Source organism: Protomyctophum bolini (assembly GCF_963924005.1).
Source record: "Protomyctophum bolini genome assembly, chromosome: 3".
In the NCBI taxonomy this organism is placed as follows: Eukaryota; Metazoa; Chordata; class Actinopteri; order Myctophiformes; family Myctophidae; genus Protomyctophum; species Protomyctophum bolini.
Window position 1 is genome coordinate 31,612,113 of NC_137864.1, and position 69,337 is coordinate 31,681,449.

At 42.1% G+C, this 69,337-nt stretch overlaps 3 protein-coding genes across 3 annotated transcripts in view; 1 reads left to right on the forward strand and 2 right to left on the reverse strand.

Moving 5' to 3' along the window:
• The window catches only part of pkd1a (polycystic kidney disease 1a), a 110,723-nt gene extending 99,294 nt beyond the window's left edge, over window positions 1–11,429 (reverse strand). Inside the window, exon 1 of the mRNA XM_080759624.1 lies at window positions 10,957–11,429. Within this exon, the coding sequence (XP_080615750.1) occupies window positions 10,957–11,228 (272 nt within the window). The 5' untranslated portion in view covers window positions 11,229–11,429. The remainder of the gene's footprint in view (window positions 1–10,956) is intronic.
• An 11,307-nt stretch (window positions 11,430–22,736) lies between these two features.
• Window positions 22,737–33,683, forward strand: LOC308312886 (somatostatin-like receptor.1). The gene is made up of 6 exons (XM_080759653.1): window positions 22,737–22,747; window positions 25,327–25,920; window positions 26,513–26,653; window positions 27,050–27,322; window positions 27,934–28,026; window positions 31,107–33,683. Exons 2-6 carry the CDS (start codon window positions 25,336–25,338, stop codon window positions 31,335–31,337), a joined length of 1,323 nt encoding a protein of 440 aa, XP_080615779.1. The 5' UTR covers window positions 22,737–22,747; window positions 25,327–25,335; the 3' UTR covers window positions 31,338–33,683.
• Window positions 33,684–43,975: 10,292 nt separating this feature from the next.
• tekt4 (tektin 4) lies at window positions 43,976–48,451 on the reverse strand (the record flags this gene model as incomplete). Its single annotated transcript, XM_080759654.1, has 7 exons — window positions 43,976–44,189; window positions 46,279–46,433; window positions 46,558–46,693; window positions 46,911–46,997; window positions 47,099–47,242; window positions 47,478–47,548; window positions 47,921–48,451. The coding sequence occupies 7 exons, from the start codon at window positions 48,449–48,451 to the stop codon at window positions 43,976–43,978; spliced, it is 1,338 nt and encodes a 445-aa protein (XP_080615780.1).
• Window positions 48,452–69,337: the final 20,886 nt, after the last annotated feature.

Genomic DNA, 69,337 nt, shown 5'->3' on the forward strand with positions numbered 1-69,337 from the left:
ATATGATTGGTTGTGTTTGCACGCCCACACGGTGATAGACAGACGCTCCCATCCAATCATCTACCATGTATCTTGAAAAAAAGGAACAGCCCCGTCATCGAATTTGATTCCGCGATCCCAGATCCCAATAAACTGTTAAACAAATTTGTGTAGCAAGCTTTTTGGATCTGGCAGCGTCAGGTTAGACGGTTTCATCAGTACGCCAAATTAGTGAACTTATTTTTACAAGAATGGTGTTCCATCCCTCTAGTACAGTGGTGGTGGTTCCATTTGTACACTCTCAGAGTTAAATTAACATTGATTTTACAATATAAATTGGCGCCGATAGAAATGCCATTAAACTGGGTTGAGAATCACTGCTAGAGCCGTAAAAATATCTTCTCTTATTGGGGGTCTCTGGCATATATTTTCAAATGGGGGTCCCCGGGCTAATTAATGTCAATTTGGGGGTCCTTCACATGAAAAAGTTTGGGAACCACTGCTCTAGTAGATCAATCTATACTGTACATTATACAGGTATGATGATGTCACATACGGTACGTCTTAATGTATGCACTTGTACGCATACACGTAATCTATGGTCCGGACCCAAAATAGATAGATCATGTCTCCACTGTACTCATATAATGCGAGTACAAATTGCATGGAATGTGAGTCACATTGCATGCAATTAACTGACACTCTTATAGCCAAAGTGACTTACGATATACAGTAGTACAGTACTGTAACAAGGGCAACTGTAGAATAGACTTCTATTAGACTAGACTATAGCAGCCAGTATGAAGCTGTAACCATGGTGCTTAGACAATGATCTGAAAGACAAAGGTTTCTATTTATGAAATTCTAAAGAGACTTTATCTATCTGGTTTAGCCTAATTTGCAGCAGAACCATATAACCTTAGAGGACTTAGCCGTGGCACAGCCTGTGATATTTCACACACTGTCTCCCTAGACAAAGTGAGAACAGATCACGTATTGAAGACATACTGCTGAAAGTCTCACAAACATGCTCACACGCTCTCCTGTCAGTCCTTTCTGCAGAAGCAAATCTAATTATCACCTTTGGCAAATGGCAATGACTCTCTTTGGGTGAGGGTGAGGTGGACGTTAATGAGGGTGAGGGGAGGGGAGAGCCTGGCACACATGTACTCTGTCCTGCTCTATCTCTCTCACAATCTCTCTCTCACTAGCACCTTGATGCCCATACCTCTAGCATGGGAGGCAGCCACACAACAAACATGATTCTTCTAATTACATTGTTTACTGATCATTCACATTACACATCACTTTATTTAAAAGAATAGAACTTCAAAGCTATGTCATGAATATGACTTTGAATCAACATCAACATCATCTATTTCTTTCTTCAAAAATAAGTTCCCAGTATTATAATATCAAGTCCAGAAGATAACACTCTTTGGAAAACCATAAGGGCTTTATTTTTATTTTGCAGCCAAATAAGTACATAGGTCCCAAATTAAAGCTGCATTGCTCAATATTGTAGTCACACAGCCAACAATAATATGTTATGTAATGCTAGTAAATATATGCAACAGCAAGCATATGGAATTGTCTGGATTTGAAACTCAAACAAAGCACTAATATTGTAGTTTACTGTACTTGGCTCTCATATATGCCAATATGAAAATGAGTAGGAAATAGGTTGCAGATAATATTCACGATTATGACATTTTAGTTGGTCATTAATTGTCTGTTTGTTTTATGGTACCACCATTAAGCAACATAATCACCTCCTCCAAGTTATTGGGCTGTTCTTTTTCAGTTGGTTTAAAAGCTAAATGTGCCCACAGCGGTGCTATGGCCTTTGACTTCGCAACTAAACTCCATGATAGATTGAATTGAAAGCGGTTGTATATTAGAAGTTAAGCAGCTCAAGATAAACCGTTAGTGGCGGAACAAGATGACACCGTCTGGAAAACTATATGGAAATGATGGAAATTTCTGTTACAGTAGTTCCATCCAGGAGTTTTAATATGAACGGAAACGATTCTGCAACGGTTATGTAAGATTATTGCAGTCAGCTCAAATTATTGAGTTCAGACGATTATGTAATAATTGTGACAGGCCTACCAATATGATAATTACAGTATCATGAGCAAAGGAGCTGCAGCCACAACACTGTGCCTGTTTTCTCCTGTGACCAAATTGTGATTGTCTCTGGTGATGGATGATCTCATGTCCATGAGTCAACCCCACTTTAAAATGTATCTCTGTGGCATTATTCTGAGTCTGACATCATTCTCCATGCATACCACAAGAAAGCCAATCAATATTACTGATGCGCCCATCACAGCCACATGGATTATCAACAGCAAGTCAGTCTGTGTGTGTGTGTGTGTGTGTGTGTGTGTGTGTGTGTGTGTGTGTGTGTGTGTGTGTGTGTGTGTGTGTGTGTGTGTGTGTGTGTGTCAATTTATCAAAGGTGCAGATCAGAAATCAGCAGAGAGTGAGCGACGTTTGCGGCTACTGTATGCCGAATTGAAGTGGACATGGACCCAGACTTATTTTTTCTCTGTGGAAATAAAAACGTCTGGGTTTCCGAGGCTAGTCGGTCAGTGACTCAGTCAGTGTCAGTGATTCAGTCAGGCAGTTCAGTCAGTCGGTCAGTCGGTGACTCAGCCAAGAGGTCAGTCAGTCAGTCAGTATTTCTCTTGCTCAGTCTCTGTCTGTGTTAAGCCAGTGCGCACATGAGGTCTAATTTAGCAGAAATATGCAACCAACTATGCCAGCAATGTACAGTACACATCCACACAAACATGCTCTCTCGCACACACAGGCCCACGGCATGCGCTCATACACACACGCACGCACACACACGCACACACACACACACACGCACGCACGCACGTACGCACGCACGCACGCACGCACGCACAAGAGTAAGTGAGTAAGTGAAAAATGTAGGGAAAGCACCACAGAACTGGGTGTGAGCATTTTGTCGTCAGAATGCAGTGTAGAAGAAGAACAGGGAAGGTGTTTAAGCTTCAGAAACCACAGGTATGTTAGATTGCTTTACATACTGTACATTTAATAACTAAGACAATTTTATAGATTACATACACACACACACACACACACACACAGTCACACACACACACACACACACACACACACACACACACACACACACACACACACACACACACACACACACACACACACAGAAAGACCACTGGCCCTCTACAATTTCCTCTTCAGCTTGTCTTGCAATCTCCATTCCCATTTTACTTGGTTAATAATGAACGAGAAAATCCTGCTGCAGTTAAATGTTACAAACATAAAGTACGCACTCTCTCTCTCTCTCTCTCTCTCTCTCTCTCTCACTCAGACACACACACACACACACACACACACACACACACACACACACACACACACACACACACACACACACACACACACACACACACACACACACACACAGGAGACGAGAGGTAGTGTAGGAGTTGTCTTTCTTCTTCTAATGCTCTCTCTCTCTCTCTCTCTCTCTCTCTCTCTCTAGTGCACTTCTGTCTTTTCTCTGAGTTTCTCTCTGTCTTTGTGTCTGTGTGTCTGTCTGTCTTATTTATGATCCTCTGGAATGTCTGTGCTTCTGTGAGTGATGTCATCGTCTCCTATTGCTATGGTAACACAACAAGTCCTCCCTCACATATGGTCAGTAGATTCAGCCTTTCCTTTCCCAACTCATTAAACTCAAAGCATGCGTTGGTGCGAGAGGGCGGGTGCACGAATGAGTGCGAACGGGAGTGTGTTAACAGAATTTCCCTGGTTGTACCGTAAGTACTGTAGTGGATGAGAAGATTGGTTGGTTTACAACTCCCTATATCAAACAGATACAGAAAGAGAGAGAGAGAGTGTGCGTGCACGCATGCGTGTGTGCGTGTCGGGGGGTTCTGGACTGTTTGACAACTGGGAGGTAAAGTTCAAGAAACGGCTTCCTGTAAATATACTGCTTCATTGCTCCAGAGTGTGTGATTTGGATGGTGACATGGTGACAGCACAAAATGAATATGACCGAGGTGGAAGAGATGGAATCCAAGAATTGGTTTAAACTTTACAGCTACTGTGCAAGCACGCACGCACAGTCACATTTGTATTTATACCCGTGTGCGGATTGCAAAAGCTAAAATTGAGATCGCTAAACATTGACATTTAATTCTGGTCATAACGACGATATATCAGGTCACGCACGTGCACACACACACACACACACACACACACACACACACACACACACACACCGCCCCACGTCCGAAACGGTTGAGAAATTACAGAGTTACCATGTGGGGGTCCCTCTACAGTACCCTCTACTGTACTGTACTGTACTGTACTGTACTGTACTGTACTGGCACACCCGAAATCACCATATATACAGTTACTATGTGCGTGTGTGTTTGTGTGTGTTGCGCACAGGTGGTGAAAAACAACAATGCTGTTTTCGTGCTCAGATGCACCCACCCAGCCACCCAACCACCCACACACATAGCTCTGTAAGGGAAAGGAAAGGTACTATGTTTACCTATATTATTGTCTATGGTATTGTCTGGGCTGCTACATATTCAACACATCTCACAAAATTACTGATCATTCAAAAAAGGTTTCTGAGAATGATTTCACATTCAAATCGGTATGAGCCGTCTGCCCCGCTCTTTATTAAATACTCGCTATTACCCATCGACAAAGTTAACGTTTTTCAGACCTGTTTATTTATGTTTAAATTCAAAAAATGCATACAAGACCTTCCGGCTTCTTTTCACAATTTCTTCCGTGTTACTTCGGACATTCACTCCTACCCCACAAGGCAAAGAGATCATTTTGAATTACCCAATTGTCGCACGTCCAAATATCAATCTTTCATCAAATTTAGAGGCCCTCATCTATGGAACTCCCTAGATGCCTCACTTAAATCCTCATTATCCTTGCCAATATTCAAAAAACATCTTAAGAAATATCTTATTTTTTCGTCTCTGTAGATTTCATGTTTTACCTTGATGTGTTATATTTTCTTTTGTGTATTTGTTGTTGTATTGTTTATTTCTGTTTTCTGTGCAGTCTGTGTTTTTATTTTCTTTACTGCACAGCTGCCCCCCTTTGACAACTTTATTGATTTATGTACTGTTCTTAATGAACTTTTAATCTTTTAAACCAATAACCTCTTTCTTTAGGAAAGGATTCCATATAAGCCTATAGGCTTCTTCCTTTCCTTGCATTATATTTTTGTTTCTTTTATATGTTATTGTCATTTATTTGTATTATATGCTAAATAAACAAACCTAAACCTAAACCTAAACCCAGGGTAACTGGACTAAGCTCAAGAACTTGTTTACAGCCAGGCCCTGCTCATAGAACATTTCATGGTAGGGGTTACCGTGTGGGGGACACTCTACTGTAGTGTCACTGTACTGTATTGGCACACCTGGAATCATCATACAGTATATACAGTTAAAATGTGCGTGTGTGTTTGTGTGTGTGTTAGGTTGCACAACAGTGAGACTTGGTGGTGAAAAACAACCATGCTATTTTCGTGCTCGGACAGACCCAGGCAGGCAGCCAGGGATGGACCCAGGCAGCCAGCCAGCCAGCCAGGGACACACAAAGCTCCGTAACCACTCAAAAAGTACACACATTGTCCATTCTCGTTAAAGATCATTCTCTTTGGGTCTAAAACAATCCTCAGCGAGGCCGAAGGCTTCACAGTCAAAGTGGGTGGCAAATGACAACGTTGAAAAGAAGAAATTACCTACTTGGGTTGTGTTTTGGAATCATATCTTTACAGTGAAAAAACTACAACTAACTAACTATAAAAAAAAGTCAAACAAAGAACAAGGTTTGTGTGTACAGGATCTCCTCACTGGATAGTAGGAATACACTGAGGACTCTAGCAGGAGCACTTATCCAATGTCACTATATGACTATGCATGCACCTCATGGTACCATAGCACCACAAAGACCTTAAAACAAAAATTCAGACATCCCAAAACAAAATAGTCAGGCTACTGCTTGGCATCACGCCCATAACTCATCATTTACCCCTGCTCATTATGCTAGGGTGGGATGGCTCAGAGCTTTAGAGTAGAGGACAGAGTTCATGGTCTACATACTACACCACAAAGACACCCATACAGGCCATGGGCCTGGTCTACATAATACACCTGTCAAACTACTTTAAAAGATGTTAAAGACGTTCACAGCACAACACCAGAGGGAGCTCCACAAATCACATTCAACACAGATTCGGCTCAAACAAAGGGTTACATTTGTTCTACTGCTATGCCACCAAAATGTGGAATGCCCTACCAACAAATAATAGTGTGACTCCTTACTCTCCTATAAAACCAATCTAAAAGAGCACTTACTTACTTACTTACTTACTTACTTACTCACATATACTTACTTAATTTATGCTGGCTGGCATGTAGGGCAGAAACAAAGGATAAAGACAATTTACAGGTGTCAGGGTGTGTGTCTGGGATTTGCAACTGGCCAGAAATGCCCCCGACTGTTTACTGTAATATTACTCTTTTTTTATTTTACTAGATGTTTATATGATGTTTTCAAAATATTTTGTATATTATTGTTGTCTCCACCAGGCCGAAGGCATGGGGAGAGAGTATGTTTTGCACTCCATCTGTCCATGTGTGTGTCTGTCCGTGTGTGCGTCCGTCCGTTACCAGCTAATCTCCGGCACCCCGACCAACACACTAACTGACGGGAAATGCACAGTTAAATCCAACTGCGAGCTCGGTCTCAATTAAAAGAAAAGAGAAAAGAAAAAGTTTTTGTATAGAGGCTCCACTTCACAAACAAACTCATTGAGTACACAGTCAAATCCTTAGTGTTCATTTAACTCGGACAGTGTACAAATATAACCAAATGGACCTGTGACGCCTCGTTGTAGATGGTGTAACTCACTGAAAATAGCAGATCCTAATCATCCTATAGCTGTCACGTTGTGATGCTGGGTGCATTCTTGTTGGATGCGTTTTCATGACTTGTTGCTGATCTCAGCCTACCCTTAATCATAATTATTTCCAGTAGCATTAGCCTAGTATGTAGCGTGGATGTGCACAGTTCCATGCAATCAGCTTCAGCGGGTAATTGGAAAATCAACAATAAACAATAGGGTATCATCGATTATGCAATGTCACTGCATCATGCCCATAAATGGTTCTGATGAAAAGGAAGAAAGACGTGCACATCCACAGTTCCACACCCTGAAGTGGGCTAAACTTCAGGGCTCCATTTAAAGAAATCCTATCAAACACATATGGTTCTGATGTCAGATGGATGAGAGGGTGATGAGCCGAGAGGGTGCACAATGCCGTTTATGATACGGCTCATATACTGATATAATGACTGCACACTGAATGGTGTCACCGTGAGTGACCTGCTGCCAAACATGGTTGCTTCAGACGGTTGAATTCATGACTGAAGAGAGCACTGGAGCTCATGACGGTGCAAAATAACCAAAACATAAGAGTGGAAAACGCTATAGCCTAGCAACCTCAACACTATAATTTCATTAAGGATAGTCACACAAACAGCTTGTGGCTTTGCCTGGAAATGACTATTTTCAAAGTGTGCAACAGCAACGAGAGACAGCTTGCAAAGACACATGCAAATACACACATACACACACGCACGCACGTCACATGCACGGAGGCACTCGCGCGCACACACACACACGCACGCACACACGCACGCACGCACGCACGCACGCACGCACGCACGCACACACACACACACACACACACACACACACACACACACACACACACACACACACACACACACACACACACACACACACACACACACACACACACACACACACACACACACACACACACACACACACACACACACACACGCACACACACTCACACACGACCCCCACCTTCTGAGTATCATTCATTTACAGCATCTGTCCTGATTGATGTACACAAGATCTTCCCACCCCATGAAGAAATATTTGACAGCCAATCAAATTAGAGCTAGCAGCTATAGTGTTTACTCTTCATGTACATGTCACCTGCTAGAAAGGAAAACACAAACTAACCTGAAACCACAGAGAGAACAGAACTCTACTGCACAATTAACATACTGTAAAAACAGCACAACAATGAAAAGACATGATATTTTATCTTGTATTATGTGTCTTAATGAAGATGCTGGTGTGTTCAACGTTCATCACTTTCAAGCATGGTTCAAATGGCCTGGACTACCAAATACAGATGACCTTGTATAAGAGAAAGTCCAAGACATGTTTTTCAGAAAGGATATGTAATGTAAAATGTGATTTAAGAACAAACCATATGAACTGTAACCTAAATAAATAAGGTATTAATAATTACAAATTAGTAAACAATTACTTGAAAATCATAAAATGTTATGTAGCATAAAGTACCAGTAAAAAGCCCTGGTGGTGGGTGGCCTCTTTAAACACTGGAGGTGCCAAAGAGCTGAAATACTACAGAACTAGTCCATACCATATACCTTAACCATAGGGTTAAGAACAGCCAAACTAACACACACACACGATCAATGCTAATGCTGAGCTATACTCCTCTGGGGACATGCACATGCGTGACCACGTGCGCATGCATGGCCAGGCATGCATGCGCACGTGGTCACGCATGTGCACTTGTGCAGTAACAGCGAAAACTGCAGACATCTACCTATTAATCATGGAATATATATATGCTGCTAAAGAGTTTCCAAAAAACGCTAATAAACAGCATACAATTTGTGAAAGTGAAAAATGGCTTCAAGGTTGGGTGTATATAAGTTAATAGTCTATGTCAGTTCTTTACAATGTACCACCAGACCAAATACATTTCAAGACATTGCTTTTATCTAAAGCCCTAACCACACCAAAGGGTCACCATGCAACTCCTTGGGTCCAAACGGTTGCAAGGAGTTAACGCTAAAACCGTCTTGACCCTTTGGTGTGGTTTGGGCCAATGAATTCCATGCATTGAATCACTAGGGTCAACGTGCAACAAGACATATCACACCGCAGGGACAGCGCTAAAACCGTCTTGACCCTTTGGTGTGGCTTAACTCAAAAGAAATGTCATTTTTTGTTAGACTTCCTAAAACAAAAGGAAAAAGAAAAAGACAAAATAGCATAATAGTTTATAAAGTGAAACTTCTCACATGCTCTGCCTGGTCTATGGTAGACATGGAACATTGCACCTGTCACATTCCAACCATTGAATCAAAATTAATGAAAAGGATCAAATTAAATTATTCTATATAAGGGTTATTGCATGGGTGAAATATTGTCTCAACCAGAAATGTAAAATGCAAGATAGTCAAAACGATCCAAAGCATTAAATTAAATTAATTTTAATTCCATGGTTGTTGGAGTTGAGGAAGAGGCCCAATTCTAGAGAAAATATAATCTCAGTCAGTCATCTCATTCAATCTTCACACGCTAGGACGGATGATGTGTTCTAAAACGATTTGGTATGAGTTCTCCCTCCACTGACTGCATGATGTGTTTCTTATTAGTAGCAGGATTAGCAAAGTATTAGCAGTCACGCAAATACTGCATGTTGACTAAATTAATTATGAAGCATATCTGCACATCTGTGTGTGTGTGTGTGTGTGTGTGTGTGTTTGTTTGTTTGTTTGTTTGTTTGTTTGTTTGCTATCATTCCACTGCCTGAAAGCCTTGCAACCGCACCTGTGGCTTACATCAGCATGCTCAGATGTAGTCCATCATTCTTAAATAACTTACAATCAACAATCATGAAGCATTTCGCAAAGAAAGGCTATAGATGATATGTCACACGTTTGCTTATGATAGTTTTCAGTGAAATTATTTGTCCAATTCTTAATTCACTTAAAGGGATAGTTCAGATTTTTTTAAACTTATAAGCTGTATGAAATACTTGCCAACTGTATTCATTAATTGCCCAAGTCCCGTGGTGAGAGTACTGCTCTGGTGAATATTAAATAGTTCCGGTCATTTTGTGGGGGGCACTGGGGCCACACAGTAAAAGTAAAATTAATTCACAAAACTAAAATATTAGCGCAACTTTCGCTCAGTCCCTCTATCACATGGAACTATTTTTGTGCGCAGTGATATGGACACAAAAAACATAGTGTCATATTTTATGTTTTAATAAAAAGTTACATTTTGGAGGGGGTGAATAATTGATAACATATGGCTTCCGTCTGCTCAAGAACAGAATGTACTTTCTCCACAAGGCTGCAGTCAAATTTGCGCCACAGACCATTTTAGTTTACTTTAACAAGTCGACTTTTCTAACTGTTTCTACACAGCTTCTATTCTGCTTTCTCCCTACTCCACCTATTTATCCCTCCCCCCCCCCCCCCCCCCCCCCTCTCTCTTCTCTCTCTCTCTCTCTCTCGTCATTGGGCTAGGGACAAGTTCTTCCACAAAATTGGTCAGGCCATAGCCTATAAGTCTGCCTAAACCTATACAGCCTTTTCTCAAATGCACACTAAAATAGCCTAGGTAGGTAGCCTACTAAAGTAAACTGTTGTTGCAAGCTTGCAATGTGTAAAAAATATGTAATTTTATTTGAGATTTCATACACACCACACAGTGTATGATCATAATCTGTAACATGGATTATGTATTTCTGGCCTATTTATAGTTGGGCCTAATGCTGCTATTGAAGGCACAGGCAACTCCAGAAGTAGGCCTACATACACTGGAAGCTAGACAAATAAATATTGAAATTATGCAATTCAACACTAACAAAGATGTCCTCCAGAACAACAACAACCTGCACAAGAACAACAATAACCGGAAAAATAATTAATTAAAAAAACTACCTGCGCTGTGACAGGCCAAACTCACAGCTCAATTTAAATTTAAATTCTCCATCGACACAGGTTGTAGACTACCACTGAGAAGTGGCCTAAGAGCGTCCAGTGGGTGACTAGACTTGAACTTACAGCACGTTGGTAGACAGCGGGACGTCCGTCGCCGCGGGGGCCCTTTCCAGACCGATGTTGGAACAGTTAACCACGCAGGAGAACTGAGGTCCCACCAAACAGCTACAGTTAACGGGACACGGGCTGCAGCTCCTAGCGCCGTCCGCCTGTGGGCTGGATCCCCATGCCTGGAGGCAGCCGAGTGTGAAGAGGAGAGTGGAGAAAAACACAAAGTTCGGGACGCAGACGCCATGTTTTCGCTTGGATAAAGTCTGTCCATTTCGACAAGGCATAGCTCACTCACATCTCATCGCCTCGGATGGTGCAAGTTCTCCCAATACTGGAGAGAGAAAAACACCGCGTCCGTCTGGACGCTTTTCATGTGAGGAAACAAAAAGGGACGAACTTGTTTAAAACAGTTATGTTCCGTTATCTCTCCCAGCGTTTTCGTCCAGAGGTCCCCCGGCCGTTCTCTGTAATAATCTAACGGAGCTCGCTCAACAATCTTTTCAGGGAAAAAAACTTTTTGGAGAACTTCCTCTCTCCCTCCTCCTTTCACTTAATGCAGTTCCTTGAGCAGCCACTACCCCTCTCCAGTCTCATCATGCGCATATTTAAGTTATCCATAGAATTCCAGAATATGTTATGAAGTACGTCTACTAGTATAATATATGTCATGTCTGTTGTATTTTTTTATGAATAAAATGTAATTTTGTCCAATCTGTATGGTAGAGTATGTTAATACTCTACCATACTATACTATTAAGTATGTTAATACTCTACCATGGTTGTGCTTAGTTTCCCCTCTTCTATTGAGACATTTAGATAGTGTCAAAGGTCATGTCTCACCTATATAGACAGTGTCAGATCCATAGACCTTTACGGTCTATGGATCTGACACAAATTTTGACCTGAAGAAACCAGGTTCAAATTTGGGGTAGAAGAGAAAGTTAATGACATAGTGCAGCTTTTAATATAATCATGAAAAGTATAAAAGAAATAAACAAATCACACCCGCGTGTGAAGTGAGTGGTGCAACTCAGTGTGGGGGTCCCCGGGGGGTCCCCGGAAGTTCCAGACCCACAGGACCACGGCCAGGGTGGTTCTGGCGAGCTGCCCCACGTCCGAAAAGGTAGAGAAATGAGAGAGTTACCATGTGGGGGTCCCTGTACTGTACTGTACTGTACTGTACTGTACTGTACTGTACTGTACTGTACTGTACTGTACTGTACTGTACTGTACTGGCACACCCGAAATCATCATATATACAGTTAATATGTATGTGTGTGTGTGTGTGTGTGTGTGTGTTTGTGTGTGTTGTGTGTTAGGTTGCGCACAGGTGGTGAAAAACAACCATGCTGTTTTCATGCTCAGACCCAGGCAGCCACCCAACCAGCCACCCACACACACACATAGCTCCGCAAGGGAGTGGTTGCACTAAAAAAGGCTAAAAGTTCTGCTTGTGGTGATGCACTGTCTAGGGAAAGACTGCCGGTCTGGACCCCATGCTGAATAGCTAAGAGACGAAACACGTTGGTCCTTCTCTGTTGCCTTGCTCAGCACTCAATTTACAATTTACAATTTAGGCATTTAGCAGACACTCTTAATCCAGAGCGACTTACATTAAGCAAGAACAAAAAAGCATCATACATCACATAAAATCACATAAAAAGCATTTATCATGAAACATGCGTAAGCTAAGAACGTAACAGTGGAATATCTATAATTAAATCTATACATATAAACTATACAGATATACTACTATGCTATACATGTACATGTACTATGACGTGCTATGGCTACATACAATGCAATTATAGTGCTGTCTACATAACATGCTATAAATATGTATCAAATGCTATCTAAGTCTACAGAAATGCTATCTAAGGGGGTAGGGTAAGTGCTATGGGCCATGATGGAGTCTGAAAAGGTGGGTTTTCAGACTACGGAGGAAGATTGGGAGTGATGCTGCACTTCTGACTGCAATGGGAAGTGCATTCCACAGTTTTGGAGCCAGAAGGGAGAAGAGTTTGGGACGTGTGGACTGTGGAGCGTTGTCCCGGCGTTTTTAGTGATGGTACTAGTGCGCGGGAGGGTTTGTAGGGTTCAATCATACTTGCAAGATATGGGGGACCATACCTTTGGTTGCTTTGAATGCCAGCATCAGAGTTTTGTATTCTGTGCGGGCAGACAGTCAGACAGACAGAGTGTGCCTTAGTATTCTTTTCCCACATTCTGCATCAACACAAGCAGAACAATGTTTTTTTCTTTTTGCTGTTTCACTGGAGAGCACCTGTCGAGAGAGCCACTGAACCCATCAGTCAGCTCTTCCTCCTGTTTCATGGAACGTATAATATTGACAACAAAGATAGATCTGAAATTAATCCAGATTGAGCAAAAATAAATAAATACACGATTAGGCAACTGCATGCATGGCATATTTCACACCTAAAATGTATTGATATTTTATAGACAAGCTGTCAGACAAACACCTATAGCGACTGCCTGTAGTGCATTACCCCAGCTGTCACCTCTACTGGGGCGCACCATCATGCTGTCTTGCCTTGCCTTGAGCAGTGGGCTAATGAATGAATCAGTGATATTAACTCCTATCAAAGCGAATATGATATAATTATCTAATGTAATAGTTTAATTTACTCTTTTTGTTAGGCAGAAGAGGATGAGGGATGCTGGTGGTAGTTCGGTGCCACCTCCTACAGTGGGGATGAGCAGCTCTGCTTCATTTGTGTGCAGTCATGATTGGTCAGCTGATAAAAATGTGTCCATCCATGCACACGTGTATTTCACAAAGTGCTCTGCTTGGTCAGACAAAGTGAACTGCAGGACCTAACTGGAATGTTCAAGCTTTGTACGAGTCTCGCTGCTCTATTCGGGTTGAAGCAGGCAAGTGAGAAAACCCAATCCCCAAAGAAAAACGTAGCAATTGTACAGTACATTTCTGCAAACCACAGATATGTTGAATCTATTATTTCAAGGCAGGCATGCTGTCAGCAGCAGGCTTGAGCAGACTTGGTGGAGTGCAGATAGAGCTCTCACTCTACCTCTATCCTCTCTGTCCTTAGAGAAACTACAAAATGATGGAGCGTGTACGAAAGGAAAAAAAAGTAATTTCACCTGTTAACCTATGATGAGACAAAGCGGATTCTAATATCAGACAAGGTACTTTGTGATATCAGTGATCACTCCTCTTCTCTCTCTTTCCCCATTTCCTGTCAGTCTACTGTTTCTATCAATTAAGCCAAAGAAATCCAGCGCAGTGATAGTTCATTTGGACATGGAAGTCAGGAGGTTACTTGTAACTTATCTCTCCCATAGTCTCTCAAGACATACAGAAAAATCACACCCGTGTGAAGTGAGTGGTGCAACTCCAGGATGCCGGCCCGGTTCCGACGAGCCGCCCTGCGTCCGAAAAGGTAGAGAAATGACAGAGTAGAGTTACCATGTGGGGGTCCCCGGGGGTGGGGGGGGGGAGCTCCAGACCCTCAGGAACGCGTCCAGGGGGCCGGGCCGGTTCCGGCGTGCCGCCCTGCATCAGAAACAGTTGAGAAATGACAGAGTTACCGTGTGCCGGTCCCTTTACTGTACCCTCTACTGTACTGTACTGGCACACCCGAAATCATCATATATACAGTTAATATGTGCGTGTGTGTTTGTGTGTGTGTTAGGTTGCGCACAGGTGGTGAAAAACAACCATGCTGTTTTCGTGCTCATACCCAGCCAGCCAGCCAGCCAGCCATCCACACACATAACTCGGTCGCTGTTTTTCCGTTATTTGCCGATGGGATTCTCAGATTCTCTCTCCCCGTCCCGGACCCCCCATTCATTCACTAATAGACAGTTAATACATATACTCCCACTAATCAGTCTGATTGTTTCTCATTCGCTGCAAGCTAACTCACTCTATGCCCACAATACAATCAGGTGGTCCTTTTAAGCAATCACTACTTTGTGTTTGTCTACAGATCAAATTCCTTCCACCTTCCCGGCCTCCTCCCTGTGGCAACTGGCAATTAGTTATGGGTGTAATGGGTGATTATGTGATTATGATTATAATGTGATTTATAGATTGTACTATGATGGTGTGATATGTATCTATGTGGTATATGGCAAGCATGCATTGAAAGTTATGATGTTCATGTAATAACTTATGCTCTGCTCTGGGGCTTGTTGTTGATATCATATTCTGTGTCTTGGTGCACAGGCAATCTGTAGCAGAGCCACACTGCCAAACTATAAATGCAATATTTTTGCAATAAACGGTTATGGTCAATGCTTGCTGAGCTGAAGAGAATTAATGAAATATCTTAAAAAAATGGTCTCACCCTGTACAACCCCTTTTATATTGGAATATGAAATGTGTTCCAGGGCCATGCACATCTCCCCAGTGGCCAAATTTGCCAGTTGATCAATACTGTATATCACTGGGGAGTGACATGCAGCTAAGTTCGTCGGGATTGGGAGTCGAATTTGCGACACATTGCGGCATTAGCTGCCTAGGTGCCAAGACTGCTACACTGTCCACACAGCGTCCATTGTTGTACTAAAATGATGTGCATTGTTATGTGAGATAGATGTAATATAGGATCATTATGGGTTGAGGCAAACCTGGCAAACAAATGTCCATTATGGTGACTTTATACTTCTTCATACTGCAATTACGCAATAAGATCATTTAAAGGATAATTTCTGTGACAGACTTGAATCGTACGCAGGCTTTGATTTTGAATTAGAGAAAATAGGTGCAAGTAGGTATTTCAATGTGTCTTGTGGAATACCGCGGTCCCTGGCACAGAAGCATCTTTGTGAGAAGAGTGGACATGCACTGTTGAATGTTTGGATGAAATGTAGCCTAAGAGTTAGACTCTAGTAGATGTATTTATCGATTCTGACATTTTTGAAAATGTCAGGATTCTGACATTTTTGAAAATGTCAGAATCGATAAATGTATGAAAGCTAATGCATGAGATGGAGATTTCAGAATTATTTTCTTTGGTAAAACTGGGTGACAGAATTAGTTACCACCAGTCACCCTGATGAATATTCTTGCAATGCATTAGCCAAACTATTAAAGGCTTTTAAACTTTTCCACAAGTGTGCCTTGGTTTCTATCTATTGGTTTCACTTTGGTTTGATGGTCAGAATTAGCCTAATTAAAAACTCAGAAATAGGTATAGGCATGTAATGGACAACACTCAAAACTCATGTTGTAGCCTACTCTTTTATGTTGCTGCTCCACTAAAAATGTAGTGAAATACTGTAGGTCAAAGATCTAAAACTAGCCGCTCCCACCCCACCTGATCACCCACAACATAGCAGACTTCATGAGACAATATATTCATGTAATAATGTAAAGATGATGAACATAAACCGAAAACCAAAGACAGGCCAAAATAATATTTGGATTATAACACCAGCACCACTATTACACTATTAACTACACCATTAAAGGGATGAGGATGGAACTATAAACCAAATTTGGAGAATGGTACAGCATGGGGTAGTGGTGAAGGCTTAGCAAGATATCTGTTGACTTGAGGGTTCTTAAGTCTGCCCTGGCCTGTTTTGGTCCGGGATGAAGGTAAAGTGAGCTTAAGGCTCCTGTTTAGTTACGGGGAGGGTCCTCTACAGCTCCAGTCAGGAAAACAGCACTTATTGAGGCCTCCGTCTGTGTTATTGTAGGGCTGCCGGAAGAGAGGGAGAGAGCCTCTCTCCCCTTCTCTATGTGTGGAGGGAGCAAAGGAGAGTGTGAAAGAGAGAGGGGGTTAGGGTGAATGTAGATGTAAGATTGAGGGTCTGGGAGGACGACAGAGGAAAAATGAGGTCAAAGGGAAGGGAAGAGAATTAATTGGAAAAAAGGTTAGAGGGAGGCAAAGAGAATGAAATGTCCATAATCAATGGAAGGTACAGTACTGATCATGCAAGAGTTGTCACAAGACTGCATTTGAGTATGATACAATATGTATTTTGGACAGAAACAATAAATATCCATTCTCAGCTCTGGTCACTGCAGCTCTCTCTCTCGCTCGCACGCACATACGCACGCACACACGCACGCACGCACACACTGGAGTGGTCATATCACTGCCCAGAGAAAGAATCCCTTCTGACAGGAAGGTAAGGTCACCCCTAGGGCCGTATGATAGGTTCACAGCAGGGGTGGTTGTGGGGATGGGAATAGACTCCACCCTATACCCACCTGGCAGGGGGTTCCTAGGCTCCATATCTGATGTGCTCATAGAGGCATGCAAACATGCTGATGTATCATCGACTGCTGCTCTTTATCCCTGCCCTACACGCTGTCTGTACTGTACGTGTTATGTACACTGTATCACATCAAATCATGACCACGCAATATGTCATGTCTCGTTTAATGATATATTCTTCCAATCCATATTGTTGTGCACAGTATGCTGCCCACTGGGGCAACCTTGCCAGTACATAATAGTAAAAAATATTTTAACTCAGAGTCCTTATATCCAGATTTTCAGATTAATCCGTGTTAGGATTTTCAGATAACAAAATGATTCTCTGACTTCAAAGCAACTCTAGCATCGTTTTCCCCCTCAGGAAATTATTTAAATAAGACCTATAGTAGAGGCACTTAATTTACACCAATAATTTTAACGACCACGTCCCACACTTTTTTTAAGCACAACGTGAAAACCCTGGTAGGTGAATTCCTGCACTCTGCACAACGTCAAAGCATTAATATAGAGTTTTACTATTGTTCAGTGCACAAAACATTGGTGAGTGAGATCACCTGTCGAACACCAAACAAAGCCTCACTAAATGCATGCTTTTAGTTGCATTTTTCAGTGAGGAAATGCGGAGGGACATCATACAAAAAAAGGTCTACCCATAAATAACCCAACAACACTTTAGGATTCAATGACGAAGTGACTGGCTTGTTGGGGAGGGGGCACTTAAAATGTACTGATAATGTATATACTTTATATTTACTATATATTTTCACCAAGGCTATATGGTTCAAGTGTACCATGGGGCATGTGGACCTTTCTCAACTATCCACCTGCTTCCAGTGTCCCATGAGCCTTTGCGAGAAATTTGTGTATCACTTCCTCTTCTTGTGATTTTCATGCAGGATCTCAAGGTGAAGTTGTGACGGATAGGGTATACAGCTTGGTGAACTAAGGGTTGCTTCACTGCTTTTTGCAGATGATGTGGTCCGGTCCAAGAGATTCAGCTCACGACGGCTGGGATGAGGATCAGCATCTCCAAATCTGAGGCCATGGTTCTCAGCAGGAAACCGATGGTTTGTGTAGTCTATAGGGAATGAGACATTACCCCAGGTGAAGGAGTTTAAGTATCTCAGGGTCTTGTTCACGAATCACGAGTGAGGGGAGGACGGAGAAGGAGATCAGCCGGGGAATCGAAGTGGCAGGGGCGGTATTGCAGTCGCTGTAGTCAGTTGAGCCAGAAGGCAAAGCTCTCTGTCTACCGATCAATCTTCGTTGGTCATGAAGTGTGGGTCATGACCGAAAGAATAAGGTCACAAATCCAAGCGACGGGTGGCTGGCATCTTGGTTTGCAGAAAGATGAAGCCAAATGCAGAGTCAAACACAGGAGCAAATTTAAGGTATTTATTCACAATATGGTGAATTGGAGAATGTGGAAGGTGGCATGGAAAACAAACATGGAGGCTGAGGAGAGCAGTCAAGGCAGGCGGCAGGCAGACGAGCAGGCAGTAGAACAGGTGAGCTGGGTTCTGGAGGAGAGGAGAAGAGCTTGAGTTGCAGGAAACATAGGAGCAAAATACTAGGAAATATAACTAAACTATAACTTCACTAGAACGTAAACACTGGAGCTACCATGAAAGGTTGTGCAAAGATCTGGCGATGAGTGGAGTGAAGACCAGGGCTTAAATACTGTCAGGGCTGATGAGTTGATGGCCGGCAGGTGTGTCAATTGAGTGCGAAGAGGTGACTGGAAGCTGGGAGGAAAGCTGACGCCCACACACAGCCACAGTATGGCAACACAGAGCCACATACTGTGACACATCTCCCTTAGAGATAGGGTGAGAAGTTCAGTCACGTGAGAGAGACTCGGAGTAGAGTCGCTGCTTCTTCACCTGGAAAGGAGCCAGCTTACGGCCAAGCTACACCGGGCATGTGTGCGTTTGATGTAAGCGCACTGCGCGCACAAAGTATGCGTGCGAAATGCCCCGGCTACACCAGATCTGAGGCGCGCGGCAGATTTGTGCGGGACCTTCCGGGAGGATATATAGATATGTGCGCATGGGGGCATACGCACGTAAAAAAATTAGAACCGATCCTATTTTTAGAGCACGCATAGGATGGCCCGGATTGGGCCGCGGTATCCGTGCGTCTGGTGTAGCTGGTATCATTGACATATATTGGTCCTATCCAAACGCACTGTACGCACGCAGTAAACGCATGCGCGCAAAATTGCCTGGTGTAGCTTGGCCGTTAGGTGGTTTGGGCATCTGGTTAGGATGTCTCTCGAGCGTCTCCCTAGTGAGGTCCTTGATGCATGTCCCACTGGGAGAAGTGGTGTGATTGTTCGGGAAAATATCGTATCCGGGGGAAATACATCTGACGGATGTAAGCCTGGGACCGAGGTTAAGCGGAAGAGCAGAAGGCACGCTCCCACCTGCCTCTGATTGGCCTGCCAAACGTCCAGCATGTGGAAGCTTCTGTGGCTTCCTTCCCTGTAAGATGGCAGAGATGGTATCGGCGGGAATGTGTCGGTCAGGAACATCCGTCAGATGTATTTCCCCCGGATACGATATTTTTTGACCAATCACAACACTTGCTTCATTCACGGAGATGTAAACAGATTTGTAAAGCGTCAACGTCATTTTTCCTTGAGTGGCCCAAATCCCGCAACTTCCGCCCCAAAACAAATGATACCGTCTCTACAGCATAGGTCTTGCCCAGCGTGTTTCCCAATCACGCTTGGGAAACAGGTGGATAGTGTTTTGTAGTGGAGCTGGCCTTGGTGCTGGACAGGTGAGATGTGCTTCGCCAGAGTTTGTCTCTGTCCATGGTTCTGAAGTATCTTAACTCGCATTATTGGCTTCATTATTCACAGTGGCCATTTGAAAATGAGAAACATGGTTGCATACTATGAAAACCTGTACCTCCGTGTGTTAGTCACGCCTATATGCTCACCAAGTCTAGTGGTTCGACTCCCGATCCCGACAGCCTTTACTGCATGTCACTCCCCCATCTCTCTCCCCATTTCCTGTCAGCCTACTATAAAAAATATAAAATAAAGGCGAAAGCCGCAAAAGAACAACATAAAAAAACAACAACAACAAAACAGATTCTTCATCTTGATAATCTAATTGGTTTAAGAAGCATAAAGGAAGGGAATATTCCATTAGTGTCTCAAATAGTACCCTTGAACTGGCCCCGTCCATTTACTTGAGTACTCTTTTGAATACATGGTTATGTAACACCAGATTGATCCATTTTAAAAACAGATTCTTCAACTTGATAATCTAATAATTGGTTTAAGAAGCATAAAGGAAGGGAATTTGCCATTAGTATCTCTTTGCCAATGAACAAATAGTACCCTCGAACTGGCCCCGTCCAATCACGCCGGTCACCGTATCCAATTTCCTGTAAACAGACAGGACTGTCAGGAATTCGCAGTGGTTTTGAGCATGCACTTCTATAACAAAAAACATCGCATGGATGCACCTGGGACGTATCCTCAGTGATGTATCCCAAGGTCTTCTGGCGCTTGGAAGGACTATAGGCTCTGTGAGTTGTCTCCTGTCCGGGCCCCTCCTACGTCTCACCAGGTCCACTCCTGCTCTCATCAAGCCCAGGACCTGTGCGTTGCACCAGAGTCCCAGCACCAGGCACTTCATTCAGGAGTGGTGGATTCCTAAGCCGCAATGTAACATGTAAGCGATTGCGGCAACCACACTTTTCCAAAATAGTTCAAATGTGCACTTGCAGTTTGGGCAACTCGAAAGCAAACTCCACATGCCCCAACATTTTATTTACCTGCCATAGTGTCAATCCCTTATCCCTGTGTCGGATCGGTGGTTAGACTGGCATTTTCACAGATACTGATACTTTTCCGATACCGATACAGTATCGGGACAATCATCTCTAATTGTAAAGCGCTTTGAGCACTTGGAAAAGCGCTATTAAAAAAAGGAATTCATTACATCTGACGTCAAACCTCAAACCCTTAGATCTCCATATATGGAGCTGACCTGTTCTGACATTTTATATGTTGATCTGACCTCATCAAATCATGTACACTCAAGACATACTCCATATATGGCCAGTACAGAATTCATTCCATATGTTGATCTCACCCCCCATGCCAAAGCACCAGCGCTCATCACTCAGCAGTCTGCCGTCACCCAGGCGGATGCGTACACGTGACCTCGCCCTTTAGGATATATAACAGTGCAGAACAATATGTTGTAGTATGATGCTTTGTCAAAACCTTTTACTTGGCAGACTGCATAGATATTGACCCTGAAAAGAAAACAATTGCTCTAGTCCTACACTCATTCACCTGAATGTGTACATCTCCATAAATGCTTGTGCAAGCGTGTGCGTTTTCATTAAATACAGATTTGTGGCAATTGTTGCCACAAATTGTTTTATCTCGTTATATCTCAGCTATGTGGAGAGATAATTCTCCACAAGATTATTTTAGGGTTCCCTCACAATACCCCATGTGAGCGAGCTCTGCCTAATCCTCCATTTATATTTTGTCAGGGGGCTTTTTACAATGAAAGAAATTGGTTAAACTAATTCCGCCCACAGGCGGTTTAAGTCAGTATACAGTCATGGTGGACCCTTTCAAGCAGCATTATTACTTAATAGTTAATATTATAATTAAGTTTGTCCTCCAATTCATTTAATTTATCCCCCGGTCATACCAGCTCGTTTCTGTCTCCAAGTCCATTCCTTCCCTGACTTATAGCAGCTGTGCATGTGCATAGTGCCTGTATGTGACCTCGGACACACCAAACAACTGCTTATGTGCATTGTGCATGCATTTAAGTGTGTGTGTTCACAGTTAACAACTTCCTCTGTGACTCTGCGCTCTTCATAAGAAATGAACTGCCCTTGGTAAAATAGCTGCCCACCATACAGAGTTCAAATCCACTGCTGTGTTTCTGGCTTTGTCGAGTGTCTATACAATATATATACAGACACAAACACAATTCAGAGGCGAGTTTTAGATCAGCTGGTTACCCTGCTTTGTAAAATAAATGAATTAATCATAATGTGATAATATTACAGTATATCATATACTGTAACCTGTTCAGCACTACTGTTCAACACAATAAGCAGAAATGTTTTAAGCAGAAACAGACAGAGGGTTTAATATGCATCCGCAGACGGTATCAAAGGAGGACAAAATTCACAGCATCCCCCCCCCTCCCCTCTCTCTCTAGATCAGTTACTTTGTCTCCCTCACTTTCTCTGCCCCCTAGCTGTCTCACACGCGGGTTTTTTTCTCGACGCAAAGAAAGAAATAGGCTGCATGCGGACAGAAAAGTTGCAGTATACCGTTAAGCGATGTAACTATAATAGTTAAGGGAGAAGCCGGGAGTCGCTCAGAGCGTCCAGATCAGCACCACTGACAGCGAAGTGCATCACTTAATTATAAGTGCATCACTTACTTATCACTATAGCTAACCATTGGATACGTGTACGTCGATAAACGAACTGTTTTGGGAGCGCATATATACGCAAATTTTATTATAGCCTAAGCCTACATATAGTTTTTGGATATTTCAGAGGAGTAACGTCTTTCAAACCCCGAAAAAGTAAGTAAACTCTTCCATTGATCGTTATTGTTTCGGTTGTTTCCTAGTTAACCGCGTGGGAATCATCATAAAAACCATTTGAGGCGATATATAGTCTATACACAGAATTCTAGGCATGCATAAATAATCGCAACACGTTGTTGAAGTATCTATTCAACGGCTGAAAAGATGAAGCATTGTGGCATTAAAATGTAATAATTAGATTAGATTAAATAGTTTGCAGGAGAGACTATACGGCGATGCTGTCACAATTATCATGTTTCAAGGCTCATGGGCTCATTATCATTAGCAGCTTTGGTGTGTAATATACGCACTCCGGGACAAAAACATTGACTGTTCATTTCTTGTGTCAGAGTTATGTGGTCGGTACACATACCAAAATATATTACAAATAAATGAAAAAAGGAATGGAAAGATCACGGCCCCTCGCAATGACATTCTAATAGAATTCCATTAATTTTGTATTTGTTATATAGCCTATATATATATATATATATATATATATATATATATATATATATATATATATATATATATATATATATATTTGTCTTTTATTTGAAAGTGAAAACGTGTTAATTTAATATGGCTTCTGCAGAAATTACTGTCAACCACCTAATGTCATATACCGTATACTTTCAGAGGTGGATGGCAGAACTTTACACTTCACTTTACAGGTGTGTGTGTGTGTGTGTGTGTGTGTGTGTGTGTGTACATGTGTGCGCGACACACACACACACACACACACACACACACACACACACACACACACACACACACACACACACACACACACACACACACAGTGGCCTCTATGAACCCCACCATAATTATTTGAACTTGATCTCTAGCTCTTATCCAAATCCTGCAAAATTGTCGAATAATTGCAGATCAGCTTCCTTTACTTTACCTTGCATGTTAAGTTGATGATTGGTTGCGTCATCGTGAGATCTGGAAAATTACCATCTGCTCATTAATCATATATACCTTCTCCTACTCCAAATTATGCCTCTCAGTTTATTCTATAGAAGATAATATCTCGGTGTACCAAGGCTCTTCAAACCGTTGATCCTAAGAAATCTATTATTAAGACAATTAAGTTGGGTCTTTTGGTTTTTTATTCTATATCTTTCTGTTCCACTGGGTATCGCATCGAGTGTACTGAGCAGTGAGCACCATTTTTTACCTCTCTATTTCTATTGTGCCGTTCATAGAGTCTGTTTGGGAGAAAAGAGTGATCCAAATACCAATACCCAAATTGTTTGGCTAAAAATCAGTCACTGTCAGTCACTGTTAGACACTGATAAATTATCAACATTTCTTCTGACTGCAAACTCTGGGTTCAGACCCTTGCACAGCAATAAACCACCACTTCTGTTGTGACTGACCTTGGATGAGACAAAAACAGTGTGCTGCTCTGTCTCCAGTGCATTTGACACTGTTGATCATTACTTGCTTTTCCATAATAATGTAATGACCGGTGGGTTTCTGATCTGAAGTATAGTAGCCATGACCATCATTTGTTATTCATAACACCCCGCACAATAACAATTGATTCCAAGGCGGATGCTCAATGTAACTACCGCTAACACCCATGGTGTTTCCCTAAAAACACACAACATAAATTATAAATTAAAGACGTGAAACAGCATAGCACATTAATCCCCATAACACATTACCATCTAGAAAGGGGTGCTCTGCGGAGCACATACAGTAGAGCGCCGAAGTCCTGACGTCACTCGCTCGTCCCCTCGACTCCCCTGGTTCACGGAAGTAATTTCTCTATGGAGACAGGCAGCGTTGTGGTCCAAAAATAAACAAGCTGTCTCGTCGTTATTGTGTTATTGTCAGTGAGGTGTGAGTTTGCGACAGTCAGTCACTCATATATGATACAGTCTGTTTCTAGCGAAAATGTAATTAATTCAGTAGTAACAATAGCGTTTTCTCTCAGTCAGTTGATTCTTCATATCCATATGAGTGAAGCGGCCTGGATGATTAGTTTATTATTATTATATTAACAGTTATTATATGAGACGATCTAAAATCCCCCGATGGGGATTACAATGCAAATAAAAAGTACATGAACCCATGGATTTGCGCCCTCTACCGATATTGACGTCAGACTTCGGTGCTCTATTGCCTGGCAGAGTATGTGAGATGCAGCCTTCAGGAGTACTGAGTACATGAAGCTCCTTGGGGAAATAGTGTCCTTAAACGACATGGTTTCAAATCTAATTTGTAGCCCACCTACAGTATAGGCATGAAGTGAAAGTGCTTTTGTATAGTGTTCTGGATCATCATGCTCCAACGATTAGCTGTCACTGCAAGTCCGTACAGTTTCTCAGTCCTTAAAAATCTGCATTTACTTTTTATGCTCTGCAATTTAACATGCTGATATGGAAACTTAGACAACACATCAGGAATCACATTTGTCCTCAGAACAGAAGTGAAGGTCTTTTGTAATATCAAAGTAAGCCCCCTTTGCTCGACTCCTCACTCCGTGTTAAGAAGGAAATAACACTGTAAAGACTGTATGAAGACCTACTGTAGACACAGTGTTAATCTCTTCCTCCATCAAGGTTACCATTATGGAGCCTCTAAACCAGACGGGCTGGGAGACCCTATCAGCGGACTTCAAGTCTTCCTCTCCAACAACATCCTCCTCCTTCCTGTCTTTGCCGCCTCCCTTCTTCTCCAACCTGTCCTCCAACGTATCAACTTGGAGCATGCCATTCCAGGGCAGCAGCACGCTGGTAACGGCGGTCATCTCTCTGACCGTCTTTGTGGTGGGAATGGTGGGCAACACCCTGGCCATCTACGTGGTGCTCCGCTATGCCAAGATGAAGACCGTGACCAATATCTACATCTTCAACCTGGCCATGGCCGACGAGCTGTACATCATAGGTCTCCCATTCCTCACGGTGCAGAACGTGCTCTCATATTGGCCCTTTGGCTCGTTCCTGTGCCGCGTCGTCATGACCGCAGACTCCATGAACCAGTTCACGTCCATATTCTGCCTGACGGTGATGTCTATCGACCGCTACCTGGCTGTGGTGCACCCCATCCGGAGCACCAAGTGGAGGCACCCCCGCGTGGCCAAGGTGGTGAGCGCGACCGTGTGGATCGTTTCCTTCGTGGTGGTTCTCCCTGTGGTCATCTTCTCTGATGTTCAGGTATAGAGAAACAGCATTCACTGTCATCCTTCATTCTTGGGATGCATTTAGACTTTAGAGCAGTGCGTGTTCAACCTTTTTCATATCAACTTTGAATATTGTTGTTATCGAACAGGCAAACGTTGGTCAAAACAACAATTCTTCTACATTCAATTCAAATTGTGTAGACTTCTTGTAAATTAAGTAATGTTTAACAATAATTTAACTCTTGAGAGCAAATTTTTTATCAAATGGACCCAAAATAAGGGTCTGTTTGGTTTTATTTCACACTCTTAAGAGTTAAAGAAGGGTCCATTTGGTTACCAATTTGCCATCATTTAGCTGTGGACCACCTGGAACCCTCTCAAAGAACCACTGGTGGTCCCTGGACCATTGGTTGAGAACCACTGAGGTAGAGAAACAGCATTCACTGTCATGTTTCCTTCTTATGATGCATTAAGAGGGTTTAGAGCACTAGAAAACCATCATTTATGATCGCTCTTTAACAGAAATAAACTGTAGACTATCAAATTTCTCTAATACAACTTAGACAAAAACAGACATAGCCTTTATCTCACCTTGACACACAGCCAACATCTAATTCTCCCCTCAGGAAATGTTTAACTCGTGTAACATGAACTGGCCAGAGCCCAAGGATGTGTGGTCAACAGCCTTCATCCTCTACACTGCAACAGTTGGCTTCTTTGGGCCACTGCTTGTCATCTGTCTCTGCTACTTGCTCATCGTTGTCAAGGTGTGTGCATGTGTATACTGTGTGTATGTAAAAAAAGAAAAAAAAAGAATGTGTGGAACTGTGGACGAATAGCTAATATTAGTAAGATATCATCATTGTCATTTCCACACTACGTTGTGTGTCATCGTTACCATCACCATCTTCTCAGCATCACCATCATCGGCATCGTCATCGTCATCATCTAACTGTTCCGCCTTGTCCCCAACATTATCACCATTGTCATCTTCTTCATCTTCATTATTCTCATCATGTTCATCATCATGCTGCCATCGTCCTTCTCATATCTACGTCCTCATCGTCACTACCACCCTCGATCTTCTCCACGTCCGTGCACCTTCAACATCCTCTCCCTCAGCCTCCAATCTCCCGCCATCGTTCTCCTTCCTCTCCGTCCAGGTGAAGTCGGCGGGGGCGCGGGCGGGCTTCACCAAGCGCCGCAGGTCAGAGCGGAAGGTGACCAGGATGGTGGTGGTGATCGTGGTGGTGTTTGTCCTCTGCTGGCTGCCGTTCTTCATCATCAACATGGTCAACCTGGTGTTCATCATCCCGGAGTCCAGTGTCTCCGCCGGCATCTACTTCTTCTCCGTCATCCTGTCCTACGCCAACTCCTGTGCCAACCCGCTGCTCTATGGCTTCTTGTCGGACAACTTCAGGCAGAGCTTCAGAAAGGTATTGACTGCCTATAGGACTCCTGTGTCACGTCATCCGTCATCTCCTGTCATGTACTTCTTCCAGCATGATGTGGAGCTGAAGTTGAATCCATAAAAAATTACTTAAAATATAAGTGCAAAACTCCGGCAGGAGGCATACCCTAATAATAATAGCAATGTATGCACTTCACATTACTACAAAGAGCCATGCATGTAGTAGCGTGGCATGTGATCACGGATTCACTGTATATTTTAACATGCATGCATAGGTTATCAACTACAATGCAACTTTTGTGAGTTGGGATTTCAGTGCGCTGGCATAATGGCATGCATATGAGTACATCCATCCAGAGCTACAAGAACGTTGTAATTGCCAAGTAGTGTAGATCGCATATACATCAGACAGACTGTGTCCGATGGACTAGCTTTGGTCTGTAGCGTCATGGGATGCATATCCCATAGCCTGGAGGGAACAGTTGCTCTGTGATGATTAATTCACAAAAATGACAGATTGTTGACAGTTGTTGACTGTCAACTGTTGACAGATTTGAAATATTTGGGAATTGACGCTGATCTTCCTATAGTAGTTTGAGATATTAGCCCTTTCAATTTGGGTCTGTTTTTCCACAGGTGCTGTGTGTGCGGAGTCGTAAGCATAAGGCCAATGGTGTAGAAGATGGGGATCCCAGTGCCCCGCGTACAGAGAACCTTCAGAGCAGCCAGGTGTGTGATGTTGGGTCTGAATGTGTATTTTTATGTGCATGCATGGACATGTCTCTCCAACACTACAACCCTGTCTGAACCTTCCCTAAAACATGCAGGACAATGGTCCACACACATCCAAGACTCTTCTTCCTCCTGAATCCAAAATTGTGGAAACTCCCCATTGCAGTTAGAATTGCAGTTTCACTCTCAATGTTCGTAATCAGAAGACGCACCCAGGGCCGTGTTAACATCCGAGTGGACCCTAGGCAAAGCCAGATTCTTCTTCCGTTTTTTTTCTTGTTTTTTTTACACAAGTTTGGATCATTAAATTGCAGTTTACAGCAGCATAATGTCAGACAGATACAGTGTCACAGATTTGTTGTACAAATTATGTCATTGTCCAAAATGACTTGAGAGCTACACAAGTATAGTAGAATTTTGTGAGGACCATTTTCCATTTAAGAATTGAAATGCAAACGTGTGTTTGCTTGCACATGTAGGCCTACTGTATATGCGTTTGTGGAGAACAAATTTCAGTGAGATGGAGAAAAAAGGTGATGCAATCACAGGTAATGTTTGGTGGCTGCATAGATGAGGCAGACGATCTTGGATGCGTTAGTGTGCTGCTGTTATCACCTACAGCACAGAGCCATATAAACTGTAAACTGTCCCATTATATCCAGCGCCCCACCCGGGCTGTCTAGTGGTGCTCTTGACTCTACTAGCTGTCTTTTGGGTCTGAGTGCTCTGAATGTTTCTAGGTTCATCACAGTAACGTCGGCACCTGTGTCAATCCTGAATTTAGTGTGCCCTATTTTTATCTGTTCTGACCAGTTATCTGTGCTCACTGCCCCCAGGTAAAAGCTTTCCTCATCCTCTGTATTATCCTGAGTGACTTCTCTCACTGACCTAGAAAAACATAGCCTTTAATCCCAGAGAACCTTTCACTGCTTCGTCTCAACCTGGTCTCAGCCAACACAGTGTATTTTTTGACATTCCGTTTTTCTCCAAAGTTGAATGTTGCCACTACTGTTGGAGCAGCCATAAACTACACAGGTTCATCGCAATGTTCTGGGCATGTTCTGCAGTCACACCTGTGTGTGATTGCAGCCCACAGAAATCACAGGACCCAGCTCACACACACAAATAAAGTTGAGTGAAGTCAAGAATACCTAAACTAAAGTCTAAATATGGTGAAACACCGGACTCCAAACATTAAAAATCAATCGTACTGTGGAGGTACAGAAGTATATTTCAATATTTTGAATGTATTTTATTATTTATCTCACAATAGTCAACTTTCACCACTAGAAATTAGCATATTATCCATATGTCATGTTCAGAAGTAATGGATAGTAGTGGATATAAAACATTTTAGCACTGGAGGGTGGATATGGAGGGGCTTTTAAGACAGCAACTGCTTGGTGTGTAATGGTGAGGAAATAGGGGTGTTGAGGGTGATATGGTGGTGCAAGGGGTGGGATAGGGGGGCTTACAGGAAAATGGAGGTGGTGGCTGTCGGTATATGGGGTGGGTGTATCGGGGGGGGGGATGATGGCGGGTGGGGTGGGGTTTATGTGGTGGGTATGGTTTGTTTGGGTTGGATTGTAAACTTTAAACCAGTCGTTCTCAAACATTTTCATGTCAAGGACCCCCAAATTGACATGCATTCTGCAGACCCCCCACATGAAAATATTTTCTGCTAGGGAAATGTTTTGAAGATTTATCAAAATGTTTCGAAAATAGCCGATCTACAAGCTCAAAATGGGCAGTAATGGGACGTGTTTGTGAGCTTGTAGCTTGTAGATACTATTTTCAAAGTATAAAATGGGATTAAAGTGGTAAGATGTTCCATATTTTGCTGTGGACTGCCTGGAACTTCCTCAAGAACCCCTTGAGGTCCTCAGACCAAACTTTGAGCATCATGCAGAGGGTGCTGTTTTTCCTTTATGTTTTCAGATTGCACTAAAAAAATTAATTGTATAATAAGCAAAGTATAATGTTTTAAGGCATATTTGTCTCATTAGCTAGGGTTCCTTTTAAGAACGGTTGGTGAATGAGGCCCAATGTGCTGATTTCAGCAAATTTACATTGATGTCTAGTGGTGAAATTTGACTAATGTGAGATAAATAATAAAATACATTCATGAATAAAATGTGCTGTTCACTTCAGAAGTACCTCCACAGTACTATTGATTTTTAATGTTTGGAGTCTGGTGTTCCACCATATTTAGACTTTAGTTTAGGTATTCTTGACTTCATTCACTCAACTTGAAGGTGTGACTGCAGGCAAGGCCATGGAGTCATGCAAAACCACATCCACCTGGGTGAACACAGGTAGGAAAGTGAATTCCCAATGCCTTATATGGGGATTGGTGGGGCGGTTCCCTATGGTAATTAGGAGGATAATTAGGATATATGGGGCGTCTACCTATGAATGTATGAACTGGCACACCCCTTCAAGTTACGAGGATTTGGATTCATCATCATCATAAGAACATGCTTATGAACAATTCTGCCTACTTAAGAACGTTTCATGAATCTGAGGAATTCACTAAGAACTTATTGCCCCCCCCCCCCCCCTCTCATTAGCAGGCAACTGCAGCACTCTCTCTCTGTTTCTGGCACAGCAGCGCACAACAGCGCCCCTACTGATACTCATTCTCGTGCTCATTAACGTCACAGACAAACATAGGCGGGCGGACACGGACATTGCTGGTTGTAGGAGTGGTTGCACCACTCAAAAATGTCCTAAGTGGGTCGAAGAACAAATTTCCTCTTAAGAACCTTCTTAAGAACGGTTGCCGCATGAGGCCCATTGAGGGATGCAAAAACCTTCTTATAAACTTCTGGTTCTAAGAACAAATTTCCTCTAATGAGGATGCATGTTGGAGCCCGTTAGGAACACAGAGGTGGTATGGAGTCAAGAGCCTCATGGCCAACATTGTTTGGACAGACCCTCTTTAATCTTTAAAAAAACTCTTTTCTCTTTCTCTTTTCTTTTCATTTTATCTTTTTTCTTCCATCTTTCACATCTCTTCCTTTTCCCTTTCTTCTCTCTCTCTCGCTCTCTCTCTCTCTCTCTGCTGTCAACTGAAGATATCTCCTCACCTTCCAGCCTCGCTCGACCCTCACACAGCAGATGCAGAATTGCACCAGATGCAGACCTCACCCGCAACTGGCCATGCCTCTGCCCCCGGTGCAGGAACAGCAAAGCACACCACCACAGTGACCACAGTTTACTCATTGCCCAAGGTGATAGTCCCGGCTGGAACACTGACCATGCCTACCACCATCGCCTCAGCAGCAGACATGAATCGTGATCTTTAAAGGTCTCGGCTTTGCAACTTGGAAAGCGAGGAAGTGGAAGAAAGGAGGTTCGAAAGGAGGAGCTTTGTGTTTGGGATTTCTACGGAGCAAAACAGAGAGCGGTGGAGATGTGTTGAGTTGTGCGGCAGGGTTTGGAGGTGTGATCACAGACTTTTGGTATTTTCAGAACCAGATAATTAAGGTATCTGCAGTGCAGTAGCGAGATGAGTTGGATTAGGCTGAATACAATATTCATGACTGACGTTCTTGAAAATGAGGTGAGGTGAAAATGGCAGATTTATCAGACCGCCGAGAGCAGATGATATCGTTTTAGCTTCAGTAACATACTGTACTGTGAATCAAATTACCATATGTGTAATCGACCTCATTGACCAATCAGTAAGCATTTTATGAAAGCCTTATTTACACAATAATCAATAAGAGTACATTTAAATTGATTGATCAGCAACATCATTGAACTACAGTAGCTACTTGTACACAAACACCCACATGTATCAACCCCTATCCAGATGGAAAAACATCCAGGATGATGTACATACAGTACATACAATATTTGCTGCTCAGTAATAGTGTAAGCGACGTGGGTATAGAATAAACTCAGTTCGATACAGGTTCTCCACAATAACTTTTACTTTGAACTCTCACGTAAGCAGAACAGTACAGTCCAACACATGTCAACAGCAACGGAACAGAATGACTGACAGGACGTCCCCTCTCTTCTTCTACTCCCATTTTTCCTCTCCCCTCTAACTTTACACCACAGCGCCCCTAGCGGGAACTACCAATATTGTCATGGCTGAGTTTCACCCTTACAACCAAAGTCGGGAATACCATACCTCTGAGATGCTTAGGTCTCTAAATGTATGCTTTACGTAATCTGGGATGTTTTTTACACCACATACTGTATATGATGAGATTACAGAATCCAAGATCTGTGGAAAACAAATACAGTGGAATGAAAATGGGTACAATAATTTGAAGGTGATGTCTTAGCCGTCTGCTGTAGGTCTTGCACCAGAGTCATGGTGGGTTGAAAACGTAATGGAGAGAAAAATAAATAGAACCACTTATTTTCTATGCAGACAGTGAGGAGTACATCTCCCGTACTTGCTCGTTAGGCATACGTTATGCACTCACATGCATAATGTAATGTATCGTTCATCCCGCCAGGGAGCTTTTGGCACTTCCCCCTGCTCAACTTTGTCTACACACAATCCTCGTTGACTCTGAGAGTTAAAATTAGCGTCAATTTATATACACTCTCTAGATGTGTTTTTGCTGTAGCCTATATGACTCACAGTTGTTTTGGTATGCCTTGAATGATTGTGCAGACATATCCGGCGATAGCCAGCCCTGTTCTACTTTGGTAAAAGGAGTGTGGACAAGTTTTTAGAGCTATTCCATACATGGTACCAACCTCTTATCACCTCGATACAATACAAAACAGTGAGGTGAAAACACTGCATACTGTTGATTTATAAGACAGAATCATCATTAGAATCATCACTGTGTCATTTTGTCATTACATCACTGCATCATCATTGCATGACATACAGAAACACACAATTTACACCATGTACCATCATGTCTTTCTCTCTTCCACCCTCCCTCTCTGTCTGTCTTTCCAAACAGAATATACTATAGGGCTGTATAAATATAACAAATGATAATATCATGATAATTACAAGTCCACAATACCATATTTATCACAATATTGAAAAAAGACAATTGAGCTGTTATGTAACATAGCTCTGAGTATAGCTTGTGATATCCACCCATCTGTGGTAATTTAATGAGTTGCTCTTATTTGCTTGTTTGAGGCTTTGCCAGATTTTGTCTCTTGGTACAGAGCTAGTACCACTATTAGTCCGTGAGCCAGGAGGGTTGGTCGGTATCAACTGGGTGGAATAATGCTCATAGTGATTTTTGTCTGACCTGGCACCATCAGACTAGCCTGGATCCATCCCATAGAAAGCGCCAACTCTCTGTTTCGCTACTAAACATTAACGCTGAGTTAACGCTGCTGGCAACACACACATCAAACTCAAAACAAGAAATGATGTATATGCTTACAGTACGTCTGAACATCTCAGTCTCTGTCCTTCTCTGTTTTCCAGTTTTAAAAAAACAAACATAATACTGCCACACATGAGGTCCAGGAGTGTAGTGGGCATCAACCACTTCTCTCATATCTCATAATATCATGTTTTAATAGTGTGTGTCTGCACGCGTTGTGCATGTGCATGTGTGTGCGCACGTGTCTTATGGCGTCCCCCCTGCACTTCTAAAAGTAGCACTACAACACTGATGAGGACGGTACAACACTGACGATGGTGTTACAGCGACCATCAGTGCAAATATTTGCACATATTCTGTTGAGTTTTCATGGATGTTGTAAAAATCTGTGAATCTGTGCAAATCTCTGCACATATGGTCACGGTGAACACAATCATAGGTTCCTATTGTAGATGCTATCACATGGGCCCAGAATTATACTGAAACGTTTTTATCGTGATATCACAAAATGTACAATATCTTGAACATAATGTTCAAGAGTTCTCATAGTGTCACTTTGGCAGAAAGGGGTGCAGCGGTGGCCTAAGGGTTAGAGTAGTGCCCTTGTTGCCAAAAGGTTGCAGGTGAGATTCCCCGGACAGGCAGGACAAATCTGGGTCGGGAAGTGATTGTAATCACTCACCCAACGCCGCTGAAGTGCCCTTGAGAAAGGCACTGAACCCCCAACTGTTCCAGTGGAGCTGCTTAGTGGCTAACAGTATAAGACTGTGGTTGTACCGGTCAGCTCCCAGGTTTTAATGTGTGTGTCTATGTGCAGGGCTGAAAATGTGCCCAGCTACTACCCTGGTGAAATAAAAGAGTGAAAGAAAGGGTGATGTGTCGTTTGTGATGCAGAAGAAAAGTGCCAGGTGCTTACAGTATTACAGTACATCTGTATGTATTCTTAGAACATAGCTTGCAATATAGTTGTCTAAGCTTCTGAAGCAGTCTTTGTGTTCTTTCATGCTGCTCAGTGACTCAAATGTGTAGCCACTTTTTGAAAAATTAACACTTGATCATGCTGCTATTATGCTAGTGTGTGTGTGTGTGTGTGTGTGTGTGTGTGTGTGTGTGTGTGTGTGTGTGTGTGTGTGTGTGTGTGTGTGTGCGTGCGCGTGCAAGTGTGTGTTGTGCATGTGTGTGTGTTATACTCTTTACATTATTGGGTGCAGCAGGAAATTATGAAGATAGATTGATGAAAGTGTTAAGTTTCTCTGCTTGGTCACTTAACATTAACTGTACAGTAGCAATTTTTTCTTTATGGCAGGGATCAGGAAATGTCATCTATTCTCCCACTAACTGGCATGAAATAATGGTTGAATGTTGTGATTTCCAATATGACTCGACTGATCGGGGACACCATATGTTCTTCTGTTTGGTAATGTCAGGGGTGCTGTGTGATATATACTGTATTCGTTGCTGTCTGAAAGAAACCACCTAACTCCATTTTTTATTTAAATAAATCAATGCTATACTGATTGAACACCCTTTAGGTCTGTGTGAAATGAAAAGTTTTTATTAATTAGGAGTTAGGTGGTTTCTTCCAGACAGTAGAGATATTATAATGATATAAATGTGAAAGAAGTCTAGAAATTCAAGCAGGTTCAAGAGCCCCTTTCATTCCCTCATCTACACTTCTTCCTTCCATTTGAATTCTTCAGATCCCAACACTAATTCTTTCAATCTGAAAGATTTGGAAAAGTTTTGAATATTTGGGTTGGCTTGTATTTATGCATTGCAGTCTCAATAAGCAGTCACTGGGCATTTGTAATCCATTCACATTGAATTGTGATCAGGATCAAACAACAACTAAAGCCCAGTACATGCCGACTACAAATTAACGTAATTCAGAACTTCTTATGGGCGGACTGAGGTCTCAGAACCTTTTCTCAGAACTCGTGCACCTCCAGATGTCCTGACTCTCTGAACAATAGTTCGGAAAGCCTGTCCGAACTGCAAGATTTACCAATATCAGACGGAGCATGTATTGGCCTTAAGTTAACCACTTAAACCCATACTGTAATGCATTGACCGGGCTCACAAGCCTGCACAAGGGAATGATATAGGCGACATTTGCTCATTGGAATAGAGTGTAGGTGTGCCATCTGTGTTGTATTCCGTCAGTATGCATTAAAATCTGCTCTTTGTGTGGGTTCTTTGGAATTAAATTCTGTGATTATGATTCAGCCTTTGGTTCATGTTTGTTTTTACCACGCATGCATGGACGTGTAGGCATTCGTCAGTAGTGGGGAGTAACCCTCACAGGTGGGGTCCTTTTTAATGCCATAGAATGCGATTGCTAAAATATATTTTTTGTGTTTGCTAGGCAACACGGTGCGTTGCTCAGCCCTCCAGGACCTATTTGGCTGCGGGCGCAGCCATTCACTTCCTGGTTTACGGCCCGACAAATCTTGCAGAGCGTCGCAGTCCCGCCCCCGATGAGTGGCCCGGAAGAGCATTCATTTTTCCCATAGACGTTACAGAAAATATTTAGACCTGTAAGCCTCGGACAAAGCCAACCAGGATGGTGACTCATGACAATAAACAAAACATTTTGGGCCGAACAAATAATTAGAAAGAGGCTTGCAGGTCTTTAAATAAATACTTTCTGAAACGTCTATGGGAAGAATTAATGGGATATTCTCTTCCGGGCCACTCGTTGTCATGAAAGGGGCGGGACTGCCACGCTCTATTCTCTCAGAATCTACGGTGCTGTGTCCGTGGTTTTGATCATAACCACGATGTTCTGTCGTAATTTCTGACTTCATCATGCATCTCGGTTAGAATATTAACGCTTCTAAAGAGAGATAAGACTTATTAGCGCAAGGTAGTAATGGAAGATTCCACCTCCCGGTTTTGGGGGGAAATTAAAGGCAGGGCTTTTCCGAGTAAAATCTGTTTGGCACTCTAGCTCCTTTATTTTGAAAAATTCCCAGGCATTAAAAGTGTTAAATAGCCTTTGGTTCATGGTTGTTTTTATCACGCACGCACGCACGTCGCACTCGCACACACACACGCACGCACGCACACACGCGCACACACACACACACACACACACACACACACACACACACACACACACACACACACACACACACACACACACACACACACACACACACACACACACACACACACACACTGTATGCTGGATATACACGAACAGGAAATGTTTGCTTATCCACCCGAAAACGTGTCTGAATCTATTTTTGTGATGTTAAATCAATCCATGGTGGAGCTAGTTAGTATATGGATCAGTTCTCTTCCAGTTCACTGAAGTATCACCACAGGTTGTATGCATGTCTCTTGTTATGCCCAAGTAGGGGAAACCGAGAGACAAAGGAGTACATGTATCAGATCTAAATGTACATGTGTCATGCATCTACGGTACATATATCATATCATATACCGAATATAGTTTGTTTTTCTTCGATGAATTGAGTACAAAAGGACCTCAATGGAAACAAGCCAATAGGCTTTCTTAGATTCATCCTTTTAGCAAACCTTGTATTGTATACTTCCCTGTGCTTGTCCATGCAAACTGTTAATAAAGTATTAAATCAATCAATCAATCAATCAATCAATCAATCGTCACTGTCGGGCAGAAACCACATACAGTAGTAACTATTTTTTTAGGTTTTTGATATTTTTTCCTTCATAAATCAACATTACTGAAGTAGTATCAAAAAACAGACAACTCTATTGGATTCTCAAGCTGTCTGCAAAACCAGTGACCACTTACTGTAACTCCAACCCCTAGCTGCTGCAGTGTCAGACTGAGTGGAAGAAAACACACTTTAGTGAGGCAGGGTTTTTTTCACCGTTGTCTGTTAAAAGTAACTAAGTGTAACTGTTTGTTAAACTTAGCACTGATGCTAATGCTATGAAAACAATTAAATCTATTTCTAAAATCTATGAATTAATTTCCAAGGAGAGCAATGTAACAATAAATTAGTTTATATAGCATTTATCTTGCTTACTGAAACTGGAACTTAGCTGTCTCCGTGAACCCACCCTTTGCAGAATTATTGTAATACTTAAAGTCCTGCTTATTATTGTTATTATAGGAACGCATTGACTAGGTACAGACTCAGTGAACACAGCCTTGCAACAGTGTTGATTTCGTCGACTAAAACTAAGATGAAAAATGTTCATCGACTACCTTTTTTCACTGACGAAAACTAAATGGAAACTAAATTAAAACTAAGCTACAGTATGAACTAACTAAGACTAAATATACTGACAATTTCGTCAACAAATAAAAACTAGACTAAAATGTTAGGAAGGGACTAGAGGACAAGAGATCCATTTTAAGTAAATTTACACTTGGTTGCATGCTGAAAATAGCATATCTATAAGCTCACAACGCATCGCAGCACGCCGCGTTGTGAGCTTGTAGATTGGCTATTTTCAGCAGTTACTGCGATGGCATCAAGGCCCACCAAAATAAATTTTAGTAGACTAAATCAACTGCAGATTTAGTCGACTAAAATCATATGATATTTAGTCGACTAAAACTAGACTAACACTAAAACATTCTAGGTGACTAAAATGTCACTTAAACTAAATGAAAACTATTGAAGAGACTGTGACTAAAACTAAAATCTAAATTTGCTGCCAAAAACAACACTGCCTTTCCTTACAATAGAGAAAGCCGCCACAGACAGACCCCGCTCCCAAGGGAAGACAGACTATGCACCCACTGCACACAAAATGTGGTGGAAACAGAGCTTCACTTTCTAACCACCTGCCCACTATACTAAGACATCAAAGACACATGATTCCCACAGATTACACACACCCAAAGCGAGTTTCAATCTATGACCAACAACAAAAAACTCCCATATGTATTGTGAGAAATACAACAATGTGCAAACACAGCAGCAAGATGTGAACCGTTGCGACAAAAGAAGGTTATAGCCAATGTAATACAATCACCCTACTGTATGTACCCTATGTAAACAGAGCTGCTATCTTTAATCTAAGCTTTTTTTGTATACTATTTAATAGCTCTTGCTTTGTCTTGCTTACACACACACGCACGCGCACACACACACACACACACACACACACACACACGTACGCACGCACATATGCGCGCACACACACACGGCACACACACACACACACACACACACACACACACACACACACACCTCAAGGAGCTTGTATTATGGTGCCATCCCAAAAGTAGGCTACTGGAATAATTACCTCATAGTCTAATGAGGACTGAAAATGGAGATTGGAATTTTGATTTCCCTGCACTAATTGCTAAATCCTTCATATAGGTGTTGTGGATGCTATGCGTCAATTCATGGATTTGCATCCACAATGACAGCTCAACCAGACTTTTGGCACACTAGCGTATTAATGCTTCTTGGTCTAGTGAGTCAGAGATAAATGAATAAATCAAAGGAGAGAGATAGAACGATAGACATTCAGACAGACATAATGGTGAAAAGAAAGAATACGTGAGATAGACAGACCACTAGAGACTCAGAGATAACAAAAGAGTAAAATCAATATGAGCATGGGAACATAAGCCCAGCACGGTTGGTATACTGGGCTGCCCACTTAGATCAAATGTGTTACCACATCTGTGTGTGTGTGTGTGTGTGTGTGTGTGTGTGTGTGTGTGTGTGTGTGTGTGTGTGTGTGTGTATCCAGAGATCTCTGACCGTCTGGCTATGTGAGACTTCTCAGTGTTACAATGAATGGATACAATCACAAAGAGGAGTTTACTGTGCGTTCAGTGCATAGCCATGATGCTCTGCTTTTCATCACACACTGATCTGCTTGTACACCCCCTAGGGCTTAGTATTGAACAGAGAGAGGACAATAGCTGGTATGATGAGACCTGCTCAGAATTACAAAACACCTGGCAGGTTGGGAGAAGAACAGAAGAACAGGGAAGAACCACAATCAGCTCCTTCGTTTTCCCCACGTTAAGACAGAGACTACCATTCCACTAGCTCTGACGACTCATCATTGTGGGATATGTCCCACTACTACTGTGTTGTCGTCTGCAAATTTGTCATGATATGGCTTCCTGAAAGACCTGAATGTATTATGTGAGCTGCGAGCAGTCATGTGTGTACAGCAGGGGGCTCAGTTAGGAGGACACACCTTTGGGGGGAACCGATGTTGTGGACGATGGAAGAGGACAAAGTGCCGTGGATTCTGACAGACTGTGGCTAGTGTGTCAGAAAGTCCAGGACAGCAGCCTGACATATGACCCCCCCCCCCCCCCCACCCTTCAGATGGGTGGGGGTGTAGAGTGTAGAGCGGCTCTTTCTGTAGGCATACTGGTGTGTGTCAAATTACTGTCGATGTCACTCCTTATAATAATATTTTATTTATATTTATATAGCCCTTTTCATGACTACTCAAAGATGCTTTTATGTGGACCATGACTATAGTTGCTCAAAGCATTTCATGAGCCACTGGACGAAAGACATTCATGCTCTTTGCTGTTGCACTTTTGGGCACCAGGATGATGTCTGGACTGGGTTTAAGAGTTAAGACACACTGGTACCACAGCCTGTTGCCTTAAAGTGACATGGTGTTGTCCTGCCACTAATTTAACATAAATAAAAGTCACTTGTAGGATATTGCTAAATCATTCTTGTAATCATTCTTCTGCATTGTAATTTGACTGTTTATTGGCTCTGTGATCTTAAAACACACTTTGAATTGCCTGTTTAATTCAGCGGAGACGGAAGGTGATGCATGGGGTCGTGAAGCTGCCATATTTGAAGAGCTGTCTGGGAGTGAGAATGTGTTGACAGTGGAGCGGAACACACACTAATGAGCTCCTGTGAGGATGTTGTTACTCCCCTGACTGACACCTTCCATTTGCTTTCCAGAGTTTCCAGAGTTCATGAAAAAAGTGACATACAAACTGATTATTGCCTTGGCACATGTAATTGTAATTGATGGTGATTAGTTAATGGCAGAGTGAATCACTCACCTACTGAATTAATCACTCAGCCAGAGTGACATTTGCTTGTTCTGCTTTCGTGACAAATGGTCCATTAAGTAAAGTTACTGGATAGAAAGTTGCCGAGCATGCAAAACAAAGACATGGCTCTGAAATGGAGCTCATTTAATCCAATTTTATATTTGGAGATTAGTGTGTTTAGGAGGAGATTATGTCCGTCTGGCTGGCTGGCTGGCTGATGAATGCAACATCTAATCATCCCAAAACTGGATGATTGTGCAGTGTGCACACACACACACACACACACGCACGCAGACACGTGCGCGTGTGCACGTGTCTGGATGACTGGATGATTGTGCGTGCACGCACGCAGACACACACACACACACACACACACACACACACACACACACACACACCACACACACAGTGCCGGTTCTAGGCCTTTAGTGGCCCCAAGCAACATAATATTATGGACGCAAGCCACCCCGGGTCCAGAAAAATCTGTAAATTTGCCATGAAAATGCTTCAATCTGGTGCACTTTGTGATCAAAATTAAGAAGCTAGGTGGGGGCCACATGTGGCCAGTAGCCCATTTAAGGGTGGTCCGTGGAGGTATTGCATGTGGTCCCTGACCATGCATTTAGTAATGTAGCAAAGTGAAGATTGTGTAATTTCTTCCACGGAACAGTGCACAGACGTTTAGTGCACTGTTCCGTGGAAGAAATTACACAATGTGCGCCAATGTTATCAGAATTACTGGGAAGTCTGAGATTAAGAAATTCCATAGAAAAGGCAGTTAGTTAGAATCTGAAGAAGGGTGAAGTGTACCAGCTTGCCTGGTTGTTATTAGGAAATGTTAATTTTCCCATATAATGTCATCATGTGCTATATCTTGCACGTATTTGCCATTTTTACTATATATATATATATATATATATATATTACTATTATGAAAATAGTTATAATAGCCATAATGTATGGCTATTTGGAGTTAAATTTATTTTTCAAGATAGTAAAATATGGAAGAAAAGAAGTTTAGGGATAAAGGTTAAGGCACGCCCCAGATATAGGGCCACATGTGTCAGTCATCAGTTAAGTCCGTGGACCATCGATTGAGAAGCAGTATAAGACATGGTCCCCAGGTGGATCCTTAGTCAAGGTGGTGGTCCCTGGTTCACAATCAGTTGAAAACCCCTGGGATAGGGGATACATAAAAAAATAAATAATAATCTTCTCCCTGTGACGAGGCCCCCTCAGTGGTTGAGGCCCCAAGCGACCGCTTGGTTCGCCTATGCCTAGAACCGGCCCTGACCACACACACACACACACACACACACACACACACACACACACAGAGAGAGATGATGTGTTTCTGTTTCCTATATTTCACATTCCTTAGGGAGTAACTCAATGTATTTTGTAACCTTTGCACACCCAGTGGAGGAGATATAGACTTTAGTTTCCAATGGAAGTAAAGTGGTAAGAAGTGCAGGAAGGAAAAAAGTAACAGAATAGAGTAGAAGAATACAGTATCATTACCAAATTGTCATGAATAGAATCATAAGGACAGCAGCGGATGCAGACAAACCTCCAAATAGACCAAGAACAAAAAGCGTATCATACATTATGTATGGTTAAATTGTCCATCATGCACCATGCCCCCCCCCCCATGAGCCATTCATTATCCATGCATAATTTTCATTTGACCAACAACAACAAACTGGTTCTAAAAGTTCTCCTTTGACAAACAACATTGATTCTAAATGTTCTAATATGAGAAATAAGGTAAAATAAACATGAAATAAACATGGGCGAGATATCCACATGTGGGGCGAGATATCCACGCTTTGGGGGCGAGCTATCCACGGCTTGGGGCGAGCCGTCTTCACCTTTCGAAATTCGGGGGCGAGCCGTCTTGGCAATTTGATTGATTGATTGAAATCTTTATTAACAGTTTGCAGAATTACAGTACATTTCAAGCACAAACTCAATACAAAGACTGTTAACTGTGAGTGGACGACCCAATTAAGCCTTACACTTGTTTACAACAGGGTCCACATTGTTCAATTCATCAAAACATTTAGAGACAAACAAATAGACACTTCTATGTAGTTAAAGAACAGAACAGGAATTCATCATATAGGAAGCGAAAAGGGAAAAAAAATATATACAGTGAGGGGAACAGGGGGATAAAAGAAAACGAAAGACAGAGTGTAGGGCGCCTGCACACAACACCATGCGTTGATGCCATGTGTGCATATGTGCAGGCACCCAACACCACGTCCATACAAAAACATAGTACAATCCATAGTACAAAGACAGAGTGTAGGGCGCCTGCACACAACACCATGCGTTGATGCCATGTGTGCATATGTGCAGGCACCCAACACCACGTCCATACAAAAACATAGTACAATCCAGATAAAAATTCAGCTTTTACAGAGGCCAGTTTCGAATTGCAGCCATCCGTAGGTGCCCTTTGAGAGCAGTTTTGAAGGAGCCAAGGGATTCACATGTCTTAATGACTGTTGGTAGGGCGTTCCACATTTTGGTCGCATAGGAGCGAAAATAATTTAGCCCCTTGTTTGTGCCGAATCTGGGTTGTACATGGTTTGTTGCACTCCCTCTGGTGTTGTGGGTGTGGACTTCGTTTACATTAAGGAAGTATTTAGACAGGTACATGGGTATCTTGGTGGTGTATCTAATCTTGTGGACCAGACCCATTGCAAGATGCTGTACTCTGTCGTCGACCCTAAGCCATCCCAGCCTGTCAAAGTGGGCAAAGGGGCGAGATGACCCGTTACCCTTCACCCTAGACAACTTGATTGTTAAACTCACGTGAGTCAGTCAGTGTTTACCACCAGTAGGTAGTTATAGTTACACTAGTAACTGTGAAGCAAAACTATACAATGAGGCTGTCTGTTTTAAGTATGTTGTATCAATTTAATTATCTGCAAATAGGCTATGTCCACCAGAGAGTGCTCACACAGGTCTCACTAGTTAATCTAGTTAGTAGTAGGCCTATCTATTGTTTCTGTAGGGCCCTTTTTGAAACTAGCTCCTCGCCACTACACACTTCCACTCGGTTTGAGCATAGATATATAAATAATAGAGATGGCATGGCACCGGGATTCCCCTCCCATCCTGTGCCAGTGTGCACTGTGCCCAGTGTGCCGTAGACTGTGCAGTTTGTTCAAGTACCACTTTGTGGTTCATCACTGCCACCAAGTGGCCAGCATGAGGTACTGTTAAAAACTGGATGTCACTTGTCAGTGGTGCTGTGGGGCTAGATAGATCAGTTTAATGATACAAACAACATGACATGCCATCAGGTTTTCATTACAGATTCCCCAGAAAAAAGAAGAAAAAAGATTCAACATTTTGAATCTGCATTATAGCATTTGTAGGCTACACTTGTATCTGTTTTCATAGCTTTAATTTGCATTCTTGCACTTTTCACTTTCTATATGTGTAGCTGCACAACAAATTCGAGCTCAAATTTGACCCTTGAAGTGATGATGTGCCACAAGAAATTGCTAAAGATAACAAATCTATGACTGGGACTAATTAAAACACACACACACACACACACACACACACACACACACACACACACACACACACACGGTTGTCCGGATGACTAATAGCCCGACAGCGCGACAACGGTGGGGTAGCGGCTGCGGTGTACCATACACTTGTCCCTGTCAATGAGCAGAGAGTGGGTCTTGCAGTTGATGTCCTTCTCCAGGGCCATGCGGGACTCCTCCAGGTAGGACAGCGAGCCTCTAGCCTCACTCAGCTGCTGCCGCAGGGACGCCAGGGTGGCATCAATCTCTGCCACCTCCCTCACCAGACTGCAGAGAGGACACAGAGAGGTGTAATAATTAAGATAGAGCTATAGAGCTTTATCTGTTAACACAGAGAAAGCTCACCTTGCATTTCCCCCTGTTGGGTGAACGGATGTGATGTTTCTTCTTTAAACTCTTTAAAAGTTGCAGCATGGACGTGATGCTGACATGAGTTCAACTTTGCAGTGGTTGGTTGCAGACAGCTAAAGTTGTCCTTTGCTTTGAGCTTGAAATGTTTAACTTTCAATATCTTTGGAACTTTGTCCTCGGGACCTGGCTCCTCATCAACCGTGATGCTAGATGATTTAGTGGTTAAATGTCTTGCAATGAGGTATACTTGGTTGCACGCTGCTGTCACACACTGAACCATCTACAACAGTGGTAACCAACCTTTTCAAGCCCAAGAGCCCATTTTATTCCCAATTGTAAGCCAAGATCTACCACTAAAACGTGTTAGAAAAAACACTTGTTTTTTTGCTATTTCTGACAGGCTCAATGACTAAAGCTTAAATTAGAATAAATTCTTATAGTAAGTTATATTATCAATGTCAAATAATATTAAGACAAATGTATTAGAAATAAAAAATATTAGGACAGGAAATACAAAAAAAATATTAGGACAGGAAATACAAATAAACTTCTTTGTTGAGTTTTTTTTAAATAAAACAAAATGCAAAGGACATGAATTGCTTTTACAGCACAATATTTTGTTTCTCATTTCAATGAATATTCACATTGGCAGATGTTCAAATGACATAGGCATAACATGACCATATATATTTGCACAGATATGGTGACATACTCTCAGGGTCAGCCCACCTTTAATGAGACTGCTGTGACTGCACTTTATCTGCAAGCGTTTTGAAATCTGGTTCATATTTAGTGATTGCCAGTCTGAGGGTGTCATTAAGATGTGAGTCAGTCATACGAGTTCATGATAGCGTCCCCGACACGTTGAATACTAAACTTATTTGTAAAGTTCGAACGCCAACTTTTAACCAAACGTGGAAGAAACACTGCACGGCTGCACGCAAATAAAGAGTGCACTCGCGCACACACATGACGGATTATTATCGATCAAAACAATCCTTAGCGTCGCTTACAAAAGCATGTGTTGCACACAGTTGCACAGCATGAATGATAAGTAATCACCGACCTGGCTGGATAAATATCAGTGGTCCATATCCATTGTGTGACCTGCTTAACGAGCAACGGTAGGCAGCCGAGTAAATTACCAGCTTAGTAAATTAATAGTCTACTGTAGCTGTGTGTCAGATGTTCTGTCTGAAGTAGTCAAAGCCAAGGAGAATGTTACAATTTAATTCACAATCGAGCATCTTGCCCTGTATCGAATATCCCATGATAGAACAGCAGGATAAAAAAAAACTGTGGCTTTTTGTGTCATGTTTTGACAGCGGCACTAAACATTTTGACACTTTGTCATAGTGATATTTATCCAGCCAGGTCGGTGATTAAACTGATTACGTATCATTCATGCTGTGCAACACATGTTTTTGTAAGCGACGCTAAGGATTGTTTTGATCGATAATAATCCGTCAGTGCACAGTGTTTCTCCCACGTTTGGTTAAAAGTTGGCGTTCGAACTTTACAAATAAGTTTAGTATTCAACGTGTCGGGGACGCTATCATACTGCGTTCACTCTGACGCTGTGTGCTGACTGCGAGGGAACAACAGACACACAGGACACAGCAGCACATGAGCACATAGTGCTAAAAGGGGGAGGGCCGAGGGCGGTGCGGTGGAAGCAAGGGGAACAGATCTTCAAGCTAAAATGCATCGAGCCTCTACACGTTGTTAGCTTGTAGATCTGCTCTTTTTTGCGTACGACATTCTGCTGTGTATTGGCAGTGATGGCTGGCTGCCCGTCACTTCGCGATCGACGTGAAACGTTCCCGCGAGCTACCGGTAGCTCGCGAACCCCAGGTTGGTCACCCCTGATCTACAACCATTCTACAAAGTAGCATCTCTGTGTGCATGTGTGCATGTGTGCATGTGTGCATGCGTGCATGCGCGTGCGTGCGTGCGTGCGTGCGTGTGTGTGTGTGTGTGTGTGTCTGTGTGTTTGTGTCCATACCTCAGCTGGGGGTCATCTCTGCAGAGCTCCATGTTGGGTCTGAAGGAGCGGACGTAAAGTCTGGACTGAGCCACTCTCTGAGGAGCCTCTTTATCATGAATGGCCTGCTGTAGAGCCACAATATTCCTCTCTTGAACGCCTATCTGCTCCAGGGTCTGCACATACACACACAGCGTACACATTTTAAACTCACAGTAAAATCCTTGCTGTTAATTTGCTCATCCGACACATATGATATGTATGTCTTTCCAATAGTCTTTGCTTCCACCATGCACTGACCTGTGCCAGGTGCTGCTCCAGCTGGGTCTTTGCCTCGGCTAGCTGCTGACAGCGCTGGGTGAAGGCCCGATCCACAGTGGAACACTGAGCCTGCAGGTCCTCCGCTGTCTCCTGCAGCACACGCTCCACCAGCAGCCTAACACGTTAGACATGATACATCAGACATGGCAAGCTAGTCTGGCTGAAATAACAGACTGTCAGGTGACAAAAACTGAATGCTGGAAGTGAGTGCACATTATCAGTGGTCACATTTAACGCCACTGTTTACAATGTCACAATGTTAAAATAAAAGAATAGGCTTCGGCACTCCTACTGTATAAACATCATCTGAATCCGAGGCTGTGCTCTCTGACCTGAGGTCTTTGGTGGCTTGTAGTTCCTGTGAGGCCATGGACAGGTTGTCCTGGGTAAATTTAACCCATGATGGATGGACAGACACCCTGGAACAGAGGCAAAGACAATGTGTGTGTGAGTTTGTGTGCGTGCGTTACGGTGCGTATAGTAGTAGTAACAGTAGTAGTAGTAGTGTAGTAATACTCACTGATCCTGCATGGTGGCTGAGCTGGAGTGGTGCTGTGTGTCTGTACTCATGTTGTTGTATCTTCCACACTGGTCATCCAAGTTGTACGCCTGGTACTTATCAGACCAGTCCAACTCTAACGTCAGCTTTGCTTCCCTGTTGATCCTGACACAGCCACGCACGCACGCACGCACACACACACACACACACACACACACACACACACACACACACACACACACACACACACACACACACACACACACACACACACACACACACACACACACACACACACACACACACACACACACACACACACACACACACACACACAGTAGTTTAGTTTTAGTTAAGCACACCCACCCACCCACCCTCTGCTCGGATGCTTGTCACTCACTTGATCTGACTGACAACCTGAGCAGTAGTTCTCTTCAGTAGAGCCTGGATATTCCTGATCAAGTCTACCTCCTATACAAACACAAGAAATTACATATTTTATCATAGTTCATGCTAGCCTTCTGTATCATACTGTATGTCCTACAGAGTACCAGTGTCCATCTTAGATATACCATGTATAATAGCACATGCTATATGCATGTGTATATTCTTGAGCACATTCTTCTTTTTTGTACTACCGGTACTTTTATTTGGAATTTGACTTGACAGTATGGCACCTGCTTCTAATAGTTCGGCTGGGTTAAATGCAGAGGGTTAACCTAGGCTATATAGCAAATTGACAGTGATGAATACAACAAAACAAAGTAGGAATATCAGATCATATCAGACAACTATAACACAATATGAGACTTGCTACATGCAATGGATTAACTATGTAGTTACCTTCATTAGCTCCTCTTCAACAGGGTCTTTGACCAGGTCAGGTCCAGGTCGTCTATCTCGGCATGTAAGGTTATCAGTGGCGATGGCATATGGAATTTCTGTGGTGTCCAGTGCCTTTTCCAGTCGCTTCCTCTGGGCCAAGAGTAAGTTTGTCTCAGCCAGCAGCTTTTCGACGTGCCCTTGGAGCTCAGACTTCCACAAGTGAGTTTCTTGCAGCCTCTCACCAAGGTGGCGCGTCCCCTCGGCCTGGGTCCACAAAGTCGCCGACTCAGTGTCCTTGCACAATATCTTGGACTCTAGCTGGATTCTCTGGGCCTCATTCCGATCAGTAACAGACTGTTGAAGAATGGCGTAGTTGTTGGAGTACCATTCTCCTGGGGTGTATTTGGCAGAACGGTAACCCGCGGTTGCTGCACCAGACGACGGGTACAGGGGCTCCTTGGCAGAGGCAGGTTCTCTCTCATATTGTTCTTCCTGGGCAATAGCTCTGCTGTCAAACTGAGGTCTGGACACCAAAACCTCAGAAGCCATTCTATCACAATACAGTTTGGACCAGCCACGAGAAGAAAATAAGCCTGGCAACTATAGTCTTATGTTTGGTCTGTGTTGCTAGGTTACTATTCGGCTACTTGCCTCTTGAGTAGTTTGGAGTCAGGTGACATCAGTCAGGTGAAATTGTTGCTCAGTGTGAAAGGGGCCACACACACACGCACGCACACGCACACACACACACACACACACACACACACACACACCTTGTGACTTGTGAGACACCTTGGGAAGATGTTCTCCAGGTGAACGACACCAAACACAAACAGGTATACGTATGGCATGATATGATTAGCTGTGACACCATGAGTTACCTGGATATCTTTATCAGTACAATCTCCAAAGACAAATTATGTTTTCACTGACCATGGACTGATATATGTGAGTATAAGACTTGTGGAAACTGGGGAGATAACCTTTAATCTGCATGTAATGGTTTATGTCTGTCGTTGCCAGTGCCACTGTAATGGAGTCATGTAAGAAAGATTTCAATGATACAGTCAGGCCATTTTTTACTTCAACGCTTATCACTTGAATGGAGATTGGAGCCAGCCTTCCTCTGCTTGATTGATGTATCTGTCTGTCTGTCTGTCTGTCTGTCTGCCTGCCTGCCTGCCTGCCTGCCTGCCTGCCTGCCTGCCTGCATGCCTGCCTGCCTGCCTGCATGCCTGCCTGCATGCCTGCCTGCATGCCTGCCTGCATGCCTGCCTGCATGCCTGCCTGCATGCCTGCCTGCATGCCTGCCTGCATGCCTGCCAGTCTCTTTCTCTCTCTGTCCGTCTTTTTCTCAAGGGACTCCCGATCACATCACCCATGGCTGAGAGAAATACTTCTGGACTGAATGCAATTCCCAGACTTGTTGTCAAGATCATAGGCGGCAAACAGGTCAAGCAATTCATTGAGGGGCCAGAGGGGTGAGTACGACAAGGCTGGCCATGACCCTGTTTGTACTTTTTTTTTTGCACTGATGAGGTCACTCTCACCATGCCATGCCAGGTGCTGCAATTTAACTCTGACACCCCATCAATTTTACTCTGAGAGTGTAAGAAACTAAGATTGGTGTTACATGAACACTATGTTACACTGTGTTAGACCGTGTTGATTTCGTCGACTAAACTATATGAAAAATGTTCGTTGACTACCGGTTTTCACTCGGAGCTGAATAAAAACAAAATAAAAACTAAGCTATGATGACGATACTGACAATTTTGTCAACAAATTGAAACTAGACTAAAATGTTAGGGAGGGAAGACAAGTCATTTTATGGTTGGTTGCATGCTGAAAATAGCATCTAGATCTACAAGCTCACGATGCACTGTGATCTTGTAGATCGGCTATTTTAAGCATGCAACCAAGTGTAAAATCTTATATTTTAGTCGACTAAAATTTCAGATGACTAAAATATGACTAAAACTAAATTAAGTTTTATTCAAAGGACAACTAAACTAAAATATAAAAGATTCCAGGCTGTAATTTCAGTCCGAATTTTCAATATCCTCTACACACTACTTTCAAGTTGCCTAGTTATGCTGTCTGCTTTCTTTGTGTTTGACTTATTTATACAGTGCTATCCAAGTCATAATTTCATATTTAGTAATTCTATGCTGACCTTTAACAGATAGCGGTGTAATGCCAAAAGCTGTTATTCCCCAGCCACACGTATTCAAATGACGCAGCATATGTTTCTTTAACTGAACAGAGCCACAAAAGACATCTCTATATCAAACAAACAAGCAAACCCCCCTGGAGCCACTGGGGACATTTTGAATGAATCCCCAGCCAAGCAAGACCTCATAATGTCTCCCAGACAAATCCAGGATGGAGTGGGCCCAGTGCTTCAGGCTGCACTCGACCAGGTAAAAGGTGAACTTGTAAATTGGGTAATTTGTCACTCTGGATGTTTTGTTTATAAATTATGCGCATATGAAAATGAGCAAATACACCAATTTTGTTACATGCAAAAGAGTTTCAACTGACCTCGTTTATCGCTCTCTACCCAGGCCCCTAACAGATTGTGTGTTACAGCGCCATCTGGTGACCGCTCTCTGTCCTACATTCATCAAAAGGTTTATCTAAGGACAGAGTCTGCAACAGAAAATGTATTGGAGGCTGCAGAGCAGGTCAGTTCTATGATTTACGTCTATATCATGATAGAAATACCGTACATATCATTTTGTGCATTCAGCTGATGGGTTTTTATAAAAAAGTAAATTATGATCATTTGATCAGGTCTGTGTTTTAATTTATTACAGGTCTCCCTGAATATCAGACATATACACTTCCCTTTACCAATTACATCATATATAATTTTTAAACCGTGAAAACAGCCAAGCTTGGCTATTTTCACTACCTTTGTGTGACACTCTTGTTTGATGAAGGGCATTCATTTTCAAAAGAAAACATTGAAAAACAAATGTTGAAATATTGAGATTTCTGTTGACTGGGGTCTATATTTGGTTCCTTCCCTGTGTTCCTCCATGCCAAATCTCGATCTACAAGCTCAATGCATCACATTGTGACGCATTGTGAACTTGTAGATCTGATATTTTTGTCTAATGTTTGCCTAGAACATGCCCAGAAATGAATAGGGATGCCCGGGTTAAAGTGGTTAATGAATAATTGATAGCATTTCTACTGTATACTATACAGTCCAGACATCACCATTACAGATCTCATATAGCACGTTTTTGCAATGCAATGAGTTTTGAATGCCGCTGTTGATAGCTTGACTGAAGAAAGAATTATACATTACTTGTGGAAATCTAGGAAGCACTGCCTGAGGAGGAAGATAAGGACTGGTTCTCGTTGGCTGTCAATGAGGAACTGGCAGGTTGGCAGCCAGCCTTCTTGAGGTCAGTCGAGGAGGAATTGTCTGCACTGGATCCTACCCAAAGAGGGACCACGAACCAGTCTGAGATCACTTATGTGTTTCTGAAAAACGAGGTCCCACTGAAGTTATCCACGTTCTACCTGCTCCTCCAGATGTTCTGTGATGAAAACTACCCAGATCAGGTTATCGTTAAATAATAGGCATGAACATTTCTGGTATCATGTATAATTAATACAGAGAAAGCATCCGTGTCATTTTAGATTTTAGCCTTGGCTATTAATTTTTTTTTAAAAGACAATATAGCTTATAGCCTATACTCACAGTCACAGCCCGTCACAGTGCAGCACTGCAAGGTTGTACATCTGCTATTTTTGTTTGTTTTGGAATTACAAAACGTTTGAGAACTACTGATTTAGAAGGCAGTTGTGGCCTCTGGTCTTAATGGGTTAAAATTGTTTTTTTTTTCACCATGGAAGATTAATTTTGATGTATGTGAAATTTTCCATAGATTCATTACAGAGAACTCCTACATTTTATAAACAGTGCTCTGTTCCCTGAGGATGAACATAGAGACAGCGAGGTAAATTCAAGATTGAAGTCACTCACTAAAAGCACAAGCAGCTAAATGTTGGTGTGGTATGCTCAGCAATACTTTGCTAACAATACAATATAACAGCTAGATAATAATTATAATACTGGATGTAATAAAGATAAGAAACATTGAAAGAAAATAATAAAGACAAAACAAAGTGCCAATATTCAAGTATGTTTTCTTTATTATAATGTCATTATTTCTAATTCTAGTCCAAAAGTGGTTAAACCAAGTAGTCCTTTCTTTTTCAAGGCAGCATCAAGGTGCATGTCTCAAGCATCAGTACAGGCCAGGGCTACAGCCTTGGGTGGAAATCTGACAGGGACCTCTGTGGTCCCTGAAGGAAGAGCTGCTTCCGAGGGCCCCGTAGGAAGAGAGACGTGGCTGCAACGCTTCCAGAGGCTAGAGCGAGCACTGCACTTGAGTGATACCCAGAAGACAGGTGATGATATACTGCAGTGTATAGTAGATTATCACCCGGGCAACAACAAATGCTCAGGAGATCAGTGTTTATCTCGCACTCAGAGCCTTGTTATAATTTAGTTCCAAAGACAACAAGAAACATTTGCATTTGATCAACGTAACTGTGACAGCCATGTTTGACACATGCTGAGTTCAACATTGGGAGGTGAGGTCGTTAAAATGACAGTTTTAAGCACTGCTTGGTCAGTTTGCCTTATCAGTCCATGATGGGCTGATAACAGCTATTATGAAACAACAATAAAAAAACGCACACCAGAATGCTGCTCCCATCATATGTTTCCTTATTGGTGGTAAGGTTTATATAATATAGAGCGCCATTGCTTTTGCAATAATTACATTCCTTCATTTTTCAGGATACATGGACAAGGACAAAACAAAAAAGCTGATTCAAAACTACAACCAGATCTTGAACCTTGGTCTTAGTGAAATGAAGATCCGTGAAGCCACCCACGGAACTAGAAACCAAAGCCAGGTTGACCTGAACGTGGCTCTGCAACATCTCTTAGAATAATTAAGATTGTTTTGTGCGATGTGATCATTGTTTATGTTTAACTCTCTATAATTAGGCCTATTTGATTTGTGAGTATCACGCAAAGTAAGCACTGTCCTCTTTCTCTATAGTATACATTTAGAGGTGAAGATGAACATATCCGCATGTGATAGGCCTACATCACATAATGACCAAACTGGTCAAACACCAGGAAAATGTATTAAAAAACACACACATTTTTACTCGCATGCTCCTGTATCATTATTACAACTCTGTAATCACTTAACCACAAAATTGTGTCACCGATGATAACGATGATGACAGTTATTCAGATCCCAATGTGGAACCAGTTGAGGACTGATGTAGTCAATGTTTACTTTTTAGTCCACATACTGTAGTTCTGTGGAGTATAGATTATCTGTCCTTGCATTCAAAGTCTGCTGACTGGTTGGTTATTGTAGAAAAGAGTCATCCTGGTGAGCAGCAACAACCCTCCCCTGGCCTATTCCATGGGTTGGACCCACCCACCTCACATGCTGTCACGCCCTCTCAATCACTAATCACACCTGCTCTCACTCACTCCTCAATCAGTGGCCAGCTACATATACTGCCTGAGTGCCTGTCCATGCAGTCATTGTTTGGAAGCAGCAGCAGCAACCAGCTGAGAGCCCTCTGCTCTGGAGTCTCAGCAGGCCACGGTTATGCGTCACTGAAGTGAGTCCAGTTAAATTCATGAATGCATATGTTGTACTTTATTGGGTTGTGATGACTAGATAATGACTATATGTTTGTAGCTACTTGCTTGCCTTGAAGCTTATAGTATAGATGTGTTTGTAGCTACTTGTTTGCCTTGAAGCTCATAGTTTAGATATGTTTGTGTAATGCAAATGCACATGTGCTTGGCCTATGGTGAACGTCAGGGAAATACATTTATCACAGGCTTAAGAGAATATTCACTTGGTGTATTGTTAATATGGTTGAATTGTATAATAATTATGTGTTTCTATCTTTCATAGTTCAAAACCATAACCGTGATGCCTCACCATCTCCTTGCTCACTATAAATGCTCATGTGTGCAACGGAACAATAAAAGGCTTTGATGGAACTCTTTGTACGCATTCTTGCCGATGCACCATGGTGATGCTGAATATCCTGTGAACCTAGAACTCTTATCTATCTAATAGTTATGGATAACTGTATGGTGGCCTACTGAGTGGTGACTATGGATGACAGGTGCTGAGTCTGACTATGGATGACTATGGTACTGCTGAGTATGATTCAGAAAATAGCTACAAGCTCACATCATGCCCCAAGTTGAGCTTGTAGATCTGCATTTTTCCGACATGCATGTCTCACCTGGTTATACGAAAGTGTAAGATGACAAAGGACTGACAAATAATTGTAGCACAAAAGTGGTTAATTGGTAATTCAGGAACACTTTCTGCTCTGTCCCGTGAGGGAGTTGAATGTATCTGATTGAACGGTATATGCTTCTCCTATTTGAATAGTATCTGTACTACTTAATAAACACATTTTTATCTAAACAACATTCAGGTCACCCGATCGATAAATTATACCAGGTGAAATAAACATCAAAGATGCAACAAGCTGTATCTGCTAGAGCTACATACAGGTGTTTCAACAAACATTGAACTAAAAACAAACATTAAACCTGTATATAGGTGGGGCTAGTACCCCTCAAAAATAAATAAATACTCAACTACTGAAATGAGGTACAATTCTGTATAAGTTTTATTTTACTGGATTATTTCCAGTGTTTGATACTTAAATGCTTCTGCTCCACTACATCTCAGAGGAAAATATTATACTTTTACTCTACTACAATTATTTGCAAACTCTAGTTACTAGTTTACTTTGTAGATTTAGATTATCATCACAAAACATACATTAACCACTTCAACCCTATATATTTTGGCCATTTGAAAATGGCCAAATCTACCAATCTAATAGTAGCCAATCTACACGCTTACAATGTGCCCCATCAAAGTATAAACATGTAAAACATGTGAGTAGGCCTACTTCTTCCATCACTGGCAGTGTAGTGTGAGCAAGCTATATGGATGGAGATTGTTTGGGTCATGGAGGGATTTGAAGGTATTGCACTAGTGGGAGCCAATGCACAGGCTTGAGAAGGCCTCAAACCTAAATTCAGGACATAATATTGAACCATATCATAGTAGGGAAGTAGGCTATTCAACCGGTGCGACTGCGAAGAGCATTACAGTAGGCCTACAGTATAGTCCAGTGATACTCAACTTCAGGCCCGCGGGCCGACCATTATGACTGGCCCACCAATGAAAATCTGAAAAAAAAATCTGGAAAAAGAAATAAAAATAAATAAATCTGAATGAAGTTATCTTAATTACATTATTATAAGTAATACTATTAGAGTTGTACTATTACTCGAACGAAAATAAAAGCTTGGGGGGGGGGGGGGGGGAGATGCAATGCAAATGAAAGACATATACTGTGTATCCCTATTCCCTGACATAATTTTATAGCTAAACGGACAGAATTCTATTTTATTTGAATGATGAAACCCAGCTGCCATTAATAGTTGGAAATGGAAATTGCGGAAATTGCGGAAATGGAAATTGCGGAAATTGAAATTGCGGAAATTGCGGAAATGGTGGAAATGGAAATTGCGGAAATGGAAATTGCGGAAATTGCGGAAATGGTGGAAATGGAAATTGCGGAAATGGAAATTGCGGAAATGGAAATTGCGGAAATTGCGGAAATGGTAATTGCGGAAATTGCTCTTCAGTTATAGCTATCTATTTTCAGGTAGATTGTTTTATTTTACTCAGTCAGCCATATCACTACTCATTTTTTTTCATGAAAAAGGTCATAGCTGGGTAATCTATTTTCAGGCAAATTGTGTTTATTGTATTTTATTTTACTCAGCCATAACAATTTATTTTCTGTTAACCAACTTGCTGGCTGGCAGGCAGGCAGACAGCTACTCATAGGCAGACAGACAGACAGCTACTCATGGAGAATTGGACAGGCAGGCAGTCAGACAGCTACTCATAGACAGGCAGACAGACAGCTACTCATGGAGAATTGGACAGGCAGGCAGACAGCTACTCATGGACAATTGGACAGGCAGGAATTAAGGCAGACAGCTACTCATAGACAGACAGACAGCTACTCATGGACAATTGGACAGGCAGGAGGGCAGACAGCTACTCATAGACAATTGGGCAGGCAGGCAGACAGCTACTCATAGACAGACAGACAGCTACTCATGGACAATTGGACAGGCAGGAAGACAGACAGCTACTCATAGACAGGCAGACAGACAGCTACTCATGGACAATTAGGCAGGCAGGCAGACAGCTACTCATAGACAGGCAGACAGACAGCTACTCATGGACAATTAGGCAGGCAGGCAGACAGCTACTCAGACAGGCAGACAGACAGCTACTCATGGACAATTGGACAGGCAGGCAGGCAGACAGACAGCTACTCATAGACAGGCAGGCAGACAGCTACTCATAGACAGGCAGACAGTAAGACAGCTACTCATTGACAGACAGAAAAATAACTACTCATGGACAGACAGACAGACAGACAGACAGGCAGGCAGGCAGGCAGGCAAAGAGCTACTCATGTTATGTTATTATGTTATTATAACAGCTACTCATGTTATGTGCAATAATTTGTGCAGTTATGGAAACAGCTCTTTGTGTTTCAAGAAAATGTAACACATTTATTTATTTACATATTGTGTGCATGCACATTGTACTTTGATAAATTTTGCGAAAATAAAGACATTTAAAGAGAGAAGTTATCAAGTATCATTAATGTCGTAATTTTATCTACTGGCCCCTGGCCCCTTGACATTTTTGTAATGTGGCCCACAGGTAAATCTATTTGAGTATCCCTGGTATAGTCCATCCTGGGTGGGATAAAGGAATGAATTAGAGGGCTCTGCAACGGAGTGGGGGAGAGAGAGGAATACATTAAATAAATACAGAATGTGATAGCACAGTCGGACATTCTGTAGTCCTCTCATTATAGTCATTGAGCCCTATCTTGCCCCTAAACTTTTTAGGGGCAAGATAGGGCTATTTTGAAAAATATTTCAAAATAGTTCAACTAATAGTTTAACAATTGCAAATAGGTTTATGGATAAGGAGTGATGCAAGATAGGGCCTTAATATTTTTCAGGTGAAGGACCCCCTAAATGAATTATGTATTTGGCTATGGTCCTTGGTCCCCCATTCAAATGATATTTTGCGTCAGGAACCCCATATAAGTTTTATGTTGTTAAAATGTTTCAAAAATATTCAATTTGTTTTCCACATTTAAAAAAGCGTGTTGATGGCTAATGGCGCGATTTTCAAATATTATAGGGTATAATGGTAAAACATTATTTCATGCAGTATACCGGTATATCAATTTATTGTGGCTGGGGGGAGTGGGAACCCCTGGGGGTCCCACTTTGAGAACCACTCTACCCAGCTGCAGTCTCGCAGCAGACGAGACGTGGTGCGTGTTGCATGAGCGTTGAACTTGATATGTGAGCGCTGCTGTGAGGATACCCAGCCAGCACACCTGGCCTCGGACGGGAGACCCGACGGTTCGGAGTTCGGACGGTAACCTCGCGTCACCAGGCTTTAGCCGGACTGGTGGTGGTGGGGCGTGTCGTTCAACTTTTCTCGCTCAGAAAATAAGGAAGTATAGCCAAGGTTCATTTTCCACGAAACTGAAGTGAAACGAAACTAACTGTTTACTGCCGCCACTGACAAAGATCAGCAGCAAGTTTCATAGCTGGACGATCCGGGTTTAACAACCTAATAAATGTAATACATTTTATTAGGGAATGCCGAATAGCTATGAAGGATGAACGCGTCAGCATTCAGCAGCAATCCAGGTGCGATCATATCGTATAAAGATGCGCTTCTGGGTCGTAAGACAGGTAATACTTTTATACGAGCTAGAAAGACGATGTTCTGTCTACTGTGGATTGTCTGATCTAAAGCTTAGCAAGTGTATGGAGTTCTCAGGGAAGGGGCAATATATTGTAGGCCTATATCGTGATATGAGACTATAGATATCGTCTGAGACTTTGGATATCATAGCCTAATATCATTAAGATATGGCATAAGTGTCCTTTCATGGTTTAATCAATTTATAGAGAGACAATTAGAGACACAATATCGATATCACAGTATTTGGTCAAAGATATTGTGATTTTATCCATAGCTCTATAGTCCCAGTTATTTATTTCATTTTGCAGCTAGCTAAAGCCCGGGACATAATGGATAAATAAGTGCTAGCAACTCAATGGCATTGTAACCGTAACTTAGTACTAGCATTAAAAACAATATAACATGTTTACAATGTATTAGTTTGTGCTTAATCAAACAGTGCTTTACTGGCCTTGTTATGCAAGCGCACTTGTGAGATGATTTTGGAGCGCATGCGGTGATGCGGCATATGTGATTATGATATTATTAAAAAAAGGCATAAATGGACTGCACGCCTTTATTTCCAAGTGACAATGACAAGCATACAGCTTGCCTATTTTTAGTAAGTACTAGCAGGCTATAGGCGTAAGGGGCTTAATCATTCACCATTTAAATAAGTGCTTAGACAGGTTTTGACAGTTTTGACAGTTCAGATAAAAGCGAGATCATTTTCGGGGGTCGGGAGGACGGGACCGCGGCGTGCGTCGCCAACACATACCAGCACACATGCAAGCGGCAAGCCTTCATCCATATGTTTATGATTCGTTCATCAATGATCAAATCACTACATAAACGTTGATTATGACTGCCTTGACGACATGATGGCCTATCTCTCATGCAGGCATCACTGAGTCATCCACAGGACTTTAATATCACAGCAGTGCGCAGTATCACGCCTTCGCCGTGCACTGCACACGAATGGGTAAAATGTATATAGGCCAGCCTACAAACTAATTCCATTCATGGCGATGCGATGTCGATGTACGGGTCATGCGTGCGTGGACATGACAGCAAGGCAAGCGAGGTGAGAGGGAAACAGACAGGGACAGGGTAGGCCTACAACTTTATTTAATTCATGCAGGTGTTCGTTCTTTATTTATTTATTTAACAAGACACCAGTTAGTTGGGCTTGCAAGTTGCGTGTGCTTCTGTGTGTGCAGGGCCGGCCCTCCCATCAGGCAGAACAGGCAGTTGTCTAGGGCATCATGAGAGGAGGGGGGCATCCACCAAGCAAAAAAAAAACCCACAGTGCTTTAGAACACAAGGGGGCCATGGTCATTTTTCAAGGGGGCATCACGAAAAATCCTGCCTAGGGAACCAAATTGCTCAGGGCCGGTACTGTGTGTGTGTGTGTGTGTGTATGAGAGAGGTGGGTGAGGCGGGCAGCAAGGCACGGGAGAAACGTTTTTTTCCATGGTTTCCATGGTTCCCACAGGTCGTATGTCATGTGTTCAGTCGCAAAAACGAGGGCGAGGCTTGATTTCATAGGGCGTGCCAGATAGATTTCAGCCGTCACATTTATTAACGTCAGAACGAAATTAAGGAAGGATCAGCTGTTTGTGATCACTTTATAAATGCCGTGGCGACGTGGGTGTACTACGAAACCTGCACTCGAATCTGTGGCAGATTTTACACTCGATTGATAAATGAGGGCCTAGGTTTAGATAGAGGGCTCAGTTGATTTCCAGAATAGGTATAGTTCCTTTTGTTTGTTTCTTTGAGTTGCCCCATATAACCGGTTTCCTTGTAATTGTGTAATGTAAATATCTTGTAACTTGTAAAAACGAGTATATATATATTTATATATATATATATATATATATACGTATATACTATTGTATTTTGTGCATAACCTTCTATTGTATATACCTTTATTGTAATACGGTGAAATAAACAACAGTTCACTTGCCAGCCGTGTTGCATCCTTTAATAATCCCTAGACATCTAAGGGAATGTAACAACAGGTACGTATCAGTCAAAAGGCCCGTCTAGAGTTTGAATGGACAGGTATCGGTCAAAAGGGAGACATGGAAGAGGATGGACGGGTAGGGAAGGATCAACATGGAATGTCAGAACAGGTCAGCTCCATATATGGAGATCTAAGGGTTTGAGGTAGAGGTCAGATGTAGAGTTGCTGGACGGCTCCATACTGTATATGCAGATCTAGGTGATGATCCAGTCTGATGCCCACAGCCACTGAGACACAGACTGAGTAGAAAAGAATGGTGGCATTTTATCATGAACATTAGTCAGGACCAATTATATGAAGGTTGAAAAGTGGTGAAGTGGTCCTTTGAGTTTCTACAAGCTCAGTTGAGTGCTATAGCACCACCCATTTGCCTTTTTTTCTGAAGTTGGTCCTAATTTGGCTTCCAAGATTTCATCCAGTAACCACAATCCCCTTCAATTTATGAACTCTCCTATACTTGAAAATATGCATTTTCCAATGGTATCAGAGGATGAGGTTTCGAAGACACTAATTGCTCTGAAAGATTCCTCACCAGGTTATGAATGATAATATTGATAGTAAATTGTTGAAAACCATTCATGAGTATATTGTACAACCTCTTGCTCACATTTTCAACCTTTCATTGCAACAGGGAATAGTTCCCTCTGAACTAAAAATAGCCAAGATTATCCCTATTCACAAAAATGACCCAGCCATTTTCAACAATTATAGACCTATTTCCATTCTGCCTGCTATATCCAAAATACTCGAAAAATGTGTTTATCATAGACTAATTGAACATCTAAATAAGCACAACATTATTTATACACATCAGTACGGGTTCAGAAAGAAGCATTCTACATAATATATGGCACTTATACACCTACAGTAGTAAATTAAATATACAAAGCTAAAGATAGAAAGGAAAATACTATTGGTATCTTTCTGGACTTTTAATATAGTCAATCACTATAATAACAAAATACATACATAAATGGATGCACCTGGGACGTATCCTCAGTGATGTATCCCAAGGTCATCTGGGTTTCAGGTCTCGCAACATCATACCCCTCACTCAGGTGACCCAGCCGGGAGTGATCAAGTCCCGACTTACGTCCCAGTAGCTACCCTCGATAAGTCGCATTAGGGAAAAACCAGGGCCACACAATCCATTCCTCCTGAACTACTCTGCCGGGACTGGGAGGTACCATTCTGGCACATGGAAGGACTAGGCTCTGTGGGTTGACACCTGTCCGGGCCCCTCCTACGTCTCACCAGGTCCACTCCTGCTCTCACCAGGTCAGGCCCTGTGCGTTGCACCAGACTCCCAGCACCAGGCACTTCATTCAGGAATGGTGGATTCTCAAGCCGCAACGGTTCCGCAGGCTCCACCTTGCCCTTGGTGGTGCCGCAGGCTCCGCTTGAGGCTTGCATGGCCCTCCTAAAGGCCTCACCGTGGGTTTGTTGGGCTTCTTCCTCACGGAAGACACAGGCTGGGGCGCTAACCCATACTGCTCCCGGGTGCCGTCTAATTTCCGGCTGCCACCCGTCTCTCCGGTGGTCACCAGACTATTCCTGGTTGTCACTTAGTCTATTCCTATGAGTCACTATAAATAGAAGAACTATAACAAAATACATACATAAATGGATGCACCTGGGACGTATCCTCAGTGATGTATCCCAAGGTCATCGGGGTTTCGGGTCTCGCAACATCATACCCCTCACTCAGGTGACCCAGCCGGGAGTGATCAAGTCCCGACTTACGTCCCAGTAGCTACCATTAGGGAAAAACCAGGGCCACACAATCCGTTCCTCCTGAACTACTCTGCCGGGACTGGGAGGTACCATTCTGGCACATGGAAGGACTAGGCTCTGTGGGTTGACACCTGTCCGGGCCCCTCCTACGTCTCACCAGGTCCACCATATTCTTCTCCAGAAACAATGCAATTCTCTGGTTCAAGAGTTATCTTGAAGACAGACAGCAATTTGTAGCCTACAATGGAACTAATTCTCCTCCTCTTCACATGCAATGCGGGGTGCCTCAAGGATCAACCTTGGGGCCTTTGTTATTTTTGATATATATTAATGACCTGTCAAATGTCTCAGATAAACTGTCTAAAATCTTGTTTGCAGATGACACAAGTGTCCTCTACTCTCATAAAGATCCCAACACCATTATTAAGGTCTTGAATGAAGAACTTGGTAAGATGTTCATTTGGTTTAGGTCCAATAGATTATCACTTATTAAAAAAAAGAAAAACTTCATATGTTTTGGTCTTAAATCACATAGTTTGAACAAATCATCTAAAATATATATTGATACTATCCCCATAACTAATGTGTGCTCCACACAATTCCTTGGCATTATGCTTGATGAATCATTATCCTGGAAATCTAATGTCTATATCTACAAAAATTGCTAAGAGTATTGGTATCTTACGTAAAACCCGTCATTTGATCAGCTCTGAGGTAGCCACTATGTTATATTATTCTATGATTTATCCGTACATTAATTATTGTAATAGTCTGGGCTAGTACTCATCAGACCAAACTTGAGCCATTATACAGTCTTCAGAAACGAGCTGTAAGAACAATAAGTTGTGTACATATACAAGACATTCTTCTCAGGCTTTATTTAGTCGATTAGGTGTCCTCAGTGTTTACCAACCAAGTGAACCATCTTCAAATTGGTCTATTTGTTCATGGCTCACTGGGGAAAACCCACCTTTTTCCATAATCTATTTTGTTATAATTCTCAGGTTCATGATTATCCAACACGTAGCTCAAATCACCTCAGACCTCCAAATGCCCGTACGTCTCAATCTCAATTTAATATAGGCTTCAGAGGGTCTAAAATATGGAACTCCCTACCTTTACATCTATGGCAATTATCTTTTCATCAATTCAAGAAGGTTCTAAAATCACCAAGTACTTCCCATACGGTCTGCTAAATTAAGTCTATTGTGCTTTTTTTCTTGTTATACAGTACATTTCCGTCCTTTCACTGTCCCTGTATTTTATCTGTATTCTAATGTTCAATTCAAGATCTGCATGTTCAATATGATTGTTTTTTCTTTAAATAAACCAAAACAACTATGAATGTATAAACATGCCTGGAGAAGCCACTTGCAAGCCCCTGGAGGGTTTTTAGGCTTTCTCCTTCACATATTTATTGACCTTGTGTATCATTTCTGAAATATTTTGGTATGTGAAAATAAACAAACAAACAAATGGTTGTGGGCTCCGCGTCCTCACCATTTGGCATTGCCCTCTAGAGGTTGTCGCTCAGATGGTGTGATGGAAAATCAGGGCCAATAGCCATCTTCAAATTATTGAAATTGGGAGCCAAGTAGAGGGCTACCATATTTCCAAGTTTCGCGAAAACCCGACAGCACAGTTCAGCCAGAACTGCCATTTGTGGTGGAAAAAAGCAACCAAGAGTCCCTTCGGGCTTGGTTTGTAACCCAACTGTAGGGAAAACAAACGCAGTAAAGAACCTGGGGGTTATCATCTATGAATCTATGAAAATGGTACTGGTCTGTGGCAGTTCTCCATCAGATACAGGGGGGCCCAGCTATGGAACACCTATACAGCAATCTCATCAAATTCTTCAAACATAAGTTTAGGACCCACTTAATTGACCAGATCACTTAATTATTTCTTTGTATCATCTATTCTTTTCTCTAATCATCTAGATAACCAAAAATTCTAATCATGTTCTTGTTGTGTTTTTGTTTTGATCATGTTTTATATACTGCGATCATGTTTTCTGGAAATTCTATATCTATATGTACAATGTTTCATTATAATTTATATAGGTAGAGGCCTCGTATAAGTAACCTGACGCTGCCAGATGAGGGCGGTATTGCGGAAACATATTCCCCAACACAACACTCATCTGGGATCTCTGACGGAGTTGAGCCCTGAGTCAGATCTGCTTCGTACCGAACCAATCAGCGTGAGCTAAAGGCGGGATGCGGATGTGACGGTATGTAGACACGTCGATATGATTGGTTGTGTTTGCACGCCCACACGGTGATAGACAGACGCTCCCATCCAATCATCTACCATGTATCTTGAAAAAAAGGAACAGCCCCGTCATCGAATTTGCTTCCGCGATCCCAGATCCAAATAAGCTGTGAAACAAATTTGTGTAGCAAGCTTTTTGGATCTGGCAGCGTCAGGTTATCGTATAAGCCCCTTGGGTTTTTTTGCCTCAGCCTAGCACTTTACCCTTCTTATATTTATATGTTCCCTGTGTTGTTTTTATACTGTGCTGAATAAATAAATAAAAAATACAATACAAATACAAAATGAACCATGTAACAACAAATTGAGCAGGGCACCGCAGAGAGTTGAACCCCGTTCTGGTAAACCAGAAGTACCACAACCAGTGCCTTAGTTTTTTTTAGAATTTACAGGTCCAAATCACAGTTGCCTGTGTGTCTTGCCGACCTCCCACGGCAAGATCATTTGATGATTTAAAAAAAAAAAAGAGAAAAAAAGTCCTTAACACCCCCATCGCCCAGGATGAAGTTCTTTGTCCTTTCTATTAGTAACGCCCGACGACAAAGTATTGTCCAAAAGACGAGTTTATTGATATGAAAACGGATCGCAATCCTCGATGTTGCGCAAAAGTGAGACGTCATCGAAAATCTCCCTCCCCCGTTCAATCAACATCCGGTCCGTGGGTAAAAGTGGTCCGTGTTTATAAATCGACTGGGCGCTACTGTATAATGTAATGGATTAAATAACCCCGGGCAATTAAGGTGTTGTGGCCTACACTCTCAATTTGAATCATACCAGACTAGCCATGATTTGGTCTTTATACAATTGAAAACCGGAAGACTCTCTCCACAAATACCTTAAGGAAAACTCCTCGGACATAAACTAAGACAATAGCTTGAACTGAAATGTTTCCGTGCTCAAAGTGCTGCAAAGTGCTACCGTTTGTAGAATCGTCCTCAGGTCTAAATGGGCTAACGATCCCCATTTCCTGTCAGCCTACTTTCTATCCCTTCATAAAAATATATAAAATAAAAGGCGAAAGACACAAAAAAAAAGAAAAAAAGAAATGGCCTGTCTTGGTTTAAAGCCCACTCACCACGACAAGGTGCAGGCCGAGAGTGGGGAACACAGCACAAGAACACATAATAATAATAATATATTTTTTATTTATAACACACTTTACATTTGAAGCAAATCTCAAAGTGCTACAGGCAGAAAAATGTAAAAGAAAAATAAGAATAAAACAGTTAAAACAGCACACACTTTATGAGCAGTCCAAGTAGCATGACTGTCATTAGCAATAGTGGTTAGGAGTCAAGATATGTAGCATCATCTGTTGTAGTATGTGATCTGTCACTTAATATATAGCTTCAACCTATAGGCTCTGTAACCCTGAGAGAAAGAAAGAGAACAAAACAAAAGAAAAATGCTCATTATTAGCAGGTTGTTGTTCTTGCCTACTGTAAATTGTTCTGGATTACGGGCCTCTGTTAATTGCTTAAATTGTACATTGTTGATAAAATATTATAAATATATACAGACCTTGCTGTGTGTGTATATATTTAATATTATTTAATCAACAATGTACAATTTAGGCATTTAGCAGATGCCCTTAATCCAAATAGTATAGGTAATATAGTTACCTTGCCATGATGGGAGTCCAATGAATGATGGGAAATTAAATGAAATTCATAGATTGTCTTGAAGAAATGAAATTCGTCAATTGTTTCATTGAATGAAACACACGCACACACTCTCGTATACACGCATGCACGCGTGCATTAACATCCACACCACCACAACGTCCTAATAGCTATAGGGTAATACGGTACGGAGCTGCACTAATTAATATCTGTTAATTTATGTCACTAGAAGAGTGACACAAATTCAACGTTTGCCACCTGGAAAGAACTACGAAAAGAGGTTAATCAAACAGAAACTACAACATTTGGACAACCTGGCGGGAAGGAAACAACAAGTTAGGGAAAACTCACACAGCTTCAACAAACACACGGCACACACATGCGCGCTCGCTCACACAGACACACAGGGGGGGAGCCAGCGCCCCCCCCCCCCCCACACACACACATACACACCCTTAGGCCCATCACAATTACTACATAAGTATTTGTGATAATTGCAATACTTTTGGGATAATAGTCAAAATCGTTCCCATGTTAAAAAGTAGTGGAAGTGGCAGATCTAGGAGCTCAAAACTGTTTTGATCTCGTAGATCTGATACTTTCACTATTCATGTATGTTTTATTGTAATTTAAATCATTTATGAATACTTGTGACGGGCCTAATGTACCTCAATGTACCAGCTTGTGCGGTACATTTGCATGGGGATTCCAGACAACATAGCGCGCCCACTATCGTTGACCGGGCGGGGAGACCCCCCAGGCATCTCGACCCTATCCCCGGCGTTCGGAGGTCACTCCCCTGGCGTTCCCAAGGAGCATTCCAGACATCAAGGGCAGCCGGCATAATTTTCCTTAATAAATAATGCCTATAAATAAATAAATAAACACAAAAAAGGTGTTAAAAACAAGTGTTAGAAATGACTACACATGTACGTGCCCATCGGCCTACTTGAGAACGATGCAACTAGGGAACCTGATAATACCCGTTGTCAACTTGTCATAGCACCCGTTTTAACGGGTCCCTTTTGTGCCCATACTGTATATGGAGGTCTCTACTGTATCTGTCTGTCTGTGCCTGAAGAGTGCAAACTGACTGTGACAAGTGGTTAACCATTCTGAGTCTGACCGGGAACCCATTTTGGTGTTAGCACTATGTTATGCTTTAGCTATTGAAAAATAGCAGATCTACAAGCTCATAGCACGCCACCGAGTGGCGCGCTACGAGCTTGTAGGTCTGCTATTTTTGAAAAATCGAAGAACGACTGACATTTTTTTAGAATCTGATCTCAGGTCAGAATGGGTTCATCAGACCAGTGTGTGTCCAGTGGAAACCTCGTATGAATCTGATCTTAGGTCAGAATGGGTTAAGTAATCAATTAGCAGCTGTGGGGTTGCCGTGGCAATCAATTGGCTGAGGCAGAGACTGGCAATTGCACAGGTGAGGGACTTGGGCTCATTAGGTCCACTGGCAGAAACTGACCAGAGCCTTTTGTGGCGTTTCTGGACAACAGTGTTTGCCACCGACCCCTAATTGCTACTCCACTACATCTCAGAGGCAAATATTATGCTTTTACTCCACTACATTTATTATTATTTTAAATCTCTGAAATGACAAATACAAATAAACTAATAAGACCATTGCTGCGTCTAAAGCAACCAACTATACCAAAGATTATAAAACATTAGCCAAATTGGTAATCACATCAGAAAGGCAAAGATTTAGAAAATAACAGCTCGCAGTGCAAGGTATTGTCACTGCAATGCTGAAAAATACAATATTTCTAACAGCAATGATGAATACTATTAAAAAGTATAAGCAGTGTTGGAATTCTCATTCAACTTTAGTTTTTTTCAACCAAGGTTCATGTTTTAGGTTGTTATTAGAGAAAGCAAAAGATGAGTGTTCATTGGTTTATTTTCATTTGCTGCTTTCTTTCGTTTTAACGATTTTAGCATTTTTTGACAGGGGGGCGGGGGCATTCGAACATGGGGCTAAATACATTTAATTTACAAAATGTTATGGCAATTTCTTTAATATTATTTACTATAGTCCTACTAGACCCCAGAAAATTACATCTGGCCACAGAAGATCACAGGATCAACTGAATGTGTAGGAGGATACTGTTCACATTCAACAGATCCTGTGATCTTTTGTGGCCAGATGTAATTTCCTGGGGTCTAGTAGGACTATATTAAAAATAAATAATAATAACAATAAAATCTCTATAGCATTTTGTAAAAAATAAATAGAAATAAACATATTTAGCCCCATATTTGGAATGCCCCCCCCCCCCCACCCCCCCATTTCAAAAATGTGTAAAATCGCTAAAACGAAAGAAAGCAGCAAATGAAAGAAAATGTGCTCATCTTTTACTTTCTCTAATAACCTAAAACATGAATCTAACGTTGTCCTTTAAGTAAAAGTATCAATAGTGCTGTATAGAAATACTGTTTCTGTAAAAGTCCAGACTTTTAAATGTACTTTAACAAAAGTACAAAAGTATTAGTTTTAAAAATGTACATAAAGTACCAAAAGTAGAAAGTAGTCATTCTGCAAAATGTCCCTTTACAAGTTTTCAAATGTGAGGTTGTAGATCTGCTATTTTTGAAAAATCCTGAAAATGTGGCGCAAATCTTTCAGAGCGAACATTTAACTAAAATCTTTGCTTCTATTTATATTTTGTAATAAATATAAAAAATAATCTGTAAAGTAACTAGTAACTAATGTTTTCAAATAAATGCAGTGGAGGTAAAAGTAGAATATTTGGATCCGAGATGTAGTGGTTCGTAGAAGTTAAAAATATTGGGGAAAAACTCAAGTGCAAATGCCTCAAAATGTTAACGGATGACCAAAACCTACTCAAATTCCCTCAAACGGTTTTTAACATTGTAACATTTTAACATTATTGTAGTAACCATATCAGTGTAAGGCTAATGACATTGAAACACTGCAATACATTGTAATTTTGAAAATTACAATATTAATATAATATGCTATTACAATTTATAATAGCATTGTAACACTATGTAACTAAATAAATAAATTCCAACTCACCAGTCTGCCAGGTCCACAGGCCGGGGAGAGGCAGGGAGCCAAATCTGTACCTCTCCCCCACGCTGTTCTGAGGAGGAGAGGCAGGGAGCCAAATCTGTACCTCTCCCCCACGCTGTTCTGAGGAGGAGAGGCAGGGAGCCAAATCTGTACCTCTCCCCCACGCTGTTCTGAGGAGGAGAGGCAGGGAGCCAAATCTGTACCTCTCCCCCACGCTGTTCTGAGGAGGAGAGGCAGGGAGCCAAATCTGTACCTCTCCCCCACGCTGTTCTGAGGAGGAGAGGCAGGGAGCCAAATCTGTACCTCTCCCCCACGCTGTTCTGAGGAGGAGAGGCAGGGAGCCAAATCTGTACCTCTCCCCCACGCTGTTCTGAGGAGGGTTTCAGACAAGAGCACCAGGCATCATTCTCCTTTAGAAATAAACAAGAAAAAGGATATATATTAAAAAGAAAAACATCAGACCCGTCTGAAGTGAGTGGTAAAGGAAAGGAAAGGTACTATGTTTACCCAGGGTAACTGGACTAAGGAAAGGAAAGGTACTACGTTTACCCAGGGTAACTGGACTAAGGAAAGGAAAGGTACTATGTTTACCCAGGGTAACTGGACTAAGGAAAGGAAAGGTACTATGATTACCCAGGGTAAAAAATAATCTGCAAAGTAACTAGTAACTAATGTTTTCAAATAAATGCAGTGGAGGTAAAAGTAGAATATTTGGATCCGAGATGTAGTGGTTCGTAGAAGTTAAAAATATTGGGGAAAACCTCAAGTGCAAATGCCTCAAAATGTTAACGGATGACCAAAACCTACTCAAATTCCCTCAAACGG

What these genes read in the sequence shown, in the direction of transcription:
- LOC308312886 (XM_080759653.1), top strand. Translation starts at nt 25,336, where the DNA reads ATGGAGCCTCTAAACCAGACGGGCTGGGAGACCCTATCAGCGGACTTC. An exon ending in TCAGGCAGAGCTTCAGAAAG is followed by an intron (nt 27,323 to 27,933) that starts GTATTGACTGCC and finishes GTTTTTCCACAG; the next exon opens with GTGCTGTGTGTGCGGAGTCG. An exon ending in AGAACCTTCAGAGCAGCCAG is followed by an intron (nt 28,027 to 31,106) that starts GTGTGTGATGTT and finishes TGTCAACTGAAG; the next exon opens with ATATCTCCTCACCTTCCAGC.